The following is a 72,089-nucleotide window of genomic DNA, read 5'->3' on the forward strand; positions in this document are numbered from 1 at the left end:
AACCATGGGCCTCAAACCCATCTTTAAAACAATTAGTGGAATTCAAAAGTATGCTTGATTTCCAGTGCTACAATGTGAGTGTTGCTTCTCACTTGTTGCATAGGTTTAGTTATCATGCTTTTCCAATCTTAATATCCCTTTCATCGAATGTCTTTCGAGATAGGATGATAAGATCTTTTGAGTATGTTTATTTTGTGATCTAGTCTGTCCAGCTATAAGAGTGGTTCTACTCATTTTGCAATGAAGAACCATCAAGTCAGTAGACATGTGATCTACCCAGGTTCAATGAAGAACTCTTTAACATAAACAACCCTGTTTTATTGCTTCTTAGACAATAATTACTTTTACTTCAACTGTTTAGGTTGCTAGTGATGCTTTGTTTGGATTTTACTTATCCAAGCAGTTCATAGATATGTGGAAGACTTTCCAGCTGTATCTTCGAACATAGAAATTAATATTTAATTTCCCACGCAACAACTCATGGTCTCCAATCCATGTTGCCATTTCAAAACACGATGCTCTTTAGCTCGTCCTTGTCAATGGTTAACTCCGAAGGAATCTTGCTTGATCCTATGCCAGTGTTTATGCGTGTAGCATCAAAATTTAGCATATCTTTATTTCCTTGAATCAAGAACTACTCTTATGTACCTTTTCAAGTACCATAAGTTTTTCTTGATCTCAATCTAGTTAATCTTTACTTAGATCAATAGAGATTGATGTTCGTCATGCCTAAAGTCATACGATACATATTATATCATACATGATAAATTCTTTTCCAGAATGATTCCTAATTGAATTCTTATTCATGTGACTTTAGCTCATCTAGTTTCAGTAGATACTAAATCCAGCTAAATTCTTTGACATATAATATAGGTGAAGAATCTCATTAGATTCTTTGATGTTTTGTCATCCAATTGCCATATGTACCAATATGCAATCATTGCTTGAATTATAGACTTGAGCATTATGATTAGGCATGAGGTTTCAACACAATCCACGCTGTGAATTTGCTTGTAACCTTTTAGCAACTAATCTAGCTTTGTGTGAAGACATAATTCCATGTTTGATGGTTTTTATCCTTAAAACAAACTTGCAACCAATAGGTGTGAGACTATTCTGGCAAATCAACAAAATGTCAATTTTGTCATCAAAACATTGAGTATGTTTTATGGCCTTTAACCAATTATAACATTTGAGTCTATACATGACCTCTAACCATTTTAGGGAATCTGGGTTTCGTCTTAGCTTTCTTACAGGTCACAAACTCATTAATCTACATGATAATAGTTTGACTGCAAGTTGTAGGTTTCTTCACTATCTAATAGAAGAATCTCATAGCTTCAGTGACTTGAACTCCATGTTTCTTCACTATGTAATAGAAGAATCTCATAGTTTCAGTGACTTGAACTCTATGCCTACTTGGGTATAGAACATCAAACAATAGAATATCAATAGCCACTTGAAAGTCCTTTGAATATTCCGTTCTCCTTGAAGCACTTGTAAAGTCTTCTGAGAGATCTCTATTCTTTAAAGCCACTTCTAAAGTCCTTAAGAATAAGTGTTCGGATTTTCTGAAGAACTTTGAAAAACCTCCGGAATGTCCGTTTATGTTTGTTGTTCGCCTCGAAGACTTTCGAGGTCTATTTTCTCCCACTTGTCATTTTGGAAACGAATCTCCAAAAGGACATCATTTCGAGCAAACAAACATTATGTTCTCAAAAATTCGTGGTAGAAACAATACCTTTGGGTCTCATTTGAATAAATAACAATGAAACATATATCTATATTTAGGCCTTAGTTTGTCGAATAACAAACACTAAGCTCCTACCGAGTTTAGCAACACTTAAGATATATATATATATATATATATATATATATATATATATATATATATATATATATATATATATATATATATATATATTGTTGAAAAGATATTCTGAAATTACTTTTCAATAGCTTTGACGAATTTGGTTTAGTTTGGTGGTAGTTGAGCCTTTTGTTTTAGAAATTATAGGAAAAGTCTTTATGATTCATCATTGATCGAATCAAGTACTAATTGACTTCGATCATTCCAACTTAGATATGCCATATCGTATGGAGCAAGATCGTGAAATTACAACACACAATCATTGATGATCATTCTTGATCTCAAGTAATCATTAACATGATCTAACCTAGATCTTTATGATTTCATGCCATGTGGATTTTATACTTTTGAATCTTTGAACTAGCCAAACGGATTCAAACTTATATCACTTTGAGTAAATAAACCAATATTCACTCAAATCTAGGTGAAATAATAAAGTCATAAAATCTTTCTTTAGCTTTGAACTCTATTGTCTCGGTGTTCTAACAATAGTTCATATCTTTTGTTACTTTCAACAAGTAAGACTAGCTTGTCTTGAATTGATCTAGAAATCAATCAACTTTCAAAGGTCCATCAAAATAGAGCTTTTGAATGTTAACTTGTTGATATGGTCTAAGCAACTATGCCAAAGATTAGTGGAACTCAAATCAAGAGATTGATTTGAACCTAGTAAAGTTTTTATTGTTAAAGAGTTGTTTGTTTTTAATCAAGCATATTGACCCAACCCGTAAATGACCATTTCATTCATATAAACAAACAAACATTGTTTTTGTTTTTCTTGAATGTGAGTCTTTCTGTGTTTGAAAACAGAAATTTAGGTATGCTGATTATGTAATAAAATAGCCATTAAGTTCCAGCCTTTGAAAGGACTTAAAACAAACTAGATGACCCTACAACTAATGTAGCATTGCCATGCTTCATTTTCCACTTGTAGGTCATTAGTGTATCCTAGCTTCCATTGTTTTGAGTTATTACCGAAGTAAGAACCTTAAGTGGTATATGATACCAAGGAAGTTTGATTGCTAGGACACTTTTCTTTAAACATAAACTTATAGGTAGAAACGGAATCGTAAATTCCTTTCATTTGTTCCTTGTTTTCCTATTTCTTGTACCCTTTCTTATAGCCTTAAGAATTGAATTCTTTAGTGTTGACTTTTATACTTTGTTTAGATATGTCCAATGTTATTCCGACAAAGTTCTTACCATTTTATTTATGTTGAATATTTGCTTCAACTAGATGATCTTACCAGAATCTTCTAAAGTTCTCTAAGCATCGATCTATTCGAATGTCTAGGGACTAGACTAATTCGAGAATTAAATGGATAAAAGATATTAGGTTGTTAACCATTGGGAAAGCTGAGCGTTTAAACTCAATGCTTTATGATCACAAGCACCAATCGATTTTCCATTCGGCTTTGATACTCGAAAACAACCATAAAAGTCTCTAAAAGAAACGTACATTTTAAATTTCTCATTTTCTCTCATTTCCGTGAATCATTCTTGGATTCACTACCAATCGAGGAAATTTACTGTTACCTTTCTAAAAGGATTTACTGCAATGCAAGATATTTAATTATAAACAATAATTAAAACATACATTGAAGCATGCAAAGTCTAAACATTTATCATGAATAATAACTTGAAATTAAAGCAATCATGCAATTCAAACAAGTTATTAGCATTTTATTCGAATTTATTGTTCAGGCAGGTGTGAATAAAATGATTCCAAGATCCTTAAATCATTGAAGAATTAAGCACATTATGTATTTAGACTCAATTCTAAAATATTTTAGGTAAGCAAAGCCTTTGCTAATAGTCTAAAAACTACTCTTGGTTGATAGGTACGTCTAAGAACTTATTAGGTAAACCTATCCCATTTGCCACGACATAAAAGGACTCCTTACTTATATCGTTGAGTTTCACCAAAACTAACATGTACTCACAATTATTTGTGTACCTTACCCCTTTAGAATCAATAAGTAACACCTCGCTATGGCGGAAAACTATTACTAAGATTGATGTAAAGGTTATCCAAGTAAGTGTTATTTTGGCATGGCACCTTTTAACTCAATTTTTAAGGTTTGGAACTTAAGGCTCTTACTATGTTGGTTAGATTTTAAGTGAACTAAAATCCTTAATCATGCAACATAATCAAGCCATAATCTCATGCATAATTAAGACATATTTAAAGCAATAAATAACTTAAAACATGCATAAGATATAAATGTGATCTAGTATCGCCCGACTTCATCTTGAAGCTTCAACTTCAAAGTCCGTCTTGAAAATGGATTGGAAACTCTGTCTTGAATTTCACCATGGGAGACGTCATTTTCTTCAAATAGGATAAGCTATAATTAAACTAATTACAACTATTTGATGGTACGCAGTCCATATTTAAAAGCAATAAAATTTGGTACTTTTGACCAATATTACATTCAAATTAATGGTACGCAGACCATATTTTCTATCCTATTTGCGCCATACTAGTCACTTTTCAATAATCTGCAAAACAGTACATATACAATATATACCATTCACCCATTCATTATCATGAATGGCCCACATAGCTGGTTAGTAGAACATGTTATGCACACATAAATATTTGCAGCAATTAATCAAGGGCACAAATAATCTACCAATTATTCAGTCCTTATTAATTCTAATCAAGTTGTTTTAACCTTAAAGGAATGTAGACCTAATCAAGAGTTTATGACTAAAATGCTCCCACTTAAACCAATAAATTCACATGCTTTACTAATTTCAAACATAAAAATGTATTTCCTAGTCTAACCGGAAACATACAAATTTAATTAAAATTTAAAGCTCATATAAATTTATAATTGAATCCATTTAATTTATTTTCAGTTGAATAAAAATGAATTTAAATTAATTCAAGGTTTTCATTTTAGTAAAATAATTAGTATAAATAAAATTTATAATAATTAGATTATTCAAAATTAAATTCCGAGAAAACAATTTAAATTACGAATTTTAAAATTAATTAAAAAACGTTTCCGAACTGAAATTTAAAATTAAAATTAAAACGCATCAATCGTAACAAGACGAGGCACTTGGGCTTGCGCCCAAGCCCCATCGAGTGCACGAGGCTGCATCGCCCCTCGACTGATCGTACAGCATCACGCAAGCAGGCCACACGCAACACAGCAAGCCCATGCCACGCTGCGCGCAGCCCGCTCACTCGTCGCGCCTGCTTGCTTTGCTGGGCGCGACAGCTCGCGCTGTGGCGCAGCACGCTTGCTGCCCACACGCGACTGCACGCTTGGCTTGCGCCAACACCCCTCGCCCTCGCCCTTGCCCCTTTGCCCACGCTGCACACAGCACTCGACACAAGGGCAGCGTGCTCGTGTGCCATGACCCTTGCTCGCTGCATTGTACCGCATGGGCGACGAACTCCCTTGCTCGTCGTTGCATGCCCTCGTCGTCGCATGCCCGCACTATACAACACCCCTTAAGAATAACACGTAGCGTCTTGCTTTGTGCGTGCAAGTTTCATGAGCGAATTGCATAAAAATTAAAACTTTTATTTAAAATTAATGACAAATTAATAAATCATATTAATTTCATAATTTTAGGAAAATTGAAAATTTATTAATCAATTGATTTCCGATTATCATGGATTCAAATCTAGGTCATAAAAATTTAAAATTTATCATAAATTAACAATTTTTATGGTGGTTTTTAATCATGGATACCTAATTAAATCGTTAATTAATTATGAAAATCAAATCAAATTCTAAATTATTCAATTTCAACAAATTAAATACAATTACAAATTAGGTTATATAATTAACAAGCTTAGGCATTCAAATTTGTTAAACATATACAGTAGGTCAATCAAAAATTTAAGATTTAACAACAAGAATCGCAAATATTCAATTTAACATCTTAAAATTACAAACTTTTGCGTTCGAAAAACTAAAACGTCCGAAAAGTCATAGTTAGGCTTCGAATTTGGGAATTCTAGGCAAGTGTTTGGCTGAATTTTTTATCAAATTCTTACCTTTGAATACTTGAAACTCGTTGTAAAATATGAGCCCTGAACTCATATTTATAGGCCATGGAATAAGTAATCGAATCCTACTAGGATACGAATTAATTAAGTTAGAATCCTAGTAGAACTCTTATTTAATTAATCTATCTTTTTAGGATTAGGAAATTCAATCATCAAACGAATCTTATACACTCTAGCTTTCGTAAGTGAACACAAACACACAAGCACGCACAGCAGCCCACGAGTGGCGCCATGCGCGCGCGCGGCCCACTAGCACTCGCAGCCCACTGCCACGAAGCCCACACGCTGCCGCAGCCTTGGGCGCGCGCTGGGCCTGCCTTGCGGTGGGCCTGGCGCAGCCTTGGGCTGGCGTGTTGTGGCGCGCGTTTCCCTTGCTGGACGTGGGCCTGGCTTCGTGTTGGGCCTTCGTCTAGCAAGCTTGTCCGATGCTAATTCGTACGACGCGCTTCCGATTAATTTCCCGATTCCGGAATTCATTTCAGATACGAACAATATTTAACATTTCCGATTCCGGAATTAATTTCCGTCTCGAACAAATACTTAATATTTCCGTTTCCGGAATTATTTTCCGATTCCGATAATATTTCCGATTCTGAATACATTTCCGTTTCCGGCAATATTTCCGATTCCGGCAATATTTCCATTTCCGATAATATTTTCCGATACGTACCATGTTTCCGTTTCCGACAACATCTACGACTTGGATAATATTTATATTTCCGATACGATCCATATTTCCATTTCCGGCCATATCATCGTTTCCAGAGTATTCATTTACTTGCCTTTGACGATCTCAGCTCCCACTGAAACCAAGATCCGTCGATTCCGATTATTGATTAGATAGAGTATTTAATGTCATTAAATACTTGATCCGTTTACTTACTATTTGTGTGACCCTACCGGTTTAGTCAAGAGTAAGTTGTGGATTAATATCATTAATCCACTTGAACTGAAGCGGCCTCTAGCTAGGCATACAGTTCACTTGATCTCACTGGATTATTAACTTGTATAATTAATACTGAACCGCATTTATTAGACTTATCATTAAATGCATACTTGGACCAAGGGCATTATTTCCTTCATATTTCTCCATTTGTTCCTAGATAGGTCTGGCTACGCAGCCCATGAACATCATCTTTGGTATGTAGTTTTTGTTTTGGCATGCTCTATAAGGTTCGTCTTCCCATGGAAACAGGAAAAAGCTTCTGATTTTTTTGACTCGTGTAAAACCATTTCTCATCAATGTGAATGACATTGTACATTGCTGAAAATTTAGGTGGTGTGTTCACATTTCTAGGAATAATTTGCCTCAAAACATGTGCAATTCTAGCTATCTTGTGAGTAGGTGTGACAGAAGGTTTAAGGCTGCTGCTACATGCTCGTATTTTCCCTGATTTAATTAGTTTATAAACTGTTGATGGATGAATGTCAAGTGCATCTGCTATTTTTTTGATTGTGGTTCTTTTTTTCTACCGGTATAGCATGTAGTCGATCTAAGTCCCAATCCCTATACTTCCTTCCCACCTTACCAGGTTTCTGCCCCTTCACATCTATCATTTCCCCCCTTCTAATTTGTTTTTTTTTGCTTTTGACCAATACCTGCAAACAGTGGTTATGTCCACATTAAACTCTAGAGCAATTTCAAGTTGTGCACGTGGAGGTATTTTTATTTCATCATTTGCAAGCAAAAGAAGTTTGTCAATCATGTGTTTTCTTTGGACATCGGTAAATTCACGTGATTGTGTTCTTCTACGCCCTAAGTTACGAATAGGTCTAGGATTACCATTATGTAAAAATGCTGAATTTTCCACCTCTTCATCATTTTCAGATTCATCAGAATACCATACCTCCATGTCCGGATCAAACTCGAGTAGTTCCTCAAGTTCAAGAAGTTCGTCAACTGAATAATCGTCCATTTGTTGTTGTTGATGTCGTTGCCGCTTCGTGCCTGCCTTTTGCTGTTCTGCGCTTCCTCTTGACCGGAATTTTGCCCAGAAGTGATGTGTGTGCAAGTGGAAGAATTACATTTAATTGTCAGTTTGTAGTAGTGTTTTTTTTAGATGTGTAAAAATTAGACTTTTGCTTGTTTTTATAGCTGGAAAATGTTTGTACTTGCTGTTAAAAAAATTTGGAGGGAAGTTTGAACTTTTTTCAGCCTCCAAATTTCGTGAAATTCAGGAATGTTAGCATTTTGGAGGGAACTTTTAGAGGGAAAGTTACCATTTTAGAGGGAAATTAATCTCTCTCTGTGTTATTTTAACGTATCACATAGGCAATTATGGTCCCCACTTGCAAATTTCAGAAATACTTTCCACATCTCTTATTTTACTTTAAGTAATATTCTCTCTCTTCCTTTTACTTTAAGTAAGGAAGAAACCCCACCTCAATTTTCTCATTAAACTTCGTGCCATTTCTCAACGTTGCGACTAATAAAGAACGGAGGAAGTATTTGCTAATTTGGGGGACGGTTAGCGCGCCGGCCAACAACTAGTATTAAAAAAATCAAGAGTTACGGAGAAAGTATCATGAAGGTCTATCCTCCATCAATACACCCCATGGCCGTCTTAAACGTTTCGGAGGCCCTGTTCTAATTTTGTTCAAATCTAAAAAATGGGGCCCTTAATATTAAAAAAGTGCGATAATCAAAATATTGTTTTACTAGCATTACAATTTTATTCCTACAAATTGAAACCTATAACAAAAAAAATAAATTTTTATTAAAATTTAAATAACATCCCAATACAACTCAAGTTATTATAGATATTTTCTACTTAAAAAGTGTCATTTGTCTAACACTTTTTGAAAAATCATTAGTTAATTAATACATAAGCGATCAATCGAAATTACAACAATAAAAATAAATCCAGCTTCGAATTAGAAGAATATTGGGATTATGAGTTTTAATAGGAAGATCAAATTACACTACAAAAAAAACCTCATATAGCGACGGATTTATAGCGACAGATTTATAACCATTTCTAATTTAGAGACGGAGTATTCATCATCCGTCTCTAAATTTAGTTAGAGACGGATATTGTAAATCCGTTGCTACTTTTATTGAGGGATTTATAAATCCATCTCTAAGTTAGGGACGGATTTCAAAATCAGTCTCCAAGTTAGTGACGGATTTCAAATCCGTCTCCAAATTAGGGACAGATTTGGAAATCCGTCTCTAAGTTAGGGACGGATTCCAAAATCCATCCCTATTTGTTTTAGCAATTTCTAAACATAAAGTCCACGAGCAATTTCTCCTAGAATATTCGTAGAAAGATAGATCTAAATTAGAGACATAATTTTAAAATCCGTCCCTAATTTGTTTTAGCAATTTCTCTAAATTGGAGACGGAATTTTAAATCCGTCCCTAATTTAGAGACGGAATGTTAAATCCGTCTCTAGTTTAGAGACGGATTTTCTAGATCCGTTTCTAATATTTCTTTTAATTATTATCAATTTCACACATAGAAGTATACAAGTTGTACTTGGTATCACAAGTTCGATTCCCCTTATCCCTTCCCCTTGCAAAGCTCGACCAAGTTGACCTTAGAGATATTTCGAACCGGTAATGGGACCGTGTTGAACCGAACATCTAACAATAGGTAGAAATTATTTATACTTGCTAAATTTAGAGACGGATTCAAAATCCGTCACTAAATTTTAGAGACGGATTCAAAAATCCGTCTCTAAATATTAGTTACGGATTTTATGGAATCGGTCCCTAAATTGAATCAGTGACAAGGTTTTTAATAACGGATGTAATCCGTCCCTAAATCTGTCTCTAAGCACATATAGCGAAGGATTTGACCATTTTAGAGACGGATTTGGTCCATCGCTATATGAGCTTTTTTCGTAGGGAAAACCATAAAAACGAAATTAATAATAATAATAATAATAATAATAATAATAATAATAATAATAATAATAATAATAATAATAAATTATACTCTATAAACAGTTTGAACAGCAAAAACTCGAAAAAATAAAATTCCATGCATATCAAAACAAAATTTGAGCTAAACATAATTAAAACTTGAATTAACACAAATAATGGGTTGAATCAATAGCCAAAAAATTAACCACCTGATTGAGTCAAATAGAAAATCCAATCATCTCGATCTGCTGTCAAAGTTAAAAACAGTCTCCAATCATTCTCTGTGATTCTTATTCTTCATCTTCCACAAATATCCAAATCTTTTTCAACCGAAAATAGGAATTGGTGAATTGCAATAATAAATTGGAGAAAGAAAATTCTCACTTTGATTTTTTTTTTTTTTTCTTGAAATGAATTTGATGATTTGTTTGAGAATGGTAAGTTGTTGATTATAATATAGAAGGATTGGAAATAAGATTATTGGAATTGGGAATTTGGGATAATATTGGAAACAAATAATTTAGGGGAGATGAATGGAGCATTGGAGCGTTGAATTTTCTTGAGAAAGGGAAAAGCGTTCATTTTGGAAATTGAATAGGTGAACTGAATAACAGCATTTTTATTTATTTTTTAATATGTACATTGGGCTGTGAAAATGGCCCTATGTGACTATGTTGTTGACCAGTACGCATAGGGCCACCATCGAACCTGAATACATTTGCAAGAAATCTGGGAGGGCTTTCAAAATATTCTAAGTTATAGCTAGCTATTATGTACATCCGTTCTATAAATTTTGGTTAGTTTATCCGCTACTTTGTTAGCGCTACGCGAAGCATATTCAACCCTGGTCCCATTCATCTCCTGTATAAGCTCCTTACATTGTTGGACAATTGTACAATTAGCATAATTAGAATCCAAAGAAGTCGAGTCCAGCCTACTCAAAGCTTGCTTCGAGTCCGAGTTAATGAGCACACTTGTCCAACCCCTATCTTTGATCACGTGCTAAACCAACACAGATTACTTGCGATTCTCCCATGAATGCAGATTGTATTCTACTACGTACATTTTTGTGAGAAACCCAAAATCCAATCACCCAAGTCATTTCTAGAATTCCAGCCACACTTGCATTTTCCCCGAAGTTGAAGAAAGAAGTATTCCTGCCACCCAAGCTTTGTTCACCAACCCATTTCTTAACAAAATAAAAATTTCCGTTTATTGTTTTTGTTTACAATATTTACTTCTCGGTCGATGTTTTAATGGTCTGCAAACAATGTTAAAATATTAATTTAAGAAAATCTAGAAATATATGATAGTAGATTATAATATAGAATAACTTTAGGAAATACATATAGGAGCTAGTCTAGAAAAATCTAGTACCTAAAATATCTTTAATTAATCCAAAAAACATCAAGTAGCCAAAAAATTCTACATATATATACAAGAGGAGTGGAAAAATCTAGAGTATACACTACAAAAAGTTATACCATTAACGACGAGAAGTCCCGTCGCTAAAGGCCACTAATCATTGATTAATGACGGGATTTCCTGTCGCGAACCCGTCATAAAAGGGGGTCGTCGTTAATGGAAAATCCCGTCGTTAATCCGTCGTAAAAGACATTTGCGACGGTTGTTCCCGTCTTTGTTTGGTTGTTAGACCCGTCGCAAAAGCCTTTTACGACGAAATTTTTGACCCGTCGTAATTAGGTTGTCGTTAAAGATACAATTTTTTGTTGTGATATAACCCCTATATATATACATATATATATAATGTATTGTGATAGAAGTAATGAGAAATAAAATACAACATTTTATCTCATTCTCACTCAAACTCTCAAGATCAATTTCAAATCACATGAGCAATTTCAAAATTATTTTAGTGGCAAATAGTTACTCCACCGTCATTTATTATTTCCTTTGGCAACAAAAAAAAAAGGAAAAAAATGCATCAATAATTGCTAGGTAGCATAATTGATCTCCTACAACAAGTCCCAATTGACCGCAAGTCCGCAACCCTTTAATAAAATATATATCTAAAAGGTTGTGTTAAAATATTTCTAGTTAAACAAAAACTCAGCCTTTATTACACTGGTTCGCTTAATACACTATATATTTAGAATCGGTTTTTTGTATTATAATAATGCGTAAAATCTCCGAGTGCGGGTTAAACGAAGAGAATCAGGCGTTTTCATAGGGTCAGTATATTATTTGTACCAGCCAGCAAGGAGCCACCACAAGAAAAAACCAAAGCCGCAAGCAATAACCTGTGGAAACGTAGATGTCATGACTTATATAAGTGGCCAAAAAAACATTACTTTGACGAAATAACAATGGAAATTAAAGGAGTTAGCAGCCTCACCTGGAGAGAGATCAAAACAATGCAGAGCGATTGTTCAGACATCCTTCCAAACCGTCTCAAACAAAAGTTCACTAGTGTTCCATCCTCTGTCCCGGTTAACAGTCCCGTTTGAGGGTCAAATCTGTCATTCAAGTTCGTTATTGTCAAACAAGATCGGAAGACTATGAACTAGTGATTGAGAAAATAGAGAAGAATACTCACTTTGGAAGACGATGTCGGGGACAAGGAATAATTCCAACAAGCTGGTAACAAGTCACAAGACACATACATAAGCAATGTTTAAATTAAGGATGAATGAGGGAATTAAGAGATAGATCGGGGAGAGGAAAATCTCACCTGGCAAAGTGACATGACGAAATTAATGATTTGAGGGGCAAAGAAACAAATTAGTATTTCACTGTAAATCCAGAAGAAATCCAACATGAGCATACAGGGAATATTAATATTACTCTTTAGAAGGTAGGACGATAATGCCAACAACAACTGAGATGGTTTTTCACCTGGAGTGACTGATAATGCCAACAACAACAAGGGTCATCCCTGCGAAGTATGTATATGTATCCCCAACAAAGACTGAAGACAGATACCTGTATGACATAAAAGAAGACATAAAAGAAGATATTATCTCAAAAGAGAACACAAATGAAACCACAAATATACCGATCAAATCATTTACCAACGACCGAATTACCAGTTGTAAGAAAGTAAAGACAAAGACGTAGCCAAAAAAGGTTGAACAAGATGAACAGAGAACACATGAGCGTGATGATACTCAGCGTTGCTCGTGGATGCTCCAATCCGCATAATATTATGTATTAGAATCTGTTAATTAAGCACTCAAAGGATTAGATGGTATGAAACTTAATTACAATGTAGCAAATTCTAAACTTTATAGGCTTAATTACCGCAGATGCAATGACAACCGTCTGCCCAACTTCAAGACCATTTATACCAGCATGAATATTAATAGAATTGGTACAAAATACTGCTAGAAGACACATGTACAAATAATATACCCATCCTACATATACAAAAGGGCATTAGAAGATGTCAGAAGTCAGAAGTCACAACACCAATATAACAAGAAAATGCTCAACGTTATTTTCACAAAGCTTAGTTTTTACCTAGATCCAAAAACTCCAGACCAACGTGTGGAATGAGAGGTTTTGGAACTATGATAGTTGTATAGCCAACATAGGTATAATAAGCCACCACCAGAGCAAATGCATCAATAAAAGAAAATACCAGTTTCCTACACATGGAAATTACAAGGATTAGAATTTGGGTTTTCAGTGGGACATTCCCTAATACTTGTGTAGGCATTAAAAATTTCATTAAATGCCACATCATCATTTTTGTCCCGAAAAATTCAAAGGTTGACTTAGTTCATTAAAATGATAAATGGACTGATTAATTTGGATTTTTGTATAAATTAGGCCCAAGTTGATCAAGTTACGTTTATTAGTGAATATAGGTTATTAAAATGGGTTGAAGTAAAAAGGCCCATTTATTGGTAAAAGGGAAACCCTAAACCTAGGAGGGTGATATAAAAAGCTCTCTCCTAATCTTTTTTCGGGGACACTGAACGTAGTACACAAACATACTACTCTCCAGAAAACCTAAAGACTGCTTCCAAGCAAACAAGTCGACATCAAATCCCGGCGGAAGAACAACAAGCACCAGTGCCGTTCTACCCCGACAACAAATCAAGACCTTCGATTGTGGAGATCGAATCAGTGGAGCAAATATCAGAGATTGTACCCCAAATACACAAATCAATAAAATATATATTTTGTTCACATATTTGTCAGTTCGTTATTTTTGCAGACTATCAAATTTGTGTTTACAAATTTGGCATGCTCGGTGGGACAACTCTACCACTCATCTCCTTCTCTACAAAAAAAAAAATCAATCTACCAACAAAGATGACTGCTCAACAAACCGTTTCCATGTCCGAGGCTGAAAAGACCGCTATGGTAAAACAAAGGGCGGCGGAATTGGCTGAGATGATGAAAGGGCGTGACACGGGTATACGCACTAGAGGAATAAACGCTGATCTGAATGAGGTTGCTTCAAGTCTGCGTTCGGCGTCTATCACCACCAAAACAAGGAGAAAGATCCATGTCCGTGCCTCCTCCGGCGTGTCCCCGAATCCGTATTACCGCAAGTCCCGCAACATCCCTGTTTTCGTGTCCTTTCCTGCTGAAGGTGCACGATTCCTTATGCTCGGTGAAGAAGATATGCGTCCTCACCAAAAGCCTGACAGGTTGGTCATCCACACCAGTCCTCTGTTCGATCCTTTCTATGTAGAAAGCGATGCAAAGAGTAGTATCGGGTCTTCTCCAACGTCACCCCTCAAAGTGTTAGATTGTGAAGAATCGGTCCAGTCCCTACAAACCGATATTGCGGAGGTGATGGCGATTGAATCAAAGACCGTTGAGGAGCAGCTCGCCGAAATGAAGGGCATGATCATGAAGCTCATGAAGGATGGCGAAGAGAAGGACGAGAAAATCGAGAAGCACAATGAGAAGATTACCTCCTTAACCAAAAAGCTCAAGAAGAAGGAAGATAGCACAGACGAGGAGAACGACGACTCTGAAGGGAGTACGGCCTAGCATCCTAGCAAAAAGGATGGAAAACCTGATGACTCATTCACCATGAAAAAGATCCAGGACATGATAACGAATGCGGTGAAGAATCATATCGTCGGAGGCTCCGGCCCTAGTCATCTATATGAAAAGCCATACACTGAAGGAAATAATGCCCTTGGTCCAAGTATGCATTCTATGTTAAGTCTAATAAATGCGGCCGGTTCAGTATTGATTAACAAGTTAATAATTCAGTGAGATCAAGTGAGCTGAATGCCTAGCTAGAGGCCGCTTCAGTTCAAGTGGAATTAATGATATTAATCCGCAGCTTACTCTTGACTGAACCGGTAGGGTCACACAAATAGTACGTAAACGGATCAAGTATTTAATGGCATTAAATACTCTATCTATGGATATTCGGAATCGACGGATCTTGGTTTCAGTGGGAGCTGAGATCGTCAGAAGCAAGAAATGAATACTCCGGAAACGATGATATTGCCGGAAACGGAAATATGGATCGTATCGGAAATATAAATATTATCCAAGTCGTAGATGTTGCCGGAAACGGAAACATGGTACGTATCGGAAAATATTATCGGAAATGGAAATATTGTCGGAATCGGAAATATTGCCGGAAACGGAAATATTGTCAGAATCGGAAATATTATCGGAATCGGAAAATAATTCCGGAAACGGAAATATTAAATATTTGTTCGAAACGGAAATTATTTCCGGAATCGGAAATATTAAATATTGTTCATGTCGGAAATGAATTCCGGAATCGGGAATTTAATCGGAAGCGTATCGTACGAATTGGCATCGGACAAGGCCCGCTAGACGAAGGCCCAGCACGAAGCCAGGCCATCGCCCAGCGAGCCGCAAGCACCAACGCACGCCTCGACCAGGCCCAGCCAAGGGCGCGCGCGCGCGGCACAGCAGCGCGGGCTGTGCGCCTGACGTGGGCCGCAAGGCCTGCGCGGGTGCACGGCTTGTGCGATGCTTGTGCGGGAAATCCTAATCCTATTAGGATTTGTGCAAAGATTAAAATCCTAATCCTATTAGATTTGCTTTGTTATTTAGAGTCCTAATAAAGTTCTAACTAGCAAATCCACATCCTAGTAGGATTACAATTCCTTTTCCATACTCCTATAAATAGGTGCCTAGGGTCACAATTTATGGGTACGATTGAAGTATTCAAAGGGTAAGTTTTTGAAATAAAATCAGCCATACACTTGCAATAATAACCGAAATTCCTAAGCACCTTAAGGGCGATTCTAGTTGGTCTAACTTGAGGCGGATCCGGATGTACTGTGGACTATCTATGGAGGGACGACATTTGGAGTCCTAAAGACTTGTTCTTGTTGGGTTCGGGCGCAGCTAGGGAAGGCACGCTACAACATGTATGCATCTATTCTATGCTAAATGATTATGTGTAAATAATATGCTTTCCTGGCTTTATGATTTTTCCGCATGATTTATGAATTGTCATATGTATCATAACCTAACAGTGGTATCAGAGCCTCTTATTATTTTCATAATCTATATTGCATGAACATGGTTAAATATTACAAATTTGCAAGAATTAAAAGGGGTGATTAATTTTCGTAATTGTTAATTAATTGCAAATTGCGTTAATTTAATTATACGTACGCAGTTTTTCGGCAGTTTCTTCGTTACTCATCCAAATCGAGTGATTTTTGTGTCAATTCCGCATGTAAATGGCATTCTAAAATTTTGACAAAATTAGTATTTTTCGGCCGAACCCAGAATTCTCAAATTCGAAGCCTAACTATGACTTTTCGGAGGTTTTAGTTTTTCGAAAGCAAAATTTCGTAAATTTAAGATGTTAAATTAAATATTTGCGAGTCTTGTTGTTAAATCTTGAATTTTTTATTGACCTACTGTATATGTTTAACAAGTTTGAATGCCTAGCCTTGTTAATTATGCAATCTAATTTGTAATTATGATTAATTTGTTGAAAATTGGAATAATTTAGAATTAATTTGATTTTCATAATTAGTTATAATTTAATTAGATACCTATGGTTAAAAACCACCATAAAAGTTGTAATTTATGTTAAATTTTAAATTTTTATGACCTAGACTTGAATCCATGTTAATCGGAAATCAATAAATTAATAAATTTTCGATTTTTCGCCCTTAAAATTATGAAATTAATATGATTTATTAATTTGTCATTAATTTTGAAAATAAATTTTTAATTTTTATGCGATTCGCTCATATAACTTGCACGCACAAAGCAATGGACGCTACGTGTTACCCTTAAGGGGTGTTGTATAGTGCGGGCATGCGACGAAGAGCAAGGGAGCTCGTGGCCCATGCGGTACGAATGCAGCGAGCAAGGGCATGGTGCACGAGCACAAGGCAGCAGCCCTGCCTTGTGTCGTGGGCTGTGTGAAATGGGCGAATGGGCAAGGGCGAGAGCAAGGCACGAGCAGTCGCGTGTGGGCAGCAAGCGAGCTGCGCCACAGCGCGCACTGCCACGCGCAAGCGTGCGACGAGCGCTGCACCCAGCGATGGTGAGCAGCGTGCGCGTGCGACGAGCGCTGCGCCCAGTGATGGTGAGCAGCGTGCTTGTTGTGACGAGCGCTGGCGCGCGCCTTGCGATGGTGAGCAGCAGCGATGCGACGCTGCGCATGGGCTGCGCCCACATGGCCAGCGATGGCTGTGTGCGTGTGGCCCATGGCTGTGCGTTGCGTGGGGTTGTTGCGTTACGATGGGAAGGGGAACCCCAAGCAGCATGTAGCCCACTTTATCGAAACGTGCAACAATGCTGGCACGTCGGGAGATCTACTCGTCAAACAGTTCGTCCGTTCTCTAAAGGACACAGCATTCGACTAGCCTGCAGAAGCTATCGACAGTTGGGCAGAAATGGAGGAAGAATTCAAGGCCAGGTTCTACAGTACACGGCGTGTCGTCAGCATGATTGAATTGACAAAGACGAAAAATGGTCAGTTGCGTGTTTGTGTGGATTTCAGAAATTTGAACGAAGCATGTCCTAAGGATGATTTTCCTTTGCCTGTCACCGAGATAATGATTGACGCTACGACCGGACACGAAGCATTATCCTTCATGGATTGTACGGTCGGATATAATCAAATCCTCATGGCGCCTGAAGATCAAGAAGCAACGGCCTTTCGTACACCAAAGGGTATCTTTTGCTGCAAGGTGATGCTGTTTGGTTTGAAAAATGCAGGCGCAACTTATCAAAGAGCTATGCAGAAAATTTTCGAGGATATGATGCATAAAACCGTTGAAGGAGGTGTTCGAGAAGTTGCGTAGGTATCAATTGAAGATGAATCCCTTGAAGTGTGTATTCGGTGTAAGCTCCGGGAAGTTCCTAGGATTTGTTGTGAGACACAGAGGAATTGAAATTGACCAGTCAAAGATTACGGCAATCCAGAATACTCCCGAGCCAAAGAACCTCAAGGAATTGCGCGGATTACAAGGGAGACTTGCATATATTCGACGTTTCATTTCGAATCTTGCGGGACGATGTCATCCTTTCAGCCATCTTATGAAGAAAGGAGCTCCATTTGAATGGGACGATTCATGTCACAAGCTTTCGAAAGCATCAAGCAGTACCTCTCAACTCCACCTGTCTTGGGGGCACCGGTTCAAGGGAAGCCACTTATCCTCTACATCTCTGCTCATGAAAGGTCGTTGGGGGCATTGTGTGCTCAAGAGAATGACGACGGAAAGGAAGTTGCTCTTTACTACCTCAGTCGTACGTTGGTTGGCGCAGAATTGAATTATTCGCCTATTGAGAAAGTGTGTCTAGCTTTGATCTTTGCAATCCAAAAGTTGAAGCATTACATGCAGGCACATACAGTGAAGGTGATCTCCAAAGCTGACCCCATAAAGTACATCCTATCAAGGCCAGTACTATCCGGAAGACTTGCTAAATGGGCTATGCTCATAAGTCAACATGATGTTGTGTACGTGCCTCAAAAGGCGATCAAGGGACAAGCTTTGGCCGATTTCCTAGCTGCACATCCGATTCCATCACGTTGGGAGCTTCCTGATGATCTACCTGGAGAAGAAGTATTCTACATTAATGTCTTACCTCCATGGGAAATGTACTTCGACGGAGCAGCTCGACAAGATGGTGCGGGAGCAGGGGTCATCCTGGTATCACCGGAGAAACATGTCTTCACGTATTCATTTACGCTCACCAACTTATGCTCGAACAATGTTTCTGAATATCAAGCTCTCGTTCTGGGGCTTCAAATGGCAAAAGAGATGAAAATCCAGGACCTTGATGTATACGGTGACTCCAAGCTAGTGATCTATCAACTCCTCGATGATTATGATGTCAAGAAAGATGACTTGATCCCTTATTATAAGCATGCTTCACAATTGCTGGAAGAATTTGAGAGCGTCCGGTTGCAACACGTTCCAAGGAGTGCCAACAAGACAGCGGATGCACTTGCAAATCTCGCAGCCACATTGGCACTGGGGGCAGAAGAAAACATGTCGGCCCCGGTCTGTAATCGATGGGTGATAAATCCTCAAGACGAAGCTGAAGATGAAGCTGAAGAACTCTCAGGTGCAGTTACTGTCTATGAGATAGACATAGAAGATTGGCGTCGACCACTCATTGATTTCTTGGTACACGAAAAGTTGCCAAGCGATTTGAAACACAAGATGGAAATTCGACGACGTGCTCCACGCTTCATTTACTACAAAGAAACACTTTACAGGCGTTCATTCCTTGGAACCTAGTTGAGATGTCTGGGAGATGAAGAAGCGGCAAAAACAATGCAAGAAGCTCATTCTGGAGTTTGCGGAGCTCACCAATCTGGTCCTAAGCTTCACGATCGTGTCAAAAGGATGGGGTACTACTGGCCAACCATGGTTCAAGATTGCATGGAGCTTGCGAAGAAATGTGAAGCTTGTCAATTCCACGCGAACTTTATTCATCAACCTCCGGAACCACTACATCCGACAGTGACATCTTGGCCGTTTGAAGCATGGGGTCTCGATGTTGTTGGTCCAATCACACCGAAATCATCAGGTGGTCATGCATACATCCTTGCCGCTACGGATTACTTCTCAAAATGGGCTGAAGCAATACCTCTTCGTGAAGTCAAGAAAGAGAACGTGGTCGATTTTATTCAAAATCACATCATACATCGATACGGCGTGCCACGTTACATAATCACAGACAACGGAACACCATTTGTCAACAAGTTAATGACAAGCCTTTGTGAGAAATTCAAGTTTGCGCAAAACAAGTCTTCAATGTATAATGCACCTGCAAACGGACTAGCTGAATCTTTCAACAAGACATTGTGCAAGCTGCTTAGTAAAATTGTTGGGAAACACCAGCGAGATTGGCATGAAAGAATGGGCGAAGCTCTGTGGGCGTATCGTACCACGTACAGGACACCAACTCAAGCAACACCTTATGCACTTGTGTATGGTGTGGAGGCCATATTGCCGTTGGAGATTCAAATTCCGTCACTTCGCATGGCAATCCAGGAAAATCTCACTGAAGAAGAAAATGCTAAGATTCTTTTGGCAGAGTTGGAAGCACTTGACGAAAAGAGGCTCGAGGCGCAACAAAAGTTGGAATGCTACCATGCTCGTCTGACAAGGGCGTTCAACAAGAAGGTGCGAGTACGGTCTTTCAAAGTTGGAGACACGGTCCTTGCTATCAAGAGACCGATCATTGTTTCTCGCAAGACGGGAAGTAAATTTGCATCGAAATGGGATGGTCCTTATGTTGTCCAAGAAGTCTACACAAATGGAGCTTACAAGATTGTTGATGCGGAAGGACTGCGCATAGGCCCTATCAACGGCAAATTCTTGAAGCGTTACTACCCTTGAAGTTATGCAACATTGTAACCTCCTAAGCACGAGGCTAAACTGCAACTGCAAAATATATATATATATATATATATATATATATATATATATATATATATATATATATATATATATATATATATATATATATATATATATATATATATATATATATATATATATATATATATATATATATAAAACGTTGAAGGAACTAGGTTGGCTTGATCTTATGGAGTGAATTTATTCATTTCATAAGTACGTAGGCAGCTTGAAGGAATCACTAACTTTAAGTCCAGCCACACTAAAAAAAATCTCTCTCATTTTTGTACTACTCCTGGCCCGCAAGAATATAAACTGTGAACGGCTAAATAAATAAATAAAAATTTCATGTTGGTTTCATATGAGTTGAATGAATGACTTTAATAAATATGGAATCAATGACAAAAATCTTTGACAGGAAGAATGACGAGTCTTATTCATTTCATTTTGGAATTCTTAAAACAAATTGGTCTCTAAAAAAGAATGAAAGGAAAACAAGTGCAACAATGGTGACAAGAAAGGCGGAACTACGGCTCAAATTTGAAGGCTTGCAAAGCATCACGAGCAACACCAAATTGTTTCTCAGCTTCCGCTAGCTTTGCCTCCACCTCTTTCGCAGCAGCAATGTTCTCCTTCATGATGAGGAGTGGGTTTTCTTGCTCTTTCTTCTGTATGACGTACCCTTGGAACTTCTCTTCTGATTCTGAAATAAGAGGCAAAAGTCTATCCTCTCGTTCTGCTAAATCATTGAGCTTCCTTTTATGTTCGGCATGTTCTTGCTGAATCTGATCTATCTCCTTATGAAGAGCTTGCATTCGCTCCTCTTCTGCTTTCCCTGCAATCGTAGTTGTCTGCACGCTCGTCTCTATCTCCAAAGATCGTTGCTCCAAGTCATTGAGAGTGGGATCTCCCTGTTTCCCTAGCCGAACGTGGTGGAGTTGAGAACCGCATCCAATATACCCTTTGATAAAAGCTTTGATTGCAGAGATGTCGATCTTCTTCTCACGAACATAGGATAAAACATGTTCAAACTCCTGCGCTAGTTCATGAACCTTGGCTAAAGGAGTCTTCATCAACTTGTCCTTTATTTCATTAATCATCAAGCTTGCAGCATATCGGTCCGCCCTGTTGGTCGCCTTATTGATCATGTCTTGAGCATTAAAAGAAGGAGACTCGGTCGAAGCAGTAGGAACACTTGTGGTTGGCGCAGTATCAATGAAAACATCATCAATGAACTGTTGTTCAGGAAGGGAGACAAATGTATTCTCGCAAGCAGTAAGCTCTACTGCTATGTTCGCGTCGCTTTGAAAATTCTGAAAAATAAAAAAATAAAGGGGATTAAAATAGTAATTAAAAAGGAAACGGGAACGTCAAAGTAAAGAAATGAACCTCTATCTCTTCAGGCGATAGCTCAGGGCCATAATCTTCATCGAAAATATCATCCAGAATTGTGGGTTCACCTGCGTGTTCGTCATTGGAAGGTTCATTTTCGTCATTGGAAGGTTCATTACTTACAACTCTGCTTGCTAGCCTTCTACTCTCGTCCCTGCTTTTCGAAGATGTTTCCTTGGGCGAACAGGATATCGTGGAACTTTTAGGCAATCTGACTCTAACTTTGTGAGGTGCAGCCGAAGTCTTGGAAGCTTTGTCTTTTGGTGAAGTGTTAGGATCATCGCCCTTTCTCTCCTTTCTCTTCTTAGACCTGACACTTGTTGGACTAGGAGTCCTTGAAGCATATGCCGCATTTAAAGAAACGACCGAATTCCACCAAGTTGTGAAGCTTGGAGTGACTCGAGATTGGGCATTAAACGTGCGGCAAGGGACCAAAAAAGTAGCCCTAGTATGCAGACGAATGCTGGACTGAAAAAGATAGTACATATGCTCTCGGGTGATGTTTTGTGTCTAGACTACTAATTCGCCTGGCACATCTTGGTGAAATCCGAATTGCCGACCGAATCGATGATGACTGTATGGCTCAACCACGTAGTTGTTGTCGAACCTCAAGGTCAGAAAACAGGACCGCATGCTAATGAAGAAGTTTGTGAATTGCTTTGGTTGACGGTTGTCATCTTCATGCTTCTCATATGAATTACCACAAATTGAGTTAGCAAGCCAATTGATATCCTTACCCAAAGAAACTAGCGATTTAGCATCTGGAGACTTTATGACAGAGTCAAGGCCTTGAATTCCAACCAGGGGAGCACCAACAAAATCGTAGGTGACGATGTGATGACTCCGAAAATACTTAGCGGTCCAGACATACACATATTGTGCAGGGAAGGACTCGCGATGTTTGCCTGGGGTAGGAGAATTCGAAATTTTGCTCAATTCGTGGTAGATGCTCGCCAATACAGGGATCGCCAAAGAAGTCTCTTTTCCACTTGCAAGAAATGACGCAGGTTTGAAAGATCCAGGACGGATGCAACCAAAATCTGACACCGGCAAAACAAAGGCACAAAGCCAACACGAAAGAAAGGCAGCCAAATATGTTTGTCGATGATGCGCTTCAAGAATCCGTAGAATGCGAAAGGCTTCGTACATCTTATGACTCCACGATCGAGGACCATTAAAGGAGCTGAAGTCTTTCATAAGTGTTGGAAGGACAGACTTTTTGTTGCCAGATGCCAAGAAATACTTTGATGCACCGCGAAACCAAAAATCACACCATGTCTCGAACGTTATAGTTGTCACCTTGTGTTTTTTAGAAAGATAACGCAAAGCCGTGAACAAATATTTGCAACTGTAAGGGAGGTATAGACTGTGCTCATCGTCGGAGCCTTCCAATTCAACTGCAGAAGGGACGACCTCGTCATAAAAAAGGCCAGTTACGGGAAGCCCACCAAGGTCGTATATGTCCCAAAGCCTGATTGACATTTCTCCAACTTAAGTGTGCAAGGTATTTGTCGTAGGACACCAGGATTCGCAAAAGGCCTGCATGACAGGAGAATTACACTTGTAGATGTACATAGAAGCACAGACGGCATCAAGAATATGGGTGCTAGCAAGTGTGCGTCTGGAATGGTGCAGGACATCTCCTAACCATTCCCAATAAAGAGGGATGTATGTTGGCTCGACTCCAAATTTCGGACTAGAACTCCATTTGGTCTCCTTGCGGGACAAACGCGTAGATAATGTCTGGAAAGAACACGCCTCAACTCAGGGACGGTGATGTGAAGCGACAAGGACAGGTTTAGGTGTTTTTCCACCAAATGCATTAACATCACGACTCTCCTTGTACCAGCTTTTCGGGCCCGAGAACTCCGTAGAAGAATTGATGTTTGCAAAAGGACCAATCACAGGAGGAAATGAACGAAAGTGCGCTCCATCGACCGAATTAGCATCTTCCATGAGTGACAAAGTCTTTTCTCCAGGAGTATCATGATACTTGAAATGAACCATGGTGGCTTTTATACCTACAAAATCAACGAAGAAAATAAATACATTTTAGTGCAGTGCCAACAGTATAAAGGTGCGAAACACTTTAATGCGAGTACGATCACGTTTGACAACCGAGATACGGTATATTAGTGAGTAATATGACTCTATAGGGGAATGCTTCAATAACTTTAAAGCGAATCAGTTTCATATCAAGAAGAGCTAGAAGTTGTTAGAAGGAATATGAAAATGCATGAATGGACCTGGATTATCAGGAGATGTCTAATTTCGTTCATCAACTACCAAGATCGTCAATTCCATTTAAAAATAAGACTCGCATATGACATGAATTGAATATTATAGCGGGGTTTTATCAAGAAGATCCGCATCAAACAGAAAGACAAAAATTTATGCTCATCAATAATCATCATCATCAAATGTTATTGTCATGATTATACTGTTTATCATATGTTATTATATATTTTGATGGGTTATATACTATCAATCTATCATACATTTAGAAGCAGTATGTACGTACATGGAAAAGGGAGGAAAGAAAAAAAGTGCGGGGCCCATATCATCAAATCAATCCACCATCCATCATTAGTCGTTATCATATTAATAAATTAAAAAAAAAAAACTCACGGGAAAGAGGAAGGCAAGAAAAGACAAAAGTATGGAATATAGTCAATTAGTCATCATCATCATCAATCCTTATCATATTTCTTTATTATTTCAAAAAGTAAAGAAAGACTTGGAAAGGAAGCAAACAGTACAGTACACAGTACACGTGAAGCAAGAAAACAAAAAAATATATAAAGGGGTTTTAATTTATACTGGTCTATTTATCATTGTTTAGAAGAGAGAGCAGTTATGAGCAAGCCACCATGAAAATCAAACAGTTCAAGCTTCAGAGGTTCAAGATTGCTGAAAGACAGATAAACAGAGTTCAAAGGTTCAAAATATACATACCAACAAGACTTTAAGTCTCGGAAGATAATCGTCTGCTTGAAGAGCAAGAGTCGGATCTCGCCTCAACACGGAAGTTCGACCCTCTGACAGTGGTGCTAGGCGGCTTGGGACTCCACGAGCAGGACCAATCGCGGATGAACAGCTCCTCCACGGGCTGCTTGTCGGATTCACGAACGATTCGATGACGACCGTTGGTTTGGTGATGACGTCCACTGGTTCGTTCCTCTTTCACGGGCTGCTTGTCGGACTCACGAACTATTCGATGACGACCGTTGGGTTGGTGTTCGGACCGATTCGATGACGACCGTTGGTTTGGTGATGACGTCCACTGGTTCGTTCCTCTTTCACGGGCTATTCGATGACGACGATTCGGTGTTGATCTCCTCTGAGTTGTTCTTCCTTCGGGTCGGGGCTGTGGCAGCGTCAAGTACTGGAGTAGATATATTGATACTTACACTCTCCATCGAACTTCCCGTACATCGTCAACAAATCCAAGCAAGATCATGAGACAGATTGGGATCAAAGCTACCCAATATAGCCACTACAAAAACAAAAAAAATTATCATGAATACAATAAAAAAATTCTACATAACAAAGCAAGCAAATAATTTGACAATAATGTATGAATACTAACTTGCGAAGTTGTAACTCAGTAAGCTACCGTCAATAGAAATATAATACTCCCTCCGTTTCTTTTTGTTGTATCCGTTTCCATTTTAAGCGTTTCATATTGTTGTATCCATTTAAATTCTATTCTATTTTTGACATACATTTTATCCTAAAATACCCTTACATTTCTATCTAATTACCAAAATACCTAAAGATTCTATCCATATTCCCACCTAATTTTCCCCACCCATAATATTTAATTCTTTTCCCTTCCCCACTCTCTCACCTCCTTTATCACCCATCATTATCACTCCTCTCTCTTACTTTACTTATTTATTATTTTTTCACTCCTTTATTTATTATATTCTCTTACACCCAATCATTTATCTTACACCCAATCATTACACTTATACCCATACAAACCAATATTCCAATTTTCTTAAAAACCACATCAAATTCTAAATGGATACATAAAAAAGAAATGGAGGGAGTACTCGGTATAAATTACAAATATGAGAGGAGGGATTTCGTGACCTAGCTAGGCCTTATAGTTTTAACTATTTGACCAAGACATCATTGGAAAGCTAAAGTGAAGATGACATACAGTGGAATCCGCAATGTAAAGATGTTGAAACAACCAAACGACGGCCAAAAAGACAATTCCGACGACTATACCCAAGGCCTCAGGTCTGCAAATCAGTATAATACATAACTTATTAGTCTATATTTTTAATAGTTTTAATCTAACAGAAATAAGATGAGCTTTATTTTTATTAGTTTTAATCCAAGAGAAATAAGATGAATGGAAAACTAGGGTTTGAGAACTACTGATATTCTAATGTTTCCTCTGGGAGTGCCGAACTTGTTAATATCAAAACCAAACAATCTCCAACGATGAATCAGGTAAGGACAAACGACGGGAATCATTACGAAGGTGATAAGAAAACCGACGAAGCTGAAAGCGGCGTTGATGAGGATGGATCGCTTGATTTCGCCATCGATAATTTGGTGGAGAAGGTAAGCGTATAAGAAGAATAACAACCCCGCCGAGAAAAACACAATATTGGTCCCTGCCACTCTCATCTCCTCTTCGATCTTTCTTTCTCCCCGGACTAAATTTCAATTTTTAAATCCGACTATATATATGATAAATAATCTTTAGGAAAATATGATCAATAATCTAGAAACGTTTACAATGTAAAGTAGCACCGATGCATTTGCTAATGACAATGTAAACTGGAATTTTAAAGATGAACAACTTAAAAACGGATCAAATTAACCGAAATATAGAATTTTTCCAGTTTTGGGAGGTGTAAAATTTTGAAATTTCCAATAATTCAGCTAAAGGTGATGAACGAATTGCCAATACTTTTTTCTTCTTGGTCAAGGGAGAATATAATCATTAGCGTAGCCAGAAAATTACCAGTGGTTAAAGGACTTAAATACGGCTGGAAATAAAAATTCTAATACTTCTACATTATAAAGCAAATCTTTAAGAGTTTGATGACTACCTAAATTGTCTAAATTGTCTTTCATCGGTTAATATTTAATTAGTTAAAAGTAAAATAAACCAACTTTTTGTTATTACTTTTCCGGTGAACTATCCTTCCATTTTTATGATTATTTGTCGTGAAACTACTAGATCTATATGTACATCATGCATGATAACTTATGAGTTATGAGGCTTCACATAAGTAATAGAATTTAGTCCACTTGACTTAATTTTATAATCACTACAATAAGTATAGTATTTACACTAATATAAACCTGGTCCACGCTAATTTAGCGTGGACCAGAGCAACGGAGTAATTTGTATGGGCAACATGTGTAATTGTCACGTGACAGTTATTTTGTGATTTTAAATAGTAACTATATGCGTATTATAGTAACTATGCGTTTTAAAGAGTTATTATGTGTTTTGTAGAGTTTCAATGCGATTTGTGTCTAGCCCACTTTATATAGGTTTTAAACTTTTTTATTTTTCAAATAAAAATTATGTGAAGGTCGTCGACCTATGACGACTTCAAAAACTTAGATAAATCTGAACCTTTAGATTTTGTTGATTAAATCGTAGCCATCCATCTAAAAACTTTTTTTAAGGCTTGTTTGTTTACACGAAATAGAGAAGAATTAAATATATTTGTATACCCTTTAATTATTGGAAAAATTGACATAAATAATCCCAACTTTCACACATCTTCTAAAAATAATCCCAATTTTGGATTATTTTAGAATAATCCAAACTTTAGGGGTTATCTTTTCAAAATAATCCGAAGTGTTTTTTTCTTGTCATTACTAATCCATTTTGGGTCTATTGTACATAGGCAAATTAATAGTTTGAATTATTTTGAGAAGATGAGTGAAAGATGGGATTATTTATGTCAATTTTTATCTTAATTATTATAAGTTGCATTTTAATCTCTTTCCTATAATTTTTTATATCTACAACTTAACCATTATTATACACTACAAGAATTTGTATCTTTAACGACAACCTAATTACGACGGGTCAAAAATCCCGTCGCAAAAGCCTTTTGCGACGGGGCTAACAACCAAACAATGACGGGAATAACCGTCGTAAATGTCTTTTACGACGGGTTTACGACGAATTTACGACGGAATTTCTATTAACGACGGCCCCCTTTTATGACGGGTTCGCGACAGGAAATTCCGTCGTTAATCAACGATTATTGGCCTTTCGCGACGGGATTTCTCGTCGTTAATAGTACAATTTCTTGTTGTGATACACGATCATCATCATATATAATTATGATCTTCGATCATCTTTAACAAAAAAAATTCAACATACTATTGCGATCATCTTCAATAAAAAATTAAAATAAAATTTTCCATCATCTCTGATAATCTTTAAATAATAAATATAGTTGTTCATATATTTATTCATCCACCCTTCTTCTTCTTCCTAAACTACCATCGATTTTAATTACAAATTAATGATTTACACTAAAAATTTTATAATATCAAATTATAATAACGACCTTTTAATTATCAATGTAAATTTGTTTATCATTATGCATAAATTAAATTTAAATGCACTTTTGAGTTTATATATTAAAATATTTTAAATTACATTAGCATAATATGGTTAGATGTTGGTTTTTCAAAGCCTACATGAATGTTATTTGAAGCATTGAATTCTTCCATTAACGTTGTTTGAAGAACTCAACTAATTCGTGACGGAAAGACAAAAATAACCCTCAATATTAGTTAACATTTTATTTAAATAATGAAGATAAAAAATAATATATCATTTACTTTAATAAATGATTAATATTAACAAAATGTAATTTTCCTTCAAAATATAAATAACAATTTAGTTTTAATAAGAATAATTAATTATTTTATTAAAAAAATGACCGTAATTAGTATTTCTTTTTTGAAAAAAATAATTTAATTAGTGAAATATAATATATCAAAAACAAAAATGACGTTATTATAATAAGAAACATGATTTTCTCTCAAAAAAAGCGTGATTTATAAAATAATTTAATTAAAAAAGTAATATTTATCTTTCTTTAATTTGAGAGGAAAAAAATTAAACAAAACCTAGCTAGGATTTAGGAAAGAACTAGTGTGTGGCCCGGGTGATGTCCCGTTTGCTACATTGAAGAGTTAAAATTTTAGATTTTTCTTGAGCTCAATATTTGACGAAATGCATGTATACTATAAAGTGAAAAACATCAATTAAGTTTTTCAACTACAAAGGCACACTACGTCACTTACCATGCAAAGTAATTTTCAATTAGATAATCTTACAATTTGTATAATTTATTTTCTAGTGGAACTAAGTGCTTCAAATTAGTAAGACCAAATTAGATATAAGCAGCCATGCAAGATATTTCTATGGTTGATGCTTATGAGATTCATGACATCATGTTTCTTCATAGTTGTCCTAATTCTTTATTTTATTTTTTTCAAAATATTCCATAGAAAATATAAAATCAAATAAAAATTTAGTTGGTTTAGACTTCATGTTAACATTTATTTATAAATTAATGTGAAGAAATAAACCACAATTGGTGGTTGGTTAAGATGGTATTGAGAAATATCATTCAGACATAAAGTCTAGAGTTCGAACTTCATTGTATTGATTTTTGGTTATCCATGACATGGCATACCACTTGGTGAGTGAATGATGTGGCGCAAAGGTAAGAGTACTACGTGGCACATAGACGTTTTCCACAACGCCTTTTAATATTTTAGTATAGATTTATTGTTATTAAATCACTCTATTATACTGTAATTCTGCAACTACTATTTAGGAAAAGTATCTTTTAACAATTCTAAAATATCTTTTACATTTTTTTTCAAAAATATCTTCTTTTCTTCTTCGAATTTTTTCTGAAAATTAAACATATTATTATAGTTTCTAAATATTATAGTTATGGCTTAGTTATCATATCAAAAAATAAATTTCAAAATTACTTAGTTCCGTAAATATTTTTTTGTTTTTATTGAAATTGGTATACTACTTAGTTGTATTTATACTCAAAAAGAAATTATTTTTTATTTTCCTAATGTTTCTCCGAAATAATTTTTTGAATATTCTCCATTCTAAAATTATTTTACCAGCCATATTCATTTATCCATACTCCTGGTTTGATCTTGAGAAACTTTTGCGTGAGACCGCCTCACAGGAAAGACCGCCTTGTTGGCAGTCTTGCTGGCAGCCCTGTTGGCGCATGTGCTGACGTCAGCATGGAATTTTATTTTATTTTTTTTTAAAATAAAATTTTGAATTTTTTTTTTTGAATTTTTTTTTTTTGGATTTTTTTTTGTAGGCTTAACTAATTGGACTTCAGCCTTAACTAATTGGACTTCAAAATTAACTAATTAGATTTCAGGCTTAACTAATTGGATTTAAGGCTTAAATTTTTTTTTTCGAAATTAAATTTTCAATTTTTTTGGTACTAACTAAACTAGTGTAAAACATAACTAAAAGTAATAAAATCATAACTAATTGAAAAACAAAATAGTTAAACTTATGAGTCGAATAGTTATTAATTTTAAACAAACTTATTATTAACTAAAACTCATAACATCTTAACTAATTAGTTGCAATGCTTAACTAATTGATTTCATTGCTTAACTAATTGGTTTCAGTGCTTAACTAAGTGGTTCATTGCTTAACTAATTGGTTTCGTTGCATAACTAATTAGTTTCGTTGCTTAACTTATTAGTTTCTCAAACTTAACTAATTAGTTCCAGTGGTTAACGTAATTAAATCCAGTGCATAACTAATTGCTTCCGGTGCTTCACTAATTGGTTTCAATGATTCACTAATTGGTTGCATGGTTTAACTAATATGTTACATTACTTAACTAATTTATTACATTGTTTAACTAATTGGTTCCGAAGCTTAACTTATTAGTTTCATTTTTTAACTAATTGATTCAATTGCTTAACTAATAGGTTTCAATGCTTAAAATTTTGTATTTTAACTAAAACTCTGAAATTCGTTTTCTGAAACTCAAAAATACATAACTAAAACTCAAAAAATCTTAACTAAAACCAAGAAAATCTTAACTTAAACTCGTGAAATCATAATTGAAACTCGAAACATCGTAATAAAGGCCTGAATTGAAACTAAAAAATACGTAACTAAAACTCAAAAAACCTTAACTAAAACTTTAAAATTCATAACTAAAACTTTAAAATTCATAACTAAAACATAAATCAGAAATTTTAACTTAAACTCGAAAATTTGTAACTAAAACTCAGAAAATAGTAACTAAATTTCAGAAAATCTTAACTAAAACTCAGAAATCTTAACTAAACCTCGAAAATTTAATCTTAACTAAAACAAGATTATTCTTAACTAAAATGAAATAATTCTTAACTAAAATGAAATTATTGTAACTAAAACAACAATATTCTTAACTAAAACAAAATAACTTATTACTAAAAGAGAGTATTCTTAACTGAAACGAAATTAACTAAATTAACCATCAACATTCTTAACTAAAGCAAAATAAGTCCAGCAATTCCACTAAAAAGACCATTATCTCAGAATTATAACTAAAACTAAAACATAATTATTCTTAACTAAATAAAAAAATAAGTGTAACTAAAACATTACAATTCTTAACTAAAACTAAAACGAAACTAAAACAACTAAAACACCATGGCTATGGTGGAAACTTCCAACAGGAAGAGAGAGAAGGTGATGAAATTAGCGAAGCCACATCAAAGCCACCTCGACGAGCACAACCTCTGTTCGATCAACAAAAACCTAATCAAAACCAAAAACAAAAATTAAAATCAACAAAATTAATAAAAAAAACTAAAAAGTCAAAAACCTAAAAGCAATAAGAACCTGAAGTAGAAGAAAGATGAGTGAAATGATTTGGAGGCGGCGACACAGCTTCCATGGTGTTCTTCCTTCGCTTGCAGGCACCGCCACTAGCAAAGATCCCCGGCAGAATTAACTCGGCAGAATTGCATAGAGTACTGCGGCATATGGAAACGAAGGAAAGGAGGTGGCGGATGCGGCGGCGATTAGTGGACGCGGCGGTGCTTGCCAATTGTAGTGGCGATGAAACGGCCGTCGGAGTGCGGTTTGGAGAGAGGCCAGAGAGGAGTGCGCGCAAGACGAAGATAGTGGCGGAGATGGTTGATAATGCGATTTCCGGCGAAAATGGCTGTTTTTGCCGTCATTTTCTTCCAAACCCTAGGAAATTGGGGATCGAGAACAGAGGAGAGAGAGAGATGGAAGAATGCTCAACGATGGCGGCGAGAAGTTGTTGGCTTCTTCTTCCAAATCTGCTGTAAAACCCTAACCCCAATCTAATGAGAGGAAGAAGAGAGAGAAAATGTTTGAAAGAAATGAAAATGCAAATGAAAAATAAATCATAAAATGTATATATATTTTCGTTTATTAGATGTTGACGATAGCTTATGCAGTCGCTTATGTGGCAGCATATGTGACATCAAGGCGGTCTTTCCTATGAGACCGCCTTTTACAAAAGTTTGTATTTGATCTTTGACTTAATTACAATAACTTTTTAATAAAAAAAGTTAAAAAAATATATATCTTAATTTTTTTTCAATAACGTCTATTTTTTCAGAAAAGATTAAGTAACATTTTAACAGTACTATGATTACACAATTTTGATGGTGCAGGCGTCTGCACGTAGCTCTAGGTGCACCGGGATCAAAACGACCAACATTAAACACAAAACGCGCGTTTTCATTAAATTCCTAGAAAAAAAAACGACACACTCGAGAGGCAACTCATAACCCTGTCGACCCAGCTCTGCCTGAAGCCCAGCTTGCACATAACCTTCTCCAGAAACCCCCATTCCACCCTATCATAAGCTTTACTCGTATCAAGTTAAGAGCCACCGTACCATCCCGCCCTTCCCCCTTCCTCTTCATCGCGTGAAATATCTCAAAAACCACAAGTGCATTATCAGTAATCAATCTTTTTGGAACAAATGCACTTTGATTTAATGAGACAATCTCTCCAAGCATTGTCTTCAATTTGTTAGCTAGAGTTTTTGAAATAATTTTGTACAACACGTTGCATAAACTGATCGGCCTATACTCAGCTAGTCTCCTCGGTTCATTGCACTTTGGTATGAGTACAATGCATGTTCGATTGACTTCCTGTAAGCTAATTTTCCCCCTCCTCCATCTCTTGACAAAACTTATTACCCCCGAGCCAAGCACGCCCCAAAAATTTTGAAAAAATAAAGCAGCACGCATACTATCGGGACCTGTAGCCTTGTTTGGATGCATTTGGAACAAAGCTTCTTTAATTTCCTCTCTTGACTCTTGTTGGTTCCCCTTCAAGTGTCTCTCACATATCATCAGTCACCCGTCTTTCAATTCCTACCAAAGCCTCCTCGACCACTCGGACCCTCTGACGTGAACAAATCTCCAAAGAACCTCGACACTACACTATCCATCTCCACTCTATCCGTACGCCATACCTCCACCTCCTCGTCCATGAGTCCCGATATTCTTGGCCTATGGATTTATGCTCTTGGGGAGGTTTTTTGTTGGATTTTATTGTGTTACGGTTTATGTGTTTGGCAATTTTAGTGTCCTCTAAGTTTGTCTTTGCTTAATTAATTGACATATCCTTTCTACAGGAGAGTTGGCTATGGGTATCTAATGAGTGATCAGATGGAGAGTTATTGATAGTTGTTGCAACGCTCTTGGATGGTTTGAGGGGATTAGTACTATGGTTTCGTCGGATTTTGTGTTAGAATTCGTGATCTAAGGTGGAAGAAAATCATGAAGAAAGGGTAAGGAAGCCATTGATGGAAGCTTCAAGCAATGTTAGAGGAAGAAGAGAGAACTAAATAAAATGTGTTTTTACTTTTTATTATTGGTTTAAGTAAGTGATTAATTAATACAAGGAGAGTGCGCTATATGTATATATACAAGCTACGGAGTACTAACAAATATAACAGACTTTCCTTATAGCAAGGAAGTGCAATCTCCAACATCCCCCCTCAAACTGGAAATGGTTGAAAAACATTTCCAGTTTGAACTGAAGTAGTGATCTGGAACCATTGCAAGCTGAAAAAGCTGACAAGCTACCGAACCAAAAACACATCTATGAGCATCAACCATGGGCAGTAACATTACTGGGAGTTGCCTGTTTATCAGTGGCTGCAAAAATGGATGAATGTAAAGTGCCTGCATTATCACAATACCAAGTTCCAGGTGTTGTGTTTGAGGCCAATGTCATCTAAAATATGGAGCTTCTTGTTTTGACTACATGGAATGGAATATGGCTTTGATCACTCCTTTTGCTTACATCCATTTCTTTGCTAATAAGTTTGGAAACCTCAAAAATAAACTTGTTCATGAATTGATGTCCACTGCAACAGGCTTAATTATGGCCTTGATCAAAGAGAGTAGTTCAATTGATGATCATTAGCCATTTGTGGTGGCTGCAACAGCTGTATTAGCATATGATCAAAGCGTATGCACTCCATACGACTCCATTAGCTAAACCAGCCAGGGAAAGAGGTAGCTAAACCGTTTCCAGTTCGAACAACTATTACATTCATTCTTGAAGCAATCCATATTTAATTCCAGCAATCTCCAACAACACACTACAGGTATTGTATGCCTTGTAGATGGCAACCTACTGGCCAACATAATTCCACCCTACATGCTCATTAACAACCGCATACACATCACTGTCATGTACCCAGGCTCCACTGTATGCATTTTATCAGGTCAACCAACAATAACTTGCAGAAATGCCCCATCAAGACTGCCAGAATATGGAACCAACTACTCTAATGAAATGATCCAAGAAATTGAGGTGGAAAGGAGATTGGAAAGTATGTGTATTAGGAATTTGTGTTTAGAATGGTGTAGAAAAAGATATGATCACATAAAGGACCATAGAATTGGTGATCAAGTTTCAGAGAGAATATTAGTAAAGGTTCAGAGAAAAAAAAAAAGATTTCAGAGAAACAATTCAGAAAAATATAGTTGAATTAAGAAACTGTCAAATCAACTTCAGAGAAACAATTCAGAGAAAATAGGTTCAGAGAAACAATTCGGAGAAAATAGGTTCGGAGAAACAATTCAGAGAAACAATTCAGAGAAACAATTCAGAACAAAGAGGACCTCAACCTCTGTTGGGCTACAGAAGAACAAAACAGACCTGATTTAGGTTCTATACTCTATCTCCAGAACAATAAAACAGACCTCAATCGCCAATTCAACAAGTCATCATCCAGCAACATCGAACTGACTATCAACCAAGTCAGTAACATCAATCATACGAGCAACCAGCCTTCATCATCATGCAACAAAATAACACCCATTATCCAATCTCCAGAAAACATCCAAGCAATCTCCAACACTTAAAACCATTACTCCAATTGGAAATGTCGAACAATTTCAAACAGATGAGCTCAACATTGAAAACCAAAAACACTTATCAATTGCAAGCAGACCCTAGCCAAAAAATAAATTACCCAGATCCAAGATGAGCCAGAATCTCAAACTACAACAACATCTTAGAAAAACATCCAAAAATTACGCACAAACACCAGAAGAATCAAATCTGATAACGCAAATGCAGCCTGGGATATACCATTGGAGGCATGTTTACACGAAGTCCTAACTGGATAATAAACTCTGAGGCTGGGTTTTATGGTAAAGCATCTCCAAAAGATTTCATCTCCTAATTACATTCCAGAAAATAAAGTGAACTCAATCTCACGAATCCATCGAAAGATCGAAACAATTTTAAGCAGAACTCACTCCAGTTCTCACAAAAAAAACCAACAACAACAAAATGCAATTTGAGCAAAAGAAATCAGGAACCACCAAGACCTTCAAGAAATATCTTCAAATATAGGCTCAAGTGAAGAAAAGAAATCGGGATCAAATGAAATCTCAGAATTGCATAATTGGTCGCTCCAAAACAAGCTTCCATTAGAGTTTGAGAACGAAATCAATTGGACAAGAAAAACTCGAACAATTCTCAAAATCACAAAGCATCATCGGCATCAACAACATTTCCCCGCGGCGATACAACGACGATTCCAAAAAAAAATGACGAACCAGCATCATCAATTTCATAAGGAGAAAGAGAGGTTTTAAGTATTACCAATCACATCATCAACAGAGGAAGCCAAGAAATCACGGAAACGAACTCAAAAATTGCAATTCACCAACATAAATCAACCCATAAGTAGACCCGTAAATCGAAACTCATGAGCAGAGAAAAGTTTGGGTAAATCAAACCTTGAAATATCAGAAGCAGACGTCGAAGAAAACGACGACGGAAGAGCAATTGCAACCCAATCACGGATTAACCTCTGTTCAGACATGCCGAGGAACACGGAAACGCAAATTGCTTCAAGAATCTATCAGCAATACCAGATTCTTGCAAATAATCAAAAATCTTCAAGAACTCTAGAATTTGGGGAAAACTCAAGAATCAAAAAATTGTTTGATTCAAGGTTCTAAAGAAGATTTGTGAACGAATTTAGAAGATATTAGGGTGAAATAAAGCCCTAATTCGTCGAATTTAGACCTAATTCGAGCAAAATTTCGGAGCAGGAAATTTTTGGGAAAAAGAAATTGATGAGTTAATTTGAACGAAAATATTATGCGGAATTGAAGAGTCGGGATCGTTCCTGCTCTGATACCATGTTAGAATTCGTGATCTAAGGTGGAAGAAAATCATGAAGAAAGGGTAAGGAAGCCATTGATGGAAGCTTCAAGCAATGTTAGAGGAAGAAGAGAGAACTAAATAAAATGTGTTTTTACTTTTTATTATTGGTTTAAGTAAGTGATTAATTAATACAAGGAGAGTGCGCTATATGTATATATACAAGCTACGGAGTACTAACAAATATAACAGACTTTCCTTATAGCAAGGAAGTGCAATCTCCAACATTTTGTTAAATAGGATTTGACTGTCGTGGTGGTTGAAGTTTGTATGCCACTTGGGTGGTATACAATTCTCAAAGTTCATTTGTCTCGATAATTAAGGTCTTTGAATAAGATTAGCGATTTATGTGGAGATATTACCGATTTACTGTGGTTAGCCGACTATCCCTGAAAGTTGAAACCTTTTGTTATGTTTTGTAATAAGCATTATTTCTATTGGAATGAGAAATCGAGAATGTTGAGTATTTGTGCAGCTAACGAACATAAAACATAGACTGAAGTATTTCCTTGTCTATTCGTTTTTCAAAGAATGTGTATTTAATAATTGCTTCAGTCTGTAAGTTATATTCCCATGAACATTTATAGTAAAGGGGCAATCTTTTAGGGTCGGACATAACTGGAAAATGGGGCAAACAATTAGGGACAAAGGGAGTAACACCCTAGAAATTCTAATGTGTAGTAGTCATAAAACCAATGATAGCAGAAACACACAAGTACTTTGTAGTATTTTGGAAATGTCACTACCTAAAGTAGACATATGATTTTAATGCTTAATTGGTCCCAAAGACATATGACAAATGAAGTTGTTGGGAGGGGGCTAGAGATGGTGGAAGGTTGGCAACGAGGTAATGATTGTGTGGGTTAAAGGAGGAGGAGAGATTAATGGATTTAAGAGTAGGAATTTTGGAGGGAGGTGGTTGTTGTGGTGGTTTTGAGAAAAAAGAGGATGAGGATGAGAGGGTGAGAAAATCAGGAAGATAAAGAGAAAGATAGAGTTTGAGAGGGAGCTGAGGCAGTTTGTTGGTGAGCATTGGCGCCTGCGCCGATGGTAATGGTGGTTGTTGTCGTTGTTGGGTGAGAACAGAAATAATGAGGGAGAAGCTGGAGGGAAGAGGGAGATGAGAGTATTCATTTTTAAATAATTAGATAAATGTAAAAACAAATTAAACCAATTATAGAGTGACATGTGTTATATTTTACCATTTTTAAAGAAATTGACTTGCTATTAAGGTTGTGGGTAAACTGTAAGATAACTCCCAAATGTTGGATTATTCATAAATAAGTCAAAGGTGATATTGGTTTTAGAAGAACAAGCAAAGGTTGGATTATTTTTTACAAATTTTCCTTAGATTAATCATTTTTTTTTGTTATAATGCCATAACGTAGTACTGCGTACCACGTATATTTTAAACCAAGTGACTTGTTTTCATCTTTGTTTTGTATTTTTAAATCTTCTTCAATTATGTCTTTAGACACACTCTTTTTTCTGGATGGTTTGTGTTCGAGCCGCGATGCATTTTTTATACGGTCTCCCTATCTCAGGGATTAACCGATCCGCGACGTATATTATCTCTTACCATATGATTTTTAGTGTAGCATGTTTTTTTGTTGTTACAATATTTTTGTTAGACATGTTTTAATATTAATTTCATATAATTAAATAGGATTAAATATCCTATATATCTTTGCACAAAAATACTAATTTGTACGTTTCAAAATTTCTGAATCAAATAAAGTACAACAGAGTATGTAGCAATCATCTCTTGTTCTATCAAAATTTTTGTCCAATAAATTTGAGTACCGCGTATGTGTCACTTAGTGATAGATAAATAAGAATATGAATCAGTAAAGAGTAAATGGCATATAAAAAGTAACCAAATTGCATATAGAAAATCCGGACTTAAAATAAACTAGATATAGCTATTATATTTGCTATCCCTCGAAGAGTTCAAAATTACGCTTTTATATATTTTGAGAAAATAGACCAATATCTAACACCACATATTCCATTACTTTATTTTGTTACGTCTCAAAACGTTGCCAATTCAATCAACCTTGTTAATTTGTACTCATAATTCTTTTCTCTTAACTAGTAACTACGACAAATTAAAGCTTATATTATAAGCTCATTCATTGTTATTCACTTGGAATGTAGTAATGCTGACCATGGTTAAACCCATTCATTATGTGTTGTTGTTGTGGAACAATCGAACCAACACTAACATCTATGTCCTGCCTCATTTTCTCTCCTCCATGCATGTCGTCTTGCGACACACAATTACCATATAAACCCGAACCAATAACGGGCCCACATTGAGCCCGAATACAATCCACCAATGCAACATTGTCATTGATTCCTCCATTATAATTCATCTTGTTGTTAATACCACCCGATCCATTAGTATTTACGCTCCATCCGATTAATCCATTTCCAGTTTTGTAAATTGACCCGTTACTGTGCCCATTTTGGGCCACATATTGACCTGTTTGATGATGGACTTGGATTTGGGTTTGGGCCTGATTTTGATATGACTTAAGTTCATCATAGATTTTTCGGTACTCACCATATGGGCCTAAAACTGGATCCTTTTGGCGACATAGGGCCTCCCACACGAGAGAATCTGTGGCCTGTTTTCGGTCCTCGTCGTTGTGGAGTGTTCTAACCATTTTTTGGACATTGCTAACACCAAACACTTTGTGAACTGCTTGGAATTCCCGGACTTTTTCAGCTGGGAAAAATGGAGCCAAAATGCACTTATCAGTGCATCTCTTCCTTTGGTGTTTGCATGCTGCACATGCTTGGTGTGTGCCAGAAATTCCATTGGTCCTATGCATGATTCTTATAAAAAAAATGAAACGAATAAAATTATACGAATGTTCTAAACTAAATTAATAAATTTCAAAATAAACAACTAATCACAATGTATGATTATGTTGCGTTGTTTGTGAAATAAGAGAAAAAATGATAATTAGGATAGCCAAAGGAAAGAAATTCTATTATTGTGTATGATTTGTATATATAGGTTATTTAAGAAAGAATTGCAAGTAAAAACATGTAATTAAATATTAAAAATGAGAGAATGACAAGAAACACATGATTAGAAGTTGATGAACTATGCAATATTTTGAGCATGAAAAGATGGTTTAGTGTTAAAAAACAAGCAAGTACTTATGATAGGTTAATCTAGGATATGTAGGTTGATCACAAGAAGATTAAGGCATGAATTTAGTATTTTATGAACAACAACAAATGAGAAGATTGATTAACGAAGATTAAGGAGGTGATAATATTGAGTTTATGCTAATGATAAATATATATATTTTTTTTTATAATTGTACCTCTACTTAATCATGTACGTCATCACCCAATATCTTTAACAACTTTATTTGGCATAAATATTTGATATTTGATTATTGTCTCTAGCACGAGGAATACAATACTTTTGTTACTCTAATTTTTAAGAGCATAAACTGAAAAGGCTCATATATAGCTTATCAAGTTGGAACACATACATATTGTCAATTGACAAATCCAATTTCAAACATAGTAACATATTAACATAGTAACATCCCACATTCCCATGGTAGTCACCGAGTCAGTAACTCAGTAGTACACCAGTACGGAGTAGGGTACTCCGTAATAATTTCCGGTAGAAGCGGAGTTGGTCGTCACCGAAATGTAAATGGCGAAATCACAGACACCATTTCTACACTCCCTTTTCTTCATCTTCGTCTTTTTCATCGTATCTCTGATTCATCTTCTCCATCCATTCTTCGCGGAATCCATCCCCTCGGTATACTCTCTCTTTCCCTGTCAAAATCATACATTTCTTCCTAATTGGCATTTTATCATTCATTCATACATAATTTTATTTTTTCTATTCCTTTTTGGTGAAATTGCAGACGCCAATTATTTTGATTCAGATGTAATAAAATGAAAAGATGGTTCCAATTCCTTCACCAAAGATCGTCTCAACGACGACTTCTGCGATTGCGTTGACGGCACCGATGAACCTGGTAACCCTCTCTTAAACCCTTTTGATTTTAGGGAATTGTGTGACTATTTTTTTGGTCTACAATTTGGTCTCATTTCTTGTAAATTGAGCTAGAAAGTTTTCATGATAATGCTGGATTTAATACTTCCTAGTTTAATTTTAAATAATAATACGGAGCACTTTTTTTTGTTCTTGCTCGACTATGTCTACAGTATAGTAACTAATATTGGTTGTGATGGTCTGCAAATTCAATTAGAATTGAGCCGAATACGCTTTGGACTGGATTCAAGGAAGCAATTGCAGGAAACTTGATGAATTGGATTAATGGAAATTGGAGATTCATATTCTAAATTCTGATCAATTATGCACAATTCATCAATATACAATAATAAACTTCTCATGTTCTTAAATGATCAATTTATCCCTTCAAGTTTGACTTGATTCACTTAACTAAGGTTTCCAAGCTTGGAAGATAGAAAAAAATGCTAAGGTCTGGTATGGTAGAGCTTTTGTCAAAAGATCTCCATCCTCCTATGAACTGGGGACATGACAAGTTTCAGGAAAATTCGAGTCAATCTTTTCCATGACAAATGACCCGTCCCTATTCAAGTGTTTTGTTCTCTCATGAAACACGGAGTTATGAGCAATATATTGTGCACTTGTGCTTTCTTATTGCCGCAATGCATGATAATAACAAAGAAATCTTACAGTCTCACTTACAGTAGCAGAATGCTTCTGTATTCAGCTTTTGCAGAAGATTTGTTAACTTTTCTGTTTCTTAGTCTTCCACGAAATGAGATTGTCCCCTAAAGATATGTAACGTGCACATAAGGATCTGCTTGCTGACTAAAACTCCAATCAATATCACTTTAAGCTTGAACTTTTAGAGAAGTGCTGGCTAAGAAGTAAAGGCTTAAATAGTTAAATCAGTTGGTCCCTTCAAATATTTGATAAAATTAAGAGCTGCCATGCGACGAGGCTTTCTAGGATAACTAAGAATCTGACTTAGGTAGTTAGGTGGTGCACTGAGTATGACAGATCTGGCCAATCTACCAACCAATCTTCTATATGTCTCAGGATCGGGCAAAATATCCCATTATGCGTAGCTGCTATCTGTTATGAATTACATCACTGGAGTAGAAACTAAAGGAAGAAGAAAGAGATTTTGATTAAAATGGAACTACAGAGAAATACGTGGAGTTGTCAAGCTTTCGAGTGGCCTGATTCACTCCCAAGAGCTTAACAAAGCTAATATGACACCTCAATATTCTGGATAACTTTCTTATTGCCTAATCTCTCTTATTTATAACCTTTTCTGATTCTCATTTCCCTTTACTAACCCCGCCTATCTTCCTCCTCACCGTTAACAGACTAAATATGGAATACCTAGCTTTCCTATTAGGCTATTTCATTACACTATCCAACCTGAATATATTTGGCGTGTAAGTTGGAAGCAGTGGCGGTGCCAGTACGGGTTCAGTGGGTTCAACTGAACCTGTACTGGCAAAAACATAGAAGAAGTTCGCGAGTTTCTGAACCTACCAAATTTATTTATATAGAATTTAGCGCTCAAAATATACACAAGATAGAGGCTGGAACACTGGTGGAGCGGAAACTGTTTTCCCAGTTCGTTTGGCGTGTCATATGGTCGCGGGTTCGACTCTTCGCAAGGGAAATTCTAAGATTTTTGATTTTTTTTTTTTTTCTTTCTTTTCTTTCTTAGTAGCTATAGTTTTGAACTTTTAATAAATAATTCTTTTATTACTAAATGTATTTGAAATTCTGAAAATTATCCAACGCCCTAGAAAAAATTGGATTTTGTTTTTATTCATTTTCATAAAAATAAATTCTTTAATTATTTATCTTATGTACTATAGTACGTATGCAACCTTTTATTTGTATTCAGAAAAATCTGCTAATGTACGCTCTGTACAAAAAATATGACTTATGTTTTAATTTCGAACCCTTAACAAAAAATTTCTGGCACCGCCACTGGTTGGAAGTAGGCTCAGGAACTTTCACATAAGTTGAGATTAAAAAAAAAGGAAAAAAAGAAGAGAAAGAGTTGAGGATCATGAAACTAAAGGTAAAAGTAGTGATAGACTTGGCATTAGCCTAACTGCGGAAGTACATTATAAAGATGAATAGCACGTGCATAATATTTGTACTTAGGTGGAAGCTTATTTGGTCAGTCACTAGAAGAGAATTTTCTGGAACAGTATACCAGTTTGAGGAGAAACAACTTCATCAGAAATAAAAGAAAATGTCTTTTCAGTGGGAACATTATTAAATGGTTAGATCTTCTTTCCGAAAAAAAGAAGTATTGAGTTGAAGATTCTGAAAAGGGAAAGTACTTTCATTGAAGCTATGAAGCTATCTATGGTAACAAAAGTCTTTATGATTTTGAAGATCATCAACTTCTTAACCTACTAGAGCTGGACTTGTCTCTACTTGTATCAGTGTTGTAAGAAAGACACTCACAAACAAAACCCCTAAGCTGTACATAAGAAGAAGATTTGTGAAGTAAATTTTAGAAGGAGTTTTCTAATCTCTCTTAAGTAGTAGCCAGGATATGATCCCCCCATAACCTTCTAGGAAGCATAGCATGAATCTTGAGAGCCCTAGCTACCTCAAGAAGATACATGTGTTTTCACTCAACCCTCCCATTCTGCTGTGGAACACCCACTACACTCCTCTGGGAACTACCCCATTAGCAAAAAAAATAGACCACTACACTTCTTCTGCAAGATTTCTTTACCTTTATCTGAACTGATACACTTATTTTTTCTTCCCTAATTGGTTACTAACATGAGCCATAAATGGATAATGGTCTTATGAACCTGGAACTTGTTATCCAAAAGGAATGTCCCGGTGGTTCTGCTGGTCATCATGTAATGAACTCACTTACTCAAAACTCACAGTTCAAGGGAAAGGTTGTAATTTGTAATGATAATGCTTAAAGCTTGTAAACATGTAATGCTTGAGAACGTTCAAGAGGTTCTCTACTCTCCCACTTTCACCTAATACAATCAACATGCCTGCATACTCACTTCCCTCCCCTTTTAATTACAAAGTGCTTACAAAAGACAAACAACATAAAGGAAAACAAAAAAGACAATAGGCTTAATGTTCCTTAATGGCTTCTCTCGCCTTTCTTTGGATTGTTACCACTGTCCAAGGCATAGATAAAAAATGCGATATCGGTCACGATCGCGGGATCGGTCGCGGTCTCGGTAACAAAAATGATGTGCTAGTCGCGGACCGTGTCGCGGTTGTCGCGTAGGAATTTGAAATTTGAAAAAGAAGCCCCATGTCATCCCCACTCACTACCTATTTTAAAAATCAGTTTTAAGGTAATGACCATGCACAACTTTGGTCATTCCCAAACTATTCCTTTAGTTTCTGGTAATGCCTTGAAGTAGTGAAGGGTTTCCCGTAGCATTGATTCCGCTCCATTAACATTCCTTTGTATCAAAGTAAACAAGAAAATAGTTTTAAGGTAAAGTGGTAAACTTAAAAATACAATTTTAGGGTAATGACCATGCACTACTTTGGTCATTCCCAAACTATTATTTTAGTTTCTGGTAAAGGGGTTTCCCATAGCATAGACTTCCTAGTCATACGTTAGCTCGTCCTAGTCCTATGTAGACTGCACCATAGTTTTTTCTACGTCTTTGAGGCAAGTATCATGCAATCAGAGTTTTTTTTTTTCTTACATGATGTGGCACCTATCCCATATTTGTCTACAACGTACTTCCATATTATTTTGACCGGCATACTTGACAAGCTCGTGTGTTCAGAGTGCTAACTGATGATCAATAATTGCATTATTATGTCACTAGTCTTATATGCACGCGATGCGTGCGAATATAAGAAACGATTTGTGTTATTACATTTAAACCTGAAATAACATCTAAAAAATATAATATAAATTTAATGCTTGCGAATATAAGAAACATATAAGTTAGATAGAGCCGAACGCATATAAACAGATTGGTTAAAATGGTAAGAATTTATTTAAGGGGCTAGATTGATTAAAATGCTTCTTTAGGTTTTTCCTATTGGGTAGGTTGTCATTATATTCTCTATTTTATAAGTGTGGAGGGTATTTTAGTAATCCAAGGGGGACACCAAAAGTGGATTTACTAAAATAACCTCACCTCTTCACTTATATAATAGAGATGCACTGATTGAAAAAAGTTATTATTATAGTCTTGGAATAAGTGAAGTAAATTGACCATTAAGCATCTTGGACTATCAACATAGCATTATTATGTCATGCACTAATTGAAAAAAGTTAGGACTGTCTAGGTGAAAGTTAAACAACAGGAATTTATAATTAGTTTGTTCTGCTAGGCTTCTGATTTTGGTTTTCGTCTGTGTTCTTGCTAAATTATGTTCTGCTTGCTGTAGTCTACTCTGATGTTGTGGTGCACCTGGTTTCTTGTTGTTGCCTGCCTTGGTGATTGCACTGTTTTGTTGTCCAGGTCATGTCATTCAGATTTAGTATTTTTGTTTTTCATTTTCTGATTTATGTGATTGTGCATCTGAAATTAATATCACGAGCAACAAGTTTAGATGGTGAGAATCTAATATTGAAATATTGCGGCTATATCCTTTAATCACAACTTATTTTGCATCACAGAGAGTGAGACATAGTGTGAGTTCAGGCCTGGGTTGATTTGAGGATTGCTTACCTTTTCAGGTTTCCGTATTACCGGCTCATTGGCTTGGGTTGATATGTGTAAAGCCCTGGACTGACTTTACCACACACACACAACACACAAACAGGAATAGAGAAAGGAGTTGTTGATTACTAGGACTCAACGGTCAAGGATTACAAAATGCAGTAGCTTTAGGCTACAACTCTCAGGTAAGTAACTTGAGGTTACTACTCTCCAATTCACCAATAAATTCTCAATCCCTTTCCCTTCCTCTCCTCTCTTATTTATACAAACTAAGAAGTAAACAACAAGTACAAAACATTAATGCTTCCTCTGCTTTCTTTGTCAGTTTGTGCCAACTGCTGTCCCTGCTGTAGCTGTGTTGTTGTTGTGGTTGTGGTGCCTCTCCCCTCTTCTGTTGCGCCTGTAATAGACCAACATAGGTGGGTCAGTGTTGGTATGGTCCATTACAACACCCCGCCCCCAAACCAACACCTTGTCCTCAAGGTGGAAGTCCGGAAAACGGTCATTGATCAAGCCTGCCACTTCCCACGTAGCATCAAATGAGGGCAAGCCTTTCCATTTGATCAAGACCATGGTTTCTTTCCCCACACTTGCACGCACATCCAGCAGGTCCTCTGGCTCCACCATCAACTCCAACTCAGAAGTAAGTTGATCAGGCAAGGATGATGCAGTCACCACTTCTCCAACTGCTCGTTTCAGCTGTGAAACATGGAATACCGGGTGAATTTTACTGGTGGGAGGTAACCTGAGTTTATAGGCGACCACACCAATCTTCTGTATAATCTCGAATGGGCCATAAAAGCGGGCTGACAATTTCTCATTGGGCCTCTTGGCTAACGAACGTTGCCGATATGGTTGTAATTTCAGAAAGACTTTGTCCCCCACTTCAAAACTCTCATTCCTTCTTCTTTTGTCAGCATTATCTTTCATGATTTGTTGGGCACGCAGCAGGTTGAGTTTGAGTTCATCTAAAACTCCATCTCTTTCACGTATTAACTCATCCAAGGAATCAACTGGTGTCTGCCTTGCCTCCATCCTCATTAGACGTGGTGGATCCCTGCCATATACAATTCTAAAAGGGGTCATGCTAGTGGATATGTGAGGTGAGGTATTGTAAGAGTACTCAGCCCACGATAACCACTTAGCCCATTCCTTCGGTTTCTCACCCGCAAAACAACGCAAATATGTTTCCAGCCCCTTGTTAACGTTTTCCGATTGTCCATCCGTTTGGGGATGGTACGAAGTACTCCTCTTCAAATCGGTGCCATGTAATTTGAACAACTCACGCCAAAAAATGCTGAGAAACACTCTATCCCTGTCTGAGATAATTGAAGCAGGGAAACCGTGCAACTTCACAATATCACGAATGAAAGCTGCTGCCACAGACAATGCGGTGAATGGGTGCCTAAGCCCAATGAAGTGAGCATACTTTGACAATCTATCAACCACAACCAATATTGTATCAACCCCTTTGGAGAGAGGCAACCCCTCAATAAAGTCCATGCTAATGTCTTCCCATACCGCCACGGGTACAGGTAATGGTTGCAACAAGCCAGCGGGTTGCTGTTGCGAGTGTTTGTTTTGTTGGCATACTCCGCACTCCCGTACATACCTAGCTACACTTTTTCTCATCCCCCGCCAAAACCACTCCGAGGTGAGACGGAGGTAAGTCTTAACCTCACCGGAGTGCCCTCCAACGGGTGAGTCATGATACTCACGAAGCAGTAGGGGAATAAAAGCGGAGAGGTGTGACAACACTGTTCGCCCTTTATACAACAACTTCTCACCCACCAACGTGAACCCCGCCAACTGTTTTCCCTCCCTAAGCTCCTGTTTAATCCTTCCCAGCCCTTCATCTGCCTTGATTTCTTCCTCTAATGTATCCCAATTTATCCCCTGTGAAGTCAGCAATGCACCCAATTCCAGTGTGCCAATTTCAAGCTCTCCTTCTCCTTTCCTCGAGAGTGCATCAGCCACTCGGTTAGATGATCCGGGTTTATATTGTATGTCAAAATCAAAGCCAATCAACTTCCGAACCCATTTTTGATAATCAGCCCCGATTTCTCGCTGTTGGGTGATGTGCCGTAGACTTTGCTGGTCGGTTCTGATCACAAAGTGTCTCCCAAGGAGGTAATGCTTCCATTTTTCCACGGCCAAACAGATTGCCATTAGTTCTTTTTCGTATATGGACCTCCCTCTCGCTCTTGGCCCGAGCACACGACTATAATAAGCGATTGGGCGGCCTTCCTGCATCATCACAGCCCCCAATCCGTAGCCCGACGCATCTGTCTCCACCACGAACTCCTTACTAAAGTTTGGCATAGCTAGTACAGGGGCGGTAGTCATGGCTCTCTTCAGCTCTTCAAAAGCCTGTGTGGCTGCTTCACTCCACCCGAAATTGTCCTTCCTCAATTGTTCAGTGAGGGGATGTGCAATGTGGGCGTAACCGGCAATAAACTTTCGGTAATAACCCGTGAGACCTAGGAAACCCCGAAGCTCCCTCAAATTTTTCGGTGTGCTCCATTCTTTCATGGCTCTGATTTTTTCTTGGTCTACAGACACACCATGGCTGGATATTACATGCCCGAGATAGGCTACCTCTTCCTTCCCGAACTCACACTTTTTGAAATTCGCAAACAACTGATTTTTTTCCAGTAATGACAACACTAATTGCATATGCTTCACATGGTCAGTTTCACAAGAACTATATACCAATATATCATCAAAAAAGACAAGAACAAATTTCCTCAAGTATGGTCGGAATACCTCATTCATAAGTGACTGGAACGTCGCCGGAGCGTTGGTGAGGCCGAACGGCATCACCAAGAATTCATAGTGACCCTCGTGGGTGCGGAAGGCCGTCTTGTGTGTATCTTCCGGTTTCACAAGAATCTGATGGTAACCGGCTCGCAAGTCTAGCTTTGAGAACACCTTAGCACCGTGCAACTCATCAAGGAGTTCATCAATTACGGGGATTGGATATTTATCAGGAACGGTCTCTTTATTGAGGGCCCTGTAATCCACACAGAATCGCCAAGAGCCGTCTTTTTTTTTAACTAACAACACGGGACTCGAGAAGGGACTGGTGGATGGCTTGATGATTCCGGCTTCTAACATCTCTCGGATTAGCCGCTCTATCTCATCCTTCTGCACTTGAGGGTATCTATATGGTCGAACACCAACTGGATCACTACCTTCCTTCATGACAATCGAGTGTTCATGCCCTCGGCTCGGCGGTAACCCCTTCGGAAGCCCAAAGATGCCTTGAAATTTTCCCAGAACCTCGTGCAAGAACAAGGGTACAGTTGGCCCTTCACTGGTGATTTCCTCCACTTGGTTAAACTCCAGTAAAATCCCTCCCCCTTCTCTCCTGATTACTTTCAGCATTGCCTTCAAGGAGATTAATGATTTAGCTAGTGACGGATCCCCTTTCAATGTTACAGTCACACCCTTATCCTGATACTTCATAACCTGTGTTTTCCAGTTGGTGATCACCGGTCCTAGCTTCTCTAACCACTGAATGCCCAGTATTACATCCGAATTTCCCAACTCCAGAGGCAAGAAATCTTCTTCTATTTCAATTTCTGAGTTCAATTTCAGTTTCACCTGCTTACAAATTCCTTTACCTTTCACTGCCTCACCATTACCAAGTGACACTCCAAACCCCATTGACTCCATAACAGGTACCTTTAATTTTTCCACCGCCCGGAGCGAAATGAAGTTGTGGGTGGCTCCGGGATCCACCATCACCACCACCTCGCCGTCTCCGATGCGCCCGACCAATTTAAGTGTCTTCGGGTTGGTAAGGCCTACAATCGAATTAATTGAGAGTGTTGTCGGTATCTCCTCCTTTCTCTGCTCCTCCAGCGAATAAAACTCACCACCGACTTCCTCTCCGGTCAGCTCCTCTCCACCGTCTTCCTCATCCACCAACAAAACATTCATCTCCCTCTTCTTACACTGGTGGCCGATGCTCCACCTTTCATCACACCTAAAACATAAGCCTTTAGACTTTTTTTCCTGTAATTCACGCTCAGTCAATCGTCTTGTTTCTCCAATGCCGGAAAATCGCGAGTTTACTGTAGCAGAACGAGGTGGGTTGGTGTTTGGGGAGGATCCGTAGGACCCACTTGAGTTAACTGGTTTGAGGTACGTGTTTTTTGACAGTGGGTTATACTGGGATGGGTTTAAAACATGGTTCTGGGCCCCTGAGGTTGTTGGTGTTGGGTTAGTGGCTATTGGGCTTTTACTGAAATATGAGAATTGTCCACTCCTGTTATTCCCATACCCACTTCTTCGTACCCGGTTACGTTCTTCAACCCGAGTAGCTAGATCCATCGCTTCATCCAGTGTATACGGGTTTAGAACCCGAATTTCAGCTTTAATATCATCTTTAAGCCCATTCACAAATTGCCCAAGCATTATACTCTCTGGAACGTCATCTAGAGGAGATGCTAGGTCAATGAACTGCCTCACGTAGTCAGCCACCGTGGTGGTTTGAGCCGTCGCCAACCATTGTTCGTGCAAAGTTCCAGCATTAGTGGGGCGAAACTTTGCCAAAACTCGAGCTTTCAACTCCGGCCAGCTTCTCATCGGTCTCCGGCGTGATTCAAACGTGAACCACCTCAGCGCATCCCCCTCCATTGACACCACCGCGGCATCCATTTTCTCAGTCTCTGTTAACTTGTAAAAGTCAAAGTATTTTTCACCACGAAGAATCCAGCCGTCTGGATCGCTACCTTCAAACAGAGGCATATCCAATTTCCGATACTTCCAGTGACCGCCGTTCCCCCCACCTCCATCGTCGAACCCACCTCTCCCAAAGTTCCTGCCAATCCGCCTCGGTGGGTTCATTTGATTTTCCGAGTACTCCTCCTCCTCCAAGGTCTGAGCAGGGGGTCTGTTAGCCAATAAAGCCTTCACCTCTTCTTGAAATTTCTCCTGGTTCCTTTTCATCAACGCCAGTTGCGTCTCTTGGTCCTCTCTAAATCTATCAATTCTGCCTTCTAGGCGGATGGTAGCTGCATCTACCGTTTCTTGATTTTTCTGTGTGTCCTCCGCGCTCTTGGCCATGAATTGCTCAGCAAGATTCTTTTGGAAGGTCTCCATACTCTCTGTTAAGAGCTGCTGCACCCTCCCTTCCAAGGTGTTCATCCGTTGCCCTACTTCTGTGAGCCCTCCTTCTAAGGCCTCAAATCTCAGCGAATTTGAAAGCACCATGGCTACCCTTCTTCCTCAGGACGTGGCTGCTCTGATACCAAGTGTAAAGCCCTGGACTGACTTTACCACACACACACAACACACAAACAGGAATAGAGAAAGGAGTTGTTGATTACTAGGACTCAACGGTCAAGGATTACAAAATGCAGTAGCTTTAGGCTACAACTCTCAGGTAAGTAACTTGAGGTTACTACTCTCCAATTCACCAATAAATTCTCAATCCCTTTCCCTTCCTCTCCTCTCTTATTTATACAAACTAAGAAGTAAACAACAAGTACAAAACATTAATGCTTCCTCTGCTTTCTTTGTCAGTTTGTGCCAACTGCTGTCCCTGCTGTAGCTGTGTTGTTGTTGTGGTTGTGGTGCCTCTCCCCTCTTCTGTTGCGCCTGTAATAGACCAACATAGGTGGGTCAGTGTTGGTATGGTCCATTACAATATGGCAGAAACTCTCATCGAGCACAAGACCATTTGTTAATCTTCTACTAATTTGGGCGACAATGATTCAATGGCATTCTACAGTTGAAGCCAATGACAGAGTGAAGATATTGATTTCCGTAGTAGTTGATATTGGTATGTATTTCTAACATTTCAATTCCCCGCTCTCCGTAATAATTTTATGGTAATGACCATGCACAACTTTGGTCATTCCCAAATTTTTTGTTTTTTTAGCAATGGCTTGAAGTAGGAAGAATTCTTCAATGGCTTTCCTAAAGAAAGCCATGGAAAGCACTATTCCTAATGCTCATCATCCACCCTCCATTTCTCCACCTAATCACTCACCATCTATTTCAACATATTACTTATTTAATTTACCTATATTCATAAATAATTTCCCAAATATTTAATAAATCATTTCTGAAATTGCTTTGGGAAACTAATTTCTAAAATAAAAAAATAGAAAATAGTTGGTGCTGGAGCTGTGCGTCCAACTTTAAGTGGAACCTTGATATTTTCCAACTTTCAGCTGTTACTTTTTCTTTATGATTCAAGTATCCATATAGATTTGTAGGATACGTCAAGGCTTGGGAATTACCAATGCATTTAATTCTTCCTGCACAATCTTGAAATATTTTTGACTTTGTCGTAGTGAACATGAACTTGAAATGCAATACTGCAACTTCCTATTTCTTAGATACGGAGTACAATTTTGCTTGTTGTAGACTTGTTGATGCAATTTTCTAATTTTATGCTTAGTTTTGCTGATACTTGATTAGTTTAGAAGTTGACATTACCCTCTGAGATGCAAATTCAGGGTATTTGGAAAGTCAAGCATGAAAACATGTCTGTCTTGCATGCAGAGGCAAAGAAACTGATGTACCAGTTCTCTTCTTTTATGCTCAGTCTTGCAGAGAATTGTTGCTCCTACTTTTTCTTCAACAAGCTGTTATCATTCAGCTTATGTTTGGCTTATTTGCACACGTTTTAGAGCTTCTGTAGTAAGTTGCTCTTTTGTGGTCAATCTTAAAGCTTTCGTCCTTTGATTTATATGCAAGTTACTAGAATTTTTTGGATTCTTTTGACGGTTTGGTTAGAAGGGTTAATGTCTCTCATTAGTGCTCGTGATGTTCTTTTCTTTAATTGAGCTATTTGCATCTTGCATATGCGCGCATTTTCACTTTTCCAGGGTAAAGTTTGCAGTGTTACAGGTTACCACAGATTGAAAGGAGCCAATGTACTATTTCCTTTTGGTTTCTAATGCAGCACCGGTATGTCCATCAAGGTTGCAACAAATAAACTTGTGACCATGAGTATATAGGGTTGATCTGTTGCACGTGTACTAAATTCTACACCGGTATGAAAATGGCAGCGCTTCTAGCGAAGGGGTTGGGGATCCGGCCCCAAGATTACAAACAATAAATATGGAAGTTTTTACTTTGTTTCCTACAAAATTGAGCAGTTTAGAAGGTATATAGGAATGTAATATATGTATGGCCAAACAAAAATGTAGAATAATATATGTATGGCCAAACAAAAATATAGAATAGTTATATGTTATTATCTTGAACAAATATAACCTTTTTGTGGTGGGAGTCTTGTGTAGTTGGCCTTTTTGTTATTTTTATCTCAATAACGTAGAATAGTACGAAGTATATTTTATTATTTTTTCAGTTACTCATACAAATAATTCTTTGTACAAAAGTACTTTTTTAGTCTGGCTGTTTCATTTTAAAAAAAGGGTAACTAAGTCTATAATAGTTTGTAGGTAATTATCATATAGATTTGGTTATTCTCAAATTATCCTTTTCCTTTAATAGTAGGGTTGTTTCCCATAGAATTATTTCTTCACCATTAACATGCATTTCATTGTATAAAAGTATCCAAGGAAAATAATGACAGATTGTTTAATAGGCAACTACAACTATATGAAAGTGATATTTCAATCATCCACAACACATGTGAGAGATGAAGTTTAGATTCAAACTAGCGTTTGCCCCGGGCGATGCCCCGGAGTACAACGTTGAATACTATATGAAGCATTTTTCTACGACTATTTACACGTGTTGGTATGCGAGTTTGACTTTTTTTTAATAACTATCCGGAAATCGTTTATTTTATTTGGATTTGGTGTGTTGTGCATAGCCAATGGCGGATGTTCTATATGGCGCGGGTGGGCCCGCCACGAAATTTTTTGTAGTGCGTTTTCTGTTACGGCCCCCTCTAAAATTTGTATATAATTGTTTAAATTGCATACTATACTGTTTAATTTTTCTACTGCCCCCCTCATAACAGTATCAAAGATCTTTCACTATACGTAGTATCTTTTTTAGTAATAGTGTTCTTAAATTTTTTGGGTTGTTAGTATTTGTATATATGTTATGATCCATATATGTGAAAAATGGACAATAAAAGATGTGGTAATTATTCGATCACTATGTTGTGAAAATTGGTAACAAAATTACATTTCTTGCAATCACTATGTTGTGAAAATTAGCACATAACATGATACGTGTGAAAAAATAGTATAAATACACATTAATCATATCCAACTTAAATATATTTAAGTAGAGTTAAAAGACATAACTAATATTTAGCTAAGATGGTAAGATTTCTACTATACTTCTTGATGGTCCCATGTTTGAACCCTTACAAAAACATTTTGTTTAACAATGTTAACCCTACATGTCATCGTTGATGTGGCGCCTTGTCATATTTAGAGAAGGTGACACATGGCGGCGTAACATGGTTTGGACTTAATTAAAATGATCATATTGAAATTAGAATGCCAACAACCAAACTCGTATACTTAGATTGAAACGTAACGTTTTAAATAATAGTTAAAAGGAAAAATTTTAAGGTAATTATCGTGCACAACTTTGGTCATTCCCAAACTATTTTTTCGTTTTCTAGCAATGCTTTGAAGTAACGAAGGGTTCTCAGTATCATTGATTCCGCTACTTTTCACTATTTCTTTTGTTTCATCAATACAATATCATCTGCAAACATCATGCACCAGGGTATACCTTTTTGAATTGACCTTGTTAATTCGTCCACGACTATAGCAAAAAGAAACGGGCTAAGTGCGAAACCTTGATGCACTCCAATCGTAATGGAGAATTCTTCGGTTTTACCAATACTAGTTCTCACACTCGTGCTAATTCCCTCATACATGTCCTTGATGATATCAATATACTTCATCGGAATTCCTTTCCTATTTAATGCCCACCAAAGAATTTCCCTGGGTGCCTTATCATACGCCTTCTCCAGATCAATGAAAACCATATGTAAATCCTTCTTCTTATCCCGATAATTCTCCATTAGTTTCCTTATAAGATGAATGACCTCCATAGTCGATCTCCCAGGCATAAATCCAAACCGGTTTTCCGAAATCTTCATAGTTCTCCTTAAACTTTGCTCAATAATCCGCTCCCAAAGTTTCATAGTATGACTCATTAGTTTGATTCCTCGATAGTTGGCACAATTCTGGACATTACCCTTATTCTTGTACAAGAGGATGATAGTATTTTTCCTCCACTATAATGACATCCTATTACTTCCCAAAATCTTTTTAAAAAGAGTTGTTAACCATACCACCCCTCTCTCTCCCAAACATCTCCAGACTTCAATAGCTATGCAATCGGGCCCCACTCCCCTCTTGCGTCCCATCTTTTTCAATGTCATTTCGACTTCTCTCCTTTAAATTGTTCGCATAAAGTCTAGGTTAATCATATCTCGAGGGATATTTGGTCTCCAACATTGTGCCCTTGATCCCCGTTGAACAAGTTATCAAAGTAGAACCTCCATCTATCCTGATTTCCTTATCTCCTACCAACAGTTTTTGATCAACATCTTTCACACATTTAATCCTCTCGATGTCTCGCGTCTTTCTATCTCTCATTCGAGCAAGTCTATATATATAATTAAATTGAATAGTATATAATTGTAAATCTAAAAGTAAATAATATTACAAACATTTGAAAAACTAGCATCCATAACCTAAGATTCATTACAAGAAAAAAAGTTCAAAATATCAAAGATAATCAATATATATAGTAATGAAGTTTGCCAACTTGTCTCGAACTTCATTTATCTCCTCAGTGGTGAAGGGTTGTTCCCTCGAATTGTTGAATACCTTAAGAAGACCGACCATAAAAAAAGAGATATAAACTTTAGTTATATTATAAATATTATATCGTATAATAAAGTAAGACTTTGCTCCTAACAATGAAATAATGAACATTAATAATTGTAGGGGAATACAGTTAAACATAATAACATGTGCGGAACAATCCCCAAAGCCAGGAAACATGTATAAAGCACAGATTAAGCAAACTTACATTCGAAGCGTGTTTTCCACAATAATATGTCAACGAACACGAACAAAGAACTCCACTTGTCGTTCCTCTACTTGGTTCACCGACACGTTCAGACCCGTCTTGATTATCGTAGCTTAGACAATTGATCAAGATACTTTGCTTTTGGGAAGAACTCACTTTGGAGGCACAGAGAGAATTAGGGTTCTCTGTGTCTAGGGTTTGAGTAGTATGAATTGTGTATTGGAATAATACAATTTACCTATTGTATTAATGATGTAACCGGCCAAGAACCAAAGGCCTTGACCGGCCACATCACGCAAGCACACGGACCGCACAGCCCCGCCCAACGACACACACTGCAGGCCGAAGCCCACAGCGCGCGCGCGCCGAGCAGCTGGGCCGTGGGCCTGCTCGCTCGTCACTGCGTTGCTTGCTGTGCGTGCTGTTGCGTGCTCGCCCAATGGGCTGGCCTTGCTCGCCTTTGCTCGCGAGTCTTGCTGGCTCGTTGGGCCTTGCACGCTTACGTGCTTGGCTCGGCGGACCAGCAACTCCGATGCCCTTCGTATTCGTGATTTAATATATTTCCGATATATTATTTATCGTTTCGTATTCGACGAATCACCGTCGTACGATACGATTTATTCGTGTCGCCCAGCTTACGAATATTCGCGATACGATATACGATTCCGATGCAAGGTCGTATCGTATAATACGTTTTCCAACTAATTCCCGAAAATCTATTAAATGAATTTCCGATTCATTTAATCCGTTGATCTGTTACGTGTCATTGGTGTGACCTTGTAGGTTCAGTCAAGAGTAAGCTGTGAGTTCAATATCCATTAGAACTCACTGATCGGAAGCATTGCTCCAGCTAGCTGTTCCGATCACTTGATCTCACTGAATTAATTGTTCGCAATTAATCTGAACCTTTGGTATTAGACTTAATGCACCTTGGGTGAACGACATATTTCCTTCAATCTCCCACTTGTCATTCAGACAAGTGTGCATCCACATTCCTTTGTCACTTAGTGTTACTTACTGAACATAAGGTAAGATCCAAGCCATCCTTATTAGGTCCAGAAGTGTTTCTCGGATTACAGAGCTCAACTGTTAAACTTTTACAGAAGGTTAAGCCTTAACCATTCTGAGCACGACCATGCATTTTACAGTATCTAACTCTCCGAGAGGCCTTGTTACACAACAACACCATATCCTATCAAAGATAGGAGGACAATCCATTCTTGCAATCTATGAACACTCACTTTGTTTCATAGTACGCCCAATAACGGCTTTTATAGCCTCCTTTTACGGAGCGACGTTTAGCTAGTATCAAAGAGAACTAATTCTCAAACGAGCAGACATAATCGCTCATGTTCTGAGGAACGGTTTCTAATCACCATTAATGAGAACTACCTATGACATGACTTTAATCTCTTAAAGTGTTCTCATGGTCAATCCGATACAAGATCCAATAAGTATCTATGCAAAAGATTCTGACATCCAGTCACTCTAGTTCAAGAAACAGAACTAAGTAATCTACTTGCAATCTAATCTTCATTAGTCATTGGTCGTCCACCTTTAAATGACCTGGATTAGTTATCCTTTGTGACTTCAATATTCAAGTTCACTTATGGGTGTTTCTTTGTCGAAGAATCCATCTTGACATCCCATTTGAATGATTTGAATCACATGGACTTATCATTTAATTCTAAACCACAATTAAATGAATATGAAATAATAAATTTCATAAATATGAAATGGTTAAACCAATTGTTTTAAACATAGATCTAACAGATGTTCTAAAACAATACTTAGAAAATCAAAGCCATTCTCCAACATGCTTGATTCCCATGGTTGCTACATGTGCGTTGTGTTTCACTTGTGGTAACGGTTTAGTCAATGGATCCGCGACGTTGTCGTCAGTTCCAACCTTGCAAATCTCGATTTCCTTTCTTTCAACGATCTCTCGAAGTATATGAAATCGCCGCTGTACGTGCTTGGACTTCTGGTGGCTCCTAGGCTCTTTTGCCTGGGCAATGGCTCCGCTATTGTCGCAATACAAAGCCACTGGTCCTTTAATGGAGGGGACAACACCAAGTTCTTCGATGAACTTCCGAATCCAAACAGCTTCCTTTGCTGCTTCTGAGGCAACAATGTACTCGGCTTCAGTTGTAGAATCCGCAATAGTGCTTTGCTTAGCACTTTTCCAGCTTACTGCTCCGCCGTTGAGGCAGAACACAAACCCAGACTGTGATCTGAAATCATCTCTGTCGGTTTGAAAGCTTTCGTCCGTATAGCCCGTAACAATCAACTCATCTGTACCACCATAAACCAAAAACTGATCCTTAGTCCTTTTCAGGTACTTTAGGATGTTCTTGGCAGCAGTCCAATGCGCCTCACCTGGTTCTGACTGGTATCTGCTCGTTGCACTGAGTGCGAACGAAACATCCGGCCTTGTACAAATCATAGCATACATGATGGATCCAATAGCCGAAGCGTATGGAATTCCACTCATCTTTCTACGCTCATCAGATGTTTTGGGACACTGATTCTTGCTTAGATATATGCCATGTGACATGGGTAGATGGCCTCTCTTGGCTTCCATCATATTGAACCTAGCTAGCGCTATGTCAATGTAAGTGATTTGGCTTAGTCCAATCATCCTCTTAGATCTATCCCTATAGATCTTGATGCCCAATATGTATTGTGCCTCTCCTAAGTCCTTCATTGAGAAACACTTCCCGAGCCAAGTCTTTACAGACTCCAACATAGGAATGTCGTTTCCAATAAGCAGTATGTCGTCAACATACAAGACTAAGAATGCAATTTTACTCCCACTGATGCCGTTCAAGAAGGCAGTTTTGACATCCATTTGCCATATTTCATAGTCATGAAACGCGGCAATCGCAAGGATTATCCGAATAGACTTAAGCATCACGACTGGAGAAAAGGTTTCAACGTAGTCCACGCCGTGAACTTGCCTGTAACCTTTTGCTACCAATCTAGCCTTGTATATGTATACAATTCCATCTTTGTCTTTCTTCAATTTGAAGACCCATTTGCATCCGATAGGTGTGAACCCATCCGGCAAATCAACCAAATCCCAGACTTGATTTTCAGACATGGAGTCTATTTCAGATTGCATGGCCTCTAACCATTTAGTGGAGCTTGGGCTCGTCATAGCTTGCTTGTAAGTCATAGGTTCATCACTATCCAATATGAGAACGTCTAAGTTTTCAGTCAAGAGGACGCCTGTCCATCTGTCTGGCTGAAAAATAGTTCTATTTGACCTACGAGGGGCAACAACGTTTTGAGGAACTACTCTCACTGGCTCTTCTAAAGACCTTGGAGGTTCATCAACCTGAACTGCTTCTAAAGAGTTCTGAGTTCGTTGTCTCGAATCTCTTCGAGGTCTATTATTCTCCCACTTGTCAATTTGGAAATATGATTTCTTTCCAAAAAGACACCATCACGAGCAACGAAAACCTTGTTGTCTGACTTGTTGTAGAAATAATACCCCATAGTTTCTTTTGGACACCCAACGAAGAAACATTTGTCCGATTTAGGTTGTAGCTTGTCCGAAATTAATCGCTTGACATATGCTTCGCAACCCCAAATCTTCAGAAAAGACAACTTTGGAAGTTTCCCAGTCTATAATTCGTATGGAGTCTTTTCAACAGCTTTTGACGGAGCACGATTCAGTGTGAGTGCTGCAGTTTGCAACGCATGTCCCCAAAACTGTAAAGGAAGTTCGGCCTGACCCATCATTGACCTGACCATATCGAATAAGGTCCTGTTTCTCCGTTCCGACACTCCATTCCATTGAGGTGTCCCCGGAGCAGTCAATTCAGAAAGAATACCGCATTCTTTTAGATGGTCATCAAACTCGTGGCTAAGATATTCACCTCCTCGATCCGATCTTAGAGTTTGATTTTCTTGCCATGTTGATTCTCTACTTCATTTTGAAATTCTCTGAATTTCTCAAACGATTCAGACTTGTGCTTCATTAAGTAAATATAGCCATATCTACTGAAGTCGTCCGTAAACGTTATGAAATAGCTGAACTCACCTCTAGCTTTCGTACTCATAGGCCCACATACGTCCGTATGTGTTAGCCCTAGTAGTTCTCTTGCTCTTTCCCCCACCTTTGAGAAAGGTTGCTTTGTCATTTTGCCAAGTAAACAAGATTCGCATTGATCAATCTTCTCTAGGTCGAATGATTCTAGAATTCCTTTCCGTTGAAGTAATTCCATGCGCTTTATGTTTATATGGCCTAATCGACAATGCCACAGAAATGTGAGATCCGAATCACCAGTTTTAGCCTTTTTGGTATTTATGTTATAAATGTGTTTGCTCGTATCTAGCACATAAAGACCGTTTTCTTGTTGTGCTGAACCATAAAACATTCAATTCAAAGAAAAAGAACAACTATTGTCTTTAAATTGAAAACTAAAACCTTTAGAATCCAAACTTGAAACGAAAATAATGTTTCTGGTGATACTAGGAACATAGTAACAGTTTTCTAGTTCCAAAACAAACCCACTAGGCAAAGAAATAAAATAAGATCCTACGGCTAATGCAGCAATCCGTGCTCCATTTCCCACGCGTAGATCCATCTCGCCTTTATCAAGCTTTCTACTTCTCCTTAGTCCCTGCGAATTGGAATATAAGTGTGAGCCACAACCAGTATCTAATACCCAAGAAGTAGAATTAGCAAGATTACAATGTATAACATACATACCTGAAGTAGAAGCAACGTTCCCGTTCTTCTCATCTTCCTTTCTCTTCAAGCAATCCCTCTTCCAATGCCTCTTCTTCTTGCAGTAGAAGCATTCAGAGTCGGCAGGAGAACGAGTCACCCTCTTCTGTTTACCAGAACTGGTGCCGTTGGACTTGGATGAGGGCGAAGCCTTTCCCTTACCCTTCTTGCCCTTATTCTTGCCTGATTTCTTGAAGTTCTTGCCCTTACGCACCATAAGAATATCATTCTTATTCTCTTGCTTGAGCGTCTTTTCAGCGGTTTTCAGCATACCGTGAAGCTCAGTAAGAGATTTCTCCATGCTGTTCATGTTGTAATTCAACTTGAACTGATCATAACCATTATGAAGAGAATGGAGAATGATGTCAATAGCCATTTCATTTGAGACGTCAGAATCTAGAGCTCTCATGTTCTCAAAGAGTCCAATCATTTTAAGAACATGTGGGCTCACTGGTTCTCCTTTCTTGAGCTTAGTCTCAAGGATCAACCTCTGAGTCTCGAATCTTTCGATTCTGGCTTGGTCCTGAAACATGTTCTTCAACTCCGAGATGATTTGGTAAGAATCCGATTTAATGAACGTTTTCTGAAGTTCAGGACTCATGGATGCAAGCATCACACATTTGACATCCCTGTTGGCCTGAATCCAACGATTAAGGGCAGCTTGAGTTACCTCCGGCCCAGCCTCTTCCGGTAACTCTTCCTCAAGGACATATTCTTTTTCCTCATGCATAAGAACTATTTGTAAGTTCCTTTACCAGTCGAGGAAATTGTTGCCATTCAACTTCTCTTTGTCGAGAATTGAACGCAGATTGAAAGTGTTATTGTTTGCGGCCATTTGATTACTACAATCGAAAAGAATTTGCAATAAATAACCATTCATGCAATTCAATAACTTTGAAATAAAAGCAAAACATGCAATCATTAAAGCTATTAAAACATTTCATTCATGCAAAAGCAAAACATGGTCCAAAATGAATGAAACGATTCCAAGACCCCAAAAGTCCTAAATCCTTAAGCAGCTTTAGCATGTCTTAAGTAGTTTAAGATTTTAGGTAAGCAAAACCTATTGCTAGTAATCTCCAAATTACTCTTGGTTAATAAATTAATGCCATAATTTATCCCATTGCCACAACTTAATGCCATTGTTGTTTGAGTTGTAACCACAATCAATGTGCTCCTTTAGGACGCCTTACCACCTAAGTCAACTAAAATAGCACCTCGCTTTAGCGTAAACCTACTATCTTAGATCCCTAGATTTTTGTAAGTGTTGATTTGTAAGGAAATTTTTAAACTCAATATTACTTGGACCTAGTTGTTTCTATGTTGGTTCGATTATTTAGTGAACTTAAAACTAATCGATTCATAGGAAACAACCTGTTCATGCAAAGCATACATACATTCATACATTCACGCATAATATATATATATATATATATATATATATATATATATATATATATATATATATATATATATATATTAAATTGCATAAATAAATGGTGATCTAGTATGGCCCAAAACATCTTGTCTTGAAGCATCCAATCTTCATCACCTCCTTGTTAGCTTGGCATTGTCTTGAATCTTCGTTCAAATGCTAACTTAAAGTTCTAAACTTAGAAATACTTGAAAATAATAAATTACATCAAAATTTCCATGGTACGCAGACCATATTTAAAACTTTACATTCAAAGATAGAACGGTGCGCAGACCGTATTTAACTATCCTAAATTTGGCCATACTAGTCACTTGGAGTACCTGCATTACATAAAATATATATTCTATGCATTCACCCATTCGTGTGCTAAAACGAATGGCCCATGTAAATATGCAAGTATTTACGTGAATTAATTAAAATTCACGTTCACATAAACGCGTCCTAAAAGATTAATCGATTTCCAAATTATTAATCCTTAGACTTTATTCTAATTAAAATTGAATTTAATTAAAATAATGCGACCTACGAAAATAATTAAAATAATTATTTTATTTTAATTTCATTTAGTGGTTCCCACTCAAACCAATAATTATTCCGGATAATTAATTATGAAATATTAAATTAAAACTCGCGGCCCGGCCCAAGCAAATAAAATATTAAATTAAATATCCCGTTAGCCCAAATTAATGCAAATATACGAAGCCCAACGAAATAAACAATTTTCAACGAAAAAAGTCCGATTACGTAGTTAGGCTAGGCTTGCGCCCAGCCCTATCCCTTGCGTGTGGCCCAAGAGGCGCACGAGCAAGGCTCGCACACCCCCAGGACCTCGCGCGCGCGCGTCCCTGCAGCATCGCTGCCCCTGCGCTGCGTGTTGTGTCTTCGTGTGTGCTGGACGTCGCATGGCTCGCCCCTTGCTTCGTCGCAGCCTCCCGCAAGCGTCCCGCCTGCCCCTTTCCTCGCCCAGCGCGCACGAGGCACGCAGCACGCTTGCTGCTGCCCGTGTCGCTGCGGCTCGGCCTTCGTGTAGCAGCCCGTATGGCTCGACGAGCCATATGTCCACTACACTCGTGTTCGTGCCTTTGGTTCGTGATACAGACCAACTCAATTAAAATTAAATTTAATTTCACGAACTTGCAATAATTTTATTTTTCATAAAGTTACGATTTTTATTTTCGAAAAACAACGATTTTTAATGATTTAATAAATTCCAACGACAATCCAATTTCGTAAAATTATTAAATCAAGGGCTAACAATATTCAAAATTTTAAGAAAGAACGAATCAACATTAAAGTTTGAACTTTTAATTATTAAAATTCGAAGCTTTAAATCGTTCATAAACAATTAAATTTCAAATTTTTAATAATTTGGTTTAAGTGCGATTAAAATTAACGAAACCATTCAAAATTTTAATCCAATAATTTTTAAAATTAGCCACTGACCCTGTGAGGGGGTCGAAAAAGCAAGAGGCTAATGCGTGACCTCGTCCCTCGTGGGTGTGACGATTCTTTTATTCAATCAAGTGTAATTGGATTTCCTGTGAGTATACACTCAATTGACTAGTAATATAGGAGTCGCCATTCAGTTTTTAACGACAATGAGAAAAACTGACAAAACCCGGTTATCATGACATAAAGGGAGTGCAATTATGTTTGACCACGACGGCCGTAGGTTCCCTTGTGATCCTTGGTGTGGGGATCTCTCAACATACACCCGCAAGGTAGAGATTGAGGGTTCGGGGGACTGTAACTACCGAGAGGAGTACTTCGCTCGTCGATAACTCCAGAGGCAGGATATCCTTACTAGCTCAGCATAAATAATTGAAGTGACATGCGTTAACTATTAAACTAATCCGAGTTGATTTTAGCAATATGCAACATATAATACTAGATCGATCGCGATTATCTGATTTAGATTGCTTAAAGGGACCTAGCATGATAATCCAATTTCCCAAAAATATTATATTTGTTAGGTGTGATAGAACAATCAGATTTAGTTAGTTTAACAGTTCATAAAAAGGGCGAGGAAAGCAATTAAATCATCGAGAAGGGACACATTACGACGCACCCTTGAGAGGTGCGTCACGGTTCTCAGAAAACTAACCACTTTGACTTTGCTATTTCTCCTTTTTATTTAACGAATCTCAATTATGGGACATGATACGTTCTGTTCGATTTATGGATCGATTGCGACAGAACGCGTGAACAGTTTCGCAGCGTGAGGCTTAGGCTAAGGGTTGGAGTCAATACTCAGAATATGAATTGTGTGTTGTCTTTCACGTCGAATTTAGGGCTGTATTTATAGGGAAGAGTTCGTGGAAAGATAGAATTGCAGAGTTCTAATTCACAAAGAATTAGGAAAAAACACGTACCCAGGTATTTTCAGCGCCCAGGCCTGGGCGCCGAAGATTTCGGCGCCCAGAGCCAGGCGTTGAAAATAGGGTCTGGGCTGTTTTCTTAGTCAGATTCGGATTCCTGAAATCCGTAGAGTTTGAGACTTAATCGAGTCTTTTAGTGCGTATTAACCTTGCGACGGGATGCGTCTGGGCCCGTTACGAACTCTAGGCTCGTTAGGATTTTAATTAATACGTAACTCTTATTTCCGAATCATATTAGGAATAGGATTCTCGCAGTTTTCTATCTCATTTAGGATTTATGTTGGAATACAATACCTAATTCTGACAGGTTTCTATCCTTTATGATTTGCCACTTTTAGAAGCTACCTTTTACGGCAGTTACTATTTTTAGCAGGTTTCCATAAATAGCAGTTTTCAATAAATATCAGGTTTCGGGTGAAATAAAAAGGGGAATTGAGATTCGTTTATTTTAAGGAGATGCGTTGTCAAGTGGAGATTTATGTTTTCATCATCGAACCTTTCCCTTTCGGGAATGGGGACAAAAGTAGGTGTCTACAGTTAGCCCCCACTTTGACTGAGTCTTGGAGTAAGACGATGGTCAAAGTATTAGACGGAGTGCATTACACAAGCCATGGTGTATGTGACCTGTTTTGCGAGGGTCTCACGAGCCCCCGAGTGATAACATTTGACTTAAGGGTCATCACTTGAAATGTCGACATATCCCTCACGTGTCATTGGGATTAGTCAACTGATAGTATAGAAACTTCCTCACTTTGTCATTGGAAGGATCTAAAGGTGCGCAGAAACTCCCTCACTTTGTCATTGGGAGTCACTACTACAAATCCCGCCTTTTGAAGACTCTTTTTTAACCATTTTACGACGCCTTAAAGCGTCGCTAATTTAGACCTCGACGCTTTCTAGAAGCGTCGAGAAAATGACAGTCGAGAATTTTCTCGGCGCTTTTAGGCGTCAAGAATGACGACGCCATTTGCAGACCCCAATTTTTGTTCGGCGTCGAGAACCTCGACGCTTTTCTTCGTCTAGACTTTTGATATTGGTGTCGACAACATTATTTTCCCGCTATGCCCACCTTTTAACTATTTTATTTTCTCGACGCCATTAAGCGTCCAGAAATTTCGGTTGTCGACGATTAAAAGCGTCAAGAAGTTGGCGTGAATTTTAATCTTAATGCTTACGATAACACGATTCCAAAAAGCGTCCACATTTACTTGTAGAAGGTTTTTTTTCACGTATTCTGTATTGCATATAAGCTCTTTTTATTACTCGTACCTATTCATGTATCATATATATATATATATATAATAAAACATTACTCATCACAATTATAAATTTAAAAATAAAGTGCAACACAAGATCAATGAAACTTAAATTGTGAATAACTGGTCTTCAATTAACAATAAAATTAACTTAAGTAGTTAAAATTCATAGTACGTACACGTACGTTACTAACCAGAATCCAAATAAACATACACGCATCAATATTACTAACCAAAATCCTAACCAACAGTAAAAAACAACATCATAAATCAAACCCAAGAAATTAAAACTAAAACTTAGAAAAGCTAACTAGCTAGGATATACTGTATATACTACATATAGATGATCGATGGTAGTAGCTCATATGAAGCTCAACTGTCTTGGCCTTCATGCTGCTTTTGCACCTTATCACGTTGGACGACCTTCAAAGAAAAATACAATTAAAATATAATAAGTACATAATAAGTCGGAAACCAAAACCACGAAGGAAATTAAATACAACATGAGGAGAATTTCATATAAATATTTTAATCACGCAAATTGTTTACCTATCTTTTGGACTTTAGCCTATTAGTTTTTCATGTAGGTTCATTATTTCGTATTCATCATGACTGCAGAAGGAATTCATTACCTTGGTTAATTAGAAGAACGGTTTTTCTAGTGCAACTTTAGGAAGATCAATAGGTTAAACCTATGGCCCTTCTTACTCTTAGGAAGACCAGTAGGTTACTCTGTTTCATTTGATTCTAAAGCCTGAATTTCTTTGTCTACGGAATCAACCCGACCTGGACGATCTTTAGCTTTCTTATAGGATGATGGCTCAAGACAAACCATCACATTTGAGATGAAAGAACAAAAAGTAGGATTTGAGTTTAAAAAAACATAAAATGAATGAGAAGAGGAAGAAAATGTCTTCTGGTATTTGTATTTATCTAAGTCTTACGACAGGTATAGAGTGGACAAAATCATTATGTTTGGAAGGTAGTTTAGGAACACAGGAAGAATAACAGGTACAAAAATAGGTAAGTTTGAGTTGGAAGATGAGGAAAGGGTGTGATGTGGACAGGAAACAATAGGAGAAGAGACATTCAAATAAATGTCTTGGGTGAACACCTATCCTTCTGTGCTCCTGTGAACACCTGTACCCTACCCTATCCTAGGAACACCTATGCTCCTGTGATTCACAATGTCCTTACCTAAAAACAGAGACCCACGCTGATGATGAAATATTCGGTTCCATAATCAAGATCTAAAATAGTTTACTTTCTTGTGAAGTGTCTCATCATGCTCCAAAAAATCTAAAATAGATTATAACACCGGAAACTTGCTAGGCAACAAGTCAGTCCAAATAGTATGTATAACTTTGATCTAACAACCAATATCTTGTTAGTAGTGTAGTCCTCAAATAAGCATTCTGTGGAATTGAATGTCATCACTCATTACTTATTATTAACATCTCTCATTATCAACAACCCCTTTCCACTCCATACATCACCTATCTCCTTAACAAATCAGAGACTGACCGTCACAAGAGCAGTCATTGTTATTTTAGAATAGATACGATCAGTAACTTAGTCAATGATCTAATTGCTAGTATGCACATTACTGGTTTGCACTAGAATAAGTAGGGAGAGTTGGTAATGAACTTCATGCACGTTACTTACTTGTTAGTATAAATACAAATTGGTATAAACACAAATACAAATTAGTATAAACAAAGATCTGGCATGGAAAATCAGTTATAAACCAATGGCAATAGGAAAGCATAACGAATAGTCCCAACTGCTTATCATTACAAGCCATGAACAAAAAAATTATTTACCTGTGTGTAACCAAAAATTTTGAGCAACCTGAGAGACCAGCAACTGTCTGCAATTAATCCTAGTGTCTCGTCTGTAAGGAGGCGACACCATGAAAGATCCAAGAACTCGAGATTTTTGCAACGCCTGGCAAGATAAATGGTGGTATTCTGGCCAACCTACAGAAAATAGCATACTCTGAGAATCCAACTATAGATCGCTCCACCGTTCAGGCTTCCCAAGAACAGCAGGAGAAAGACAGACAGCAGGCATCAGAAAGAAGTTAGATTGATACCTTGGAGATGTTATTAAGACTTAATTCATCCAAAGATTCTCCAGAACTTTCAAGGAGTGCAGCAATAGCATCATCACTGTCACAGAAAGGATGCTGAAATCAGGGGGATTCCCTCGTGATCAACCAAAAATGCTATTTTTCAGTTCATGAATTTTATTTGATTCCCAAACATCAAAACCATACAATCCATGAAAACCTAAATTCAATTCAATTTTTAACCCCCTAAATTCGATAGAATTTTGTAACCCCCTAAATTCCATTAAATTTTTGCCCAGAAAGTCAATTTAAACCTAGATTGTATCACCAGAAAACCAAAAAGAAAAAAACAATTTAATGGGTTCGAAATTGAAATCAAAATGAACATGAGTATCATTTATCTATTGTTGAATACCATTGAAACCACATAGATGATTGACATAGTCAAGAAGTTCATACTGTAAGAATGAATATTAATTATGGATTAATATTAATTTCATTAGTTATAAAGAGCAGTAAGAGTATTTATTTGCAATTTATATAATATGACCATACTTTATATTGTAAGAATGAATATGTATGTTGAGAGAAGCAATCTAACCTATATCAGAAGCACACATTGGAGAACCAGACAATGTGATATGATGATATTATCAAAGGGTTCTTCGTCGTACACGCAATAGAGAGCTCACTGCAACTACACTTGGCGCGAAAGCTACAAAAGAGAAAGAAAGGGACAAATAAAGAGATTAGTCACATCACTTAATTTGTGAAAAGAAATTTCTTCTTTTCTTTTTACTCATTTGGACAAGAAAAAATTGATAAAGTGACACATTAGAGATTAGACATACTTGTCAAAAAGCACCAAAACCGTGTAACCTTTATTGTATCCCTAGCTTCAGCACAGATCCTGTCCAACGTTTGCTCCAAGCCTTTCCTGCCCAGGGTCTTGGGATAAGTGATATGAATTACGTTGCTACGCCAACCTCTTAATTCAATCTTTTTAATGGATAAAATAGGCCCCATCAGTGAGAGACGATGACACTGCTCCTCACTCATTTATGTGAGATCACCTCCAGGACCAATCATGCACTCTATGGATGACACAATTTTCTCCATGATAGGATCAATGGGAGGGTTTGTAACTTGAGCAAACAGCTTCTTGAAGTACTGGAAAGTGATTTTCTCTCTGTTTGACATCACGGCCAAGGGAGTATGGAACAAGGGCCTAAGTTTAGGCTTTGCCTAACAGAACAGAATACCTATAAAAATAAACCTCAGGTTAAGTTGTTAACGCTGCAAGAAAAATAGAACAAACATGTTTCAAGAGTAGCGAATAAACCATGAATACCCATGTTCGGCATGTCTTCCTCCTGATTAGACACCTATAATAGACGAAAACAGAACCGCATCAGATCATCTCAATGGTAAAAAAAAGAAGAAACTGATGCAAAGATTAAGAAAAGGTGAAAGTTGTCAGCAGTATCATCTCTAAGTGAAGAATAATAAGGTAGAGCCAATAGAAAACACAGGATGTAGGCTGGATTCCTGATGCTCGTGATTTCAGATTACTTTCATGTCGAGTTAAGAACCCGCAATTTAGCTAGAACAACAATGCTCCAATAATTTACTCTAATTATTTCTCCAAAACTTTTCAAACTACTTCGAACAATAGTTATTAACTGGGTAACATCTCCAACTTTGAAAAAGCCCAAAATTTTATTAAAAATCTCTAGTAACATCATACCCTCCAAACCCCAAAATTTTTATTAAAAATCTCTAGCAGCACGTAAGAAAGAGATGACCAACATCCATCTCAAATTTTAACCTATTGTAACATCAAATCCCTGTATATTCCCTATATCGTTAACAAGACTTATTAAATCATATAAACATGTACTCCGAAATTGACAATGAAGGTAAGATATATAGAAAGAAAGAGAAGGGGTGAAAAACCCTTTAATTTGCAAGGCAATTTTTACCCATAACTAAAACGAGTGAGCTATTTGCAAATTCATTCCACTTGCATTCTGACTTGATACAAGCCATAGAAGCCTTTCCGCAGTGGATTAGTGTAAAGGAGTGAGAGGGAAGTAAGACAACTCAGCTAATAAAGGGGAACAACCATATAACTTAAATTAACAAGCGTCCCTTCACTAATCCATCAAAGCTTAGGTATACACAGCTCAAAATTAATTTTTAATAGTGAATAATCAATTTTGTGTACTTGATTTCTTTTGTTTGAACAAAGCACAGAGCAACACTGGATGAAGAAGATGTAGTTAGTAGAAAAAAATAATCATACCATTTAATAGAGGATCAAGATACTAGATCAAGTTGTTCACCTCAAGATGAGAATCAACTAGGGCCACATGAGAGATTACAATTACCATTACCAGTCAAATTAGTGCTTCATTCTAACAAGGCCACCGACTAAGACAGAGTTGAAGGGGCAATAATATTTCCATAAGACCAGGAGAAAAAGATGGCTTAACCCACCTCACAATATTAAAAAAGAATCACTCCTGAACTTGGTCTTTCAACCTTCCATTACCTTCTCAAGTATTTCATTTCTCAACCTTCCATTACCTTCTCAACCTTTCATTTTTCATTTCTCAGCCTCACAATAAAAGGTTGCAGACTCAAGAAGCAAAACTTCAGTCACATTCATCAAAATCAGTCCAAGTAAACTCCAATACCTAATTAAAGCAACAATAGTAACGCCAATTCCCTGAACATTAATCCCCTCTTAACGTACAAACTAAATAACTAGTAACTATTGTATCTTGCAAGACAACAGAAGCATAGTGATTGGTGACCGGGTACATGGATGTTTGGAAAAACAAGGACAACAATCTAAACCAATAATAAGGAGAAGTCTGGTCACCAGTAGCCAAACAAAACTTCTTGACATGAGAGCATCAGGTTTTGAAGAGGGTCAAGATAAAGGAGATAACAAGGAAGATGTCCAAGTACTCCCTATTGATTTCACTGAATTTTATATAATACAATTCCCACAGAATACAATTCACAAATCCCAGCATTTCACAAATTAATCACAAAACTAAATCAGCACATTAACATCATCGTCAACCCAATCAAGCATATACCGATTCATTTGACTAAGAACAAACAACTTTAAATTCGGATCTACACAATAAGTTGTATTATTTTCTGCCAAATTTCCTATACTTAAACTGAATTGAAAAAAAACAAATTAAAAACCCAATTGGACATAGCAGAATCGAATGATACCAAATATTAAAAGCGTAGACATATAATAATGTACCCAAATGATAACTCAACATTAATCGAATATGAAGTCAGGAGAAAGAAAGATGAGAGAAATCTACAGAATGACAAAGAAAGGACGAACATGACACTATTTCATTGTCGACAGACTTCAATTCATAGACTAGAACAAGATCTAGCACAAAAAGTTCAACTTGAACAAAAACCTAAAATACCCAACAAATTCAGAACATGGGAGACAAAATAATACCTTCAATTTTAAACCTCCAATCTTCGTTCAAACCTCCACTCTTCGTGAAAAAGGGAAAATAAACCTAAAAAATACACAAATAACAAAAAATAAGTTACTCAAATCAAACAACTAATCAAAGAATTTGGAAATTGAGAAGAATCGAGAAAATGAAAAGGGTGCAAACGAAATCGGAATCAAGAACTGGAATAGCAAGACACGAAAATAAAATTTATTCGAGATGAATAATTAAATGAAAACACTAGAAATTCTGAAATTTAGAGGAAAGAAACTATCTAAAATTCATTATATGAGCAAGAAAGTTAACGAAATTACAAAATCACAAAAAAATAGAACATTGCAAGAAATTAACCAGGGGAATATGACATGAAATAGTTTAATTGGTACCTCCGAAATTCAAGTAGCACAAGGAAGGGAAATTGAGTACACAATTCATCCAAAATTATGGGGTTAATCGTAGCTCTAACCCGTGTGGGAGATGATGAATTTTTAGGGTTTGAAAGTTATGGTGGTACGGGGTATGAAGGAGGCGGTTTTTTAAGTTTTATTTTTCATTGATATGGACAAGAAGGGAAAGCTCATACTCCGTATTCCAACTAAAGGGTGAACTGACATGTACACGTGCAAGGCACATGTTTCCGCGACACTTTAAGCTGTCTAAACACCTCGACTCCGAATAGCGTCGAGAAAAAGCGGGAGGGAATTTTTCTACTCAACGCCTGTACTCAAGCGTCGAGCTCTTGGCGTCTAAAAACCAAGGCTTTTGTAATAGTGAGTAGCTACAGATGTTTTCGAAATCAAAGCTATAAAGTGCAATTGGGCCTGGCCAAGCCCAACCACGAGGTAAAAATGTTTTTAAAGATTCTCATTTTCAGGGCTAACTAAACGAGAAAACCCCTTGTTTTTATGGGACGTAAAACGACGGAAAATCCAGCACATCGCTCTTTTTTGGAAAAAACGGAAAACCAATCCTTTTAATTTTTGGAAAAGGGAAAACCAGAAAAAGTTATCGCTGCAGCGACTAAGGACCTGCACGGTTAGTGATGCAGACCCCACCGGCTAAAGATGGCGAGCCTGTCCGCTAAGGGTGGACACCCCGTCCGATAGAAGTGGACGAATCTGTTTTTGAAATTTGAAAATAAGGACCTACGCGGTTTGTGACGTAGACCCGACCGGCTAAAGATGGCGAATCTGTCCGCTAAGGGTGGACACCCCGTCCGATAGAAGTGGACGAATCTGTTTTGAAGTTTGTTTGCTTTTTTGAAAATAAGGACCTACGTGGTTTGTGACGTAGACCCCGCCGGCTAA

The 72,089-nt window shown here is 37.4% G+C and overlaps 3 protein-coding genes and 2 long non-coding RNA genes across 7 annotated transcripts; 1 reads left to right on the forward strand and 4 right to left on the reverse strand.

Annotated features, from left to right (window-relative positions):
- Nucleotides 1-11,666: 11,666 nt before the first annotated feature.
- LOC110787794 (uncharacterized) lies at nucleotides 11,667-13,489 on the reverse strand. The gene is made up of 8 exons (XM_021992444.2): nucleotides 13,252-13,489; nucleotides 13,033-13,148; nucleotides 12,819-12,949; nucleotides 12,628-12,714; nucleotides 12,464-12,524; nucleotides 12,329-12,369; nucleotides 12,128-12,248; nucleotides 11,667-12,032 (listed from the first exon to the last, which is right to left on the reverse strand). Exons 1-8 carry the CDS (start codon nucleotides 13,478-13,480, stop codon nucleotides 11,973-11,975), a joined length of 846 nt encoding a protein of 281 aa, XP_021848136.2. The 5' UTR covers nucleotides 13,481-13,489; the 3' UTR covers nucleotides 11,667-11,972.
- A 7,522-nt stretch (nucleotides 13,490-21,011) lies between these two features.
- On the reverse strand, nucleotides 21,012-25,741 carry LOC110788428 (uncharacterized). Its single transcript, XM_021993068.2, has 3 exons — nucleotides 24,936-25,741; nucleotides 21,978-24,001; nucleotides 21,012-21,901 (listed from the first exon to the last, which is right to left on the reverse strand). The coding sequence occupies exons 2-3, from the start codon at nucleotides 22,464-22,466 to the stop codon at nucleotides 21,116-21,118; spliced, it is 1,275 nt and encodes a 424-aa protein (XP_021848760.1). The 5' UTR covers nucleotides 22,467-24,001; nucleotides 24,936-25,741; the 3' UTR covers nucleotides 21,012-21,115.
- A 12,926-nt stretch (nucleotides 25,742-38,667) lies between these two features.
- Nucleotides 38,668-39,708, reverse strand: LOC110787785 (LOB domain-containing protein 2). Its single transcript, XM_021992436.2, has one exon. The coding sequence runs from the start codon at nucleotides 39,555-39,557 to the stop codon at nucleotides 38,859-38,861; it is 699 nt and encodes a 232-aa protein (XP_021848128.2). The 5' UTR covers nucleotides 39,558-39,708; the 3' UTR covers nucleotides 38,668-38,858.
- A 417-nt stretch (nucleotides 39,709-40,125) lies between these two features.
- LOC110788420 (uncharacterized) lies at nucleotides 40,126-52,765 on the forward strand. 2 transcript variants are annotated; one of them, XR_008932915.1, is made up of 3 exons: nucleotides 40,126-40,516; nucleotides 40,626-40,739; nucleotides 52,265-52,765. It is a non-coding gene; the product is annotated as an uncharacterized lncRNA (long non-coding RNA). The 2 variants fall into 2 exon arrangements; XR_008932914.1 differs by having other exon boundaries at nucleotides 40,127-40,516; nucleotides 52,258-52,765.
- Nucleotides 52,766-65,337: 12,572 nt separating this feature from the next.
- Nucleotides 65,338-71,346, reverse strand: LOC130459167 (uncharacterized). Of its 2 annotated transcripts, none has more exons than XR_008918357.1 (8): nucleotides 71,169-71,346; nucleotides 70,782-70,845; nucleotides 68,622-68,664; nucleotides 68,131-68,541; nucleotides 67,881-67,994; nucleotides 67,304-67,379; nucleotides 67,032-67,187; nucleotides 65,338-65,631 (listed from the first exon to the last, which is right to left on the reverse strand). It is a non-coding gene; the product is annotated as an uncharacterized lncRNA (long non-coding RNA). The 2 variants fall into 2 exon arrangements; XR_008918356.1 differs by having other exon boundaries at nucleotides 68,631-68,664; nucleotides 71,169-71,345.
- Between the last annotated feature and the right edge of the window lie 743 nt (nucleotides 71,347-72,089).

Source organism: Spinacia oleracea, chromosome 4 (assembly GCF_020520425.1).
Source record: "Spinacia oleracea cultivar Varoflay chromosome 4, BTI_SOV_V1, whole genome shotgun sequence".
NCBI classification, from domain to species: Eukaryota; Viridiplantae; Streptophyta; class Magnoliopsida; order Caryophyllales; family Amaranthaceae; genus Spinacia; species Spinacia oleracea.

Coding starts and splice junctions, on each gene's coding strand:
- LOC110787794 (XM_021992444.2), bottom strand. CDS start 13,480: ATGATGATGTGGCATTTAATGAAATTTTTAATGCCTACACAAGTATTA. Junction 12,525..12,627: donor GGCATTATCAGTCACTCCAG/GTGAAAAACCAT, acceptor CTGGATTTACAG/TGAAATACTAATTTGTTTCT. Junction 12,370..12,463: donor TCGTCATGTCACTTTGCCAG/GTGAGATTTTCC, acceptor ACTTGTTACCAG/CTTGTTGGAATTATTCCTTG.
- LOC110788428 (XM_021993068.2), bottom strand. CDS start 22,466: ATGTACTATCTTTTTCAGTCCAGCATTCGTCTGCATACTAGGGCTACT. Junction 21,902..21,977: donor TATCGCCTGAAGAGATAGAG/GTTCATTTCTTT, acceptor TTTATTTTTCAG/AATTTTCAAAGCGACGCGAA.
- LOC110787785 (XM_021992436.2), bottom strand. CDS start 39,557: ATGCATAGGACCAATGGAATTTCTGGCACACACCAAGCATGTGCAGCA.